Source organism: Rutidosis leptorrhynchoides, chromosome 1, assembly GCF_046630445.1.
Source record: "Rutidosis leptorrhynchoides isolate AG116_Rl617_1_P2 chromosome 1, CSIRO_AGI_Rlap_v1, whole genome shotgun sequence".
Taxonomy (NCBI): Eukaryota; Viridiplantae; Streptophyta; class Magnoliopsida; order Asterales; family Asteraceae; genus Rutidosis; species Rutidosis leptorrhynchoides.
The window spans coordinates 24,314,412-24,386,500 of NC_092333.1; positions in this window are offsets into that span (position 1 = coordinate 24,314,412).

The following is a 72,089-nucleotide window of genomic DNA, read 5'->3' on the forward strand; positions in this document are numbered from 1 at the left end:
GTGTATTATTAAGATGATTATACAAAGGGTACAAATTATATATACGTTAAGTTTAGTTACCAGGGTGCTCAATTTCGTAGAATATTTTGATAAACGTTTCAGATGAAACAACTGAAATCTTGTGATCCACCTTTATGTACAGATTATGCAAAACATTAAAACTATGAACTCACCAACCTTTGTGTTGACACTTATTAGCATGTTTATTCTCAGGTTCCCTAGAAGTCTTCCGCTATTTGCTTATATGTTAGACAAGCTATGTGCATGGAGTCTTACATTGCATATTTTTTAAGGAAATGTTGCATTCACCAAATCATCACCATGTATCTTATTTTGACTGCATTGTCAACGGAAGTACTATTGTAAACTATTATTTACTGTGATTGTCTATATGTAGAAATCATCAGATATCGAAAACCTTTGATTTAAATATTCATTTATGGTGAGCCTTTTCAAAAGAATGCAATGTTTACAAAACGTATCATATAGAGGTCAAATACCTCGCTATGAAATCGATGAATGATGTGTTCGTCCATATGAATTTGGAGCGATCGTCACAGTTGGTATCAGAGCATTGGTCCTAGCGAACCAGGTCTTGCATGAGTGTGTCTAACTGATAGTTGTTAGGATGCATCAGTAAGTCTGGACTTCGACCATGTCTGGATGTTAAAAGCTTTGCTTATCATTTCTTGTCGAAAATTACATGCTTATCATTCTTAAGTCTAGACACGTTTTCCTGTATTTATTGCATAAATAGTGTTTAGACAAAAATTCATATCTTAGCGTATCTGTTACTATAAACTTTTCCTGACATCTTTCTAAAAATTTTCCGTAATTTATGGAATTTGGTATTATATATACATATGTAAATTATGTATTGAAGAATACCAAACTAAATTCTATAATCTAATTCATATCAAAAATCATCTCCCTAATTATACAAGATGGATCCCGTATCTAGTTCAAATTCCTTAAACTCTGACAGCTATTCCGATATGGATATTCACCTGAATTCCGAAGACAGTGTAACCAGAATGAATCAACCAATTAGCCATCAACTATTCTGGAAGAATTGGGGATGGGTTCGTAGCCTACTTAATTATTGGAGACAAGAAGAAGGTGATCCCTTCCATCCACCACATTGCCCTCTTGGCGAAGAACCTGAAGCACTTACCGGCGAACCTGTTCGAGACACCATTTTCTCTCTCATTTCCAGAGTATCTCGTCACGATAATATACTATCTCAAATTCTGGATCTTATTCATCCGCTCGTCCCAACCGCCAATCATCCCGGTGTAGTAGAAGAAGTCAACGAGCTTTGCGCTCGGGTAGTGGCTTTGGAGAATATGGTGCAAAGGTTACAAGCACCAGCAGAATCATCGGCATCAACAGTACCACCAACAACAACACCAACAGTACCATTACTACCACCAACAACATCCGCATCGCAAACCTCAACTTCACAATCTGTTCCACGAGCATCAACGTCATACGCACCATAGTTACCAAGAAATACCAGCAACAATAACCGATGAAGTATTAACTCCTTTCCTCTGAAGAAATTTTATGTATATTTAATATATATGAATTTTGAAATCAAAATAAATCTTTTCGTACTAAGCTATTACATGTGAATCTTAACTGGTAGGTACTACTCGGTTAGTTCATATTACTAATATGCAATGATGTACATCCTTCTTTAACAACTTAATCATTGTTAACTACAATCTCTGTTTCAATCCAATGAATTCCATTTCATAATAAACCAAGTGTATTAATCAATTACATAATTGATTTTACATTTTCAATTTCGATATGCTCGAAACTTTTCAGAAAACATCATCTGTGTCTTGTAAGGTTCACAAAAATTCCATGTGCACCAACATCCTTCACCGAGGAATATCAATAAGAATAAATAATAAAGTGTTGATTTCATTAGTGAAAAACTCCGCAAAGATTATGTAATCTTTAATGTTTTAGAGATTAATCATTTCTAAGTCAAGCCGAAAATCAAATGAGCTTAATATGATATTAACTCATTAAATCCGTATTACATCTGAAGAAATATACATACATATATTTTCATAAAGACTGTAATGAAAATTCTTTTGTACAAAATATTACTTGTGAAATCTTTAATGGGTAGGTAATTCCCAGGAAATATATAAGTTCACAATTAATATGTTAGACTGTACATTCTTCAACTTTGAAAAAAAAAATTATTAACTATGCTCACAGCGATATACAATCGTTTTCATACAAATTCAATTACATATTCTGATATTGACGGATCAGAATCCAAGTCAAGATTTAACAGATAACATCATTCTTAGATTCCTACATCTTTCGAAGCTATACTTTGACTTCAAAACTGTGCTAGAACATCATAGAACCCAGAAAAGTATTTGTATCATTCAAATTTCTAGAACATCGTATGAATATTAACGATTACAATCTATGTTCAAATCCCTCAAAATTCCTAAAGACACTTCAAATAATGAATCATCGAGATGATGATCCAACCACATATTACCGCAGTCTTGTACCTGAAAAACTCTCAAAATCAAAGTCATAGTTTAACACGTATCCGTGTCAGACCCTTTAGCATTTATTAGCTAAAATAACTTTTCAATCCCTTTTCAAAATAGACAGTTTTGTCACCACTCCAGCAAAATCACCTTCAATTGTTCATTCGAATAAGTCTTATTATAACGATTAACCCTTCATCATTGTTACCGGGGAACCTTTCATATTCCACCACATTAGCAGTAAACTTATCAACAACTTCATTGATCATTAAGCCTCTCCGAAAAATCACGATAATTATTCATTGAAACTCTATCAAGTACCCATATACAACTTGTAACAACAATTATCATACCAACTACTGGAAATTAGCAAATCAGTATTTCGAATTTCACAGCAATTCTACGCCAACAGTTATATATAAACATATAATTTCTATCTCCTAGACTTATTTACTCCGAATGTGAAGTTTATGAAAAACATCCCAAACTATGAACTAGTTCTCTGAAATTGGAACAATGCTGATGAAGCAGCAAAAACTGTAAACGACCTTAACAGTCAAAAGTTTAATGATAAAGAATAGTATGGTGGTAAAGCTGAGAAAAAGAGAAGGTTTGAAACTGGAAAATGGATTGAGAAAACCATGAATGAGGTTGTGGATAAATCACAAGGACGAAATCTACCTTCAAAGGATCCAAATGAATCAGTGTCTTCCAAAGTCGTTAGCAAACACCTTACTCCTCATTCTAAACCTTCACAGACAGATTTTCCGCATCATCCTCTGATATTAGAAATTCTAAGATATCATCGTATCTTTCATTATAAATATCCTCGATATTTCTGGAGATATTTTTATAACTATTCTTATCTGAAATCATTCATCTCTTCGCGCTATCTGTATTACATCATAAAAGAAACTATTTTAGTTTCTAAATTCTGAAACCTTCAAGTTTAAAATATGAATGTTTTGAAGTAGTGTTGGGAACTGAAGCATGAATTAGTATAATATAATGACACTTGATCAACGTGATTATATTACAGTAAGTCATGCTGAGTTTCTAATGGAACGTGATAAAGGTTCACAGATCCCACCCTCATTATGAACCATGTTACATAACTCTTTTATTCTATATAATCTCTAAATATATCAAGAAAATATATTTCTTGATGATTCGGTCTTTTTCGGATATTCTAGTAATTTGACAAATCAAGATCGTGCCATTACAATTCCCTTCTTAGAACATTAACTATGTTCATTTCAAAATCCATACCTACGAATTCTGGACCATTATTCGCTTGACTTGAAGGCGAGAAGAGAGAACGAAAGCATGAAGCTTCGAAATATAACGGAGAATATAAAGCCCGATAAAAACACATAAATTACAAACCATGAATATCAATAAGTATTGCAACGTAAAGACACGGGAGAACTAAAAACACTATAAAGCCAAGAGTATAGTAAAAGTGAATAGATTCCTCCAGCGGCAGATGAAAAAGAAGAATGATAGATATGAAAGTTAGGAGTATATCTAGAATCAGAACTGGATGAAGCATTTACACAATCTATTAAGAAGTATTAAATAAGTAAGAAGATTATAGGAGTAGTGAAAATGAATGAAACGGAAGAGGTCAATCTATAGTGAAATATCATACATAGCAATCAAGGCAGATTACGCATTTAAAGAAAAATCTTAATTTTCGCAAATTCCAAAGAATCAAATCTTATTTAGATTATGAAGATTTTCTATTCTTTAAATTCCGGAAATCAATCGTTACTACGTCAAGAGATAAGACGCATCTCTATTCTTCATTTCACTCGTTTACGATAACTTCCCCTCATACGCTTCGAGTAATTGGATTGTTTTATCCATATTATTCAATGGTGATAGAAATTCTATTTATCAACTCATATTCGTCATAAAAATATTTTTATTGTTAACCATGACGACCTCACTCAAATTTCGGGACGAAATTTCTTTAACGGGGAGGTACTGTGATGACCCGGAAAATTTCGACTTATTTAAACCAATTCTCTATATGATTTAATATTTTCGACATGATAAGCAATGAATTTTAACAAGTTTTTAAACTTTTGAAAATGATTTTTTATATAACGGTTGACCACCCTGTTTGTCCAACGATTCACGAACGTCATAACATGTATTATATACATATTTTAATAAATATAAGAGTTTTCGATATATACGGAATCATGCGAATAATATTTATATACGAAATGATTAAAAATTTACTATTAAACGATGCTATTTCAAATTAAAAATTTTACGTATTAAGTCATTTTATTTTTATGATATAATTTTTGTATTTTTTTTAAGAAACGAAGTTAAATTAATAATGTACAATTTGTAAAGCACAACGTACAACGTGTAGCTTAAATAGTTGAATTTAAATTAATTCATTTACTATTCACATGAAAGCGACATGATAGAAATTATTAATTATAAGTTACATAGAATACCCCTGAAGTATTTAATAAATACGACTTTTTAAAATTTTAAATTCGATTTACGTATTATATTATTATGTCGACAAGCGTAGGACAAAAAATATGTGAGCTGTAAAATGAAGCCATGCGATCGCATGGCCTACACACTAAAACCTCATGCGATCGCATGGGGACTGATTCCACAAAACATCTATAAAGTCGATCAGTTTTGGCTTCGAGACACATACACAAATACATCTATCTCTCTCTATAAACACACACATATATATATATATATATATATATATATATATATATATATATATATATATATATATATATATATATTATATTATTATTATTATTATTATTATTATTATTATTATTATTATTATTATTTATATTATTATTAAGATTAATATTATTATTAATCTTATCATTATTAGTAGTATTAGTATTATTATTATTTATACATAAAATACTACGATGAGGTTATGAGCGTGTCACTTTCAAAATGGGTTTTCAAACGGGATAGAGCTAAGGAAATTATGGGTTATAACTATGGAAGTTATGGGTAATATTCATGGGTATTGTTTGCAAATCAAACCTAGTGTTTATCATCTCTGTTGCGTCTACGTACTTTCCTGCAATATTGATTCACAATATTGATACGTAAGCACTCATATTTTATCTTTTATATATTAATTGTGTATCCATGTCTAGTGCTCGAGTATATATATTTATGCATGCTCGTATGCTAAATTTCGTCGTTAAACAGTTTATGATGAATCACGAATTAAATACATATATTACTGATAAAAGGTATATGATATGCATGTTTTTGGAAAGCTGGTGAAAAATCAATAACTTTTCATTTAGAAATCGCGTAATTTCGATGAACGAATCAAAAGATATGGTCAACTGAATTATGATTGACGTTAATCAGAATTGCTTTTGAATCTGCAATTAATATTTAAACAACTTGTTTGTAAGATTGATAAATTGGATTTTTGAATATTACCAACCGAGTAAATGAATCCTTATATAAAGTACGTCTCGTTTTGTTAAACAACTGTCAAAATTGACTTTTTGAAACGACTTTGGATAACTTTTGTATGTCGATATCGAGCATTAGGATTGTGATACACTATGATCAGACCTAGCTGGATAAGACATTTATTGACCAACATATGTTCTCTAGGTTGAGATCTACGGTTAATTGGTATTCCAAGTTTCGGTCACGTTTCGGTGAACGACTTTATGTGCTCCTAAGGTGAGTTTCATTGCTCCCTTTTTAATTGCTTTTGCAATCTATATTTTTGGGCTGAGAATACATGCACTTTATTTTAAACAATGGACACAAGTACATACTAAATTCTATACTGAGTTTGAACCGAAAATCCCTTAGCTTTGGTAACTAGTAACTGCCGGTTATAAGAACTGGTGGGCGCGAGTAGTAGTATATGGATCCATAGGGCTTGATATCCCCGTCCGAGCTAGAGCACTAGCCTTTTAACGGACGTATGCTATTTGAGAAGCGTACACGTTGGTTTGCGTGTATTATTAAGATGATTATACAAAGGGTACAAATTATATATACGTTAAGTTTAGTTACCAGGGTGCTCAATTTTGTAGAATATTTTGATAAACGTTTCAGATGAAACAACTGAAATCTTGTGATCCACCTTTATGTACAGATTATGCAAAACATTAAAACTATGAACTCGCCAACCTTTGTGTTGACACTTATTAGCATGTTTATTCTCAGGTTCCCTAGAAGTCTTTCGCTATTTGCTTATATGTTAGACAAGCTATGTGCATGGAGTCTTACATGGCATATTTTTCAAGGAAACGTTGCATTCACAAATCATCACCATGTATCTTATTTTGACTGCATTGTCAACGGAAGTACTATTGTAAACTATTATTTACGGTGATTGTCTATATGTAGAAATCATCAGATATCGAAAACCTTTGATTTAAATATTCATTTATGGTGAGCCTTTTCAAAAGAATGCAATGTTTACAAAACGTATCATATAGAGGTCAAATACCTCGCTATGAAATCGATGAATGACGTGATCGTCCATATGAATTTGGAGCGATCGTCACAAATTAAATGTAAAATAAAGGAAATTAAATATGAAATAAAAGAATTATGCTTATTTAAACTTCCGTAACCATGATGTTTGACGTGTTGATTTCAGTTTTATGCCCATGGGTTGATTGTCCTTTGTCCTGGATTATTTAATATGTCCATCTGGTTTTTGTCCATAACAGTCCATCAGTCATAAATATAAAGTGCGAGTGTCCTCATCAAATTATCCTTATTCCCGAAGTCAAATATTCCAACTAATTGGGGACTTAAACTGTAACAAGATTTTAATACTTTGTTTAATAATTACACTAGGATGTCGACTGAGTATATCCCAAGGTTTTAATATTTTGTTATCAATTATACCAAGTGTCCTTGTACATAATTTCACTCCCGTTTTAATTATTCTAGTGGCTATTAATCCATTCCCATGTCCGGTTAAATGAACGATTATTCGTACATATAAATACCCCACCCATCGTGTCCGATCGAGTGTATATGGTAATTTATAGGGACGCCCAATTGTAAATCTTTATATTAACATTAACAAACTATCATTTAGTTAAACAAATATAAAGCCCATTAATAGCCCATAGTCTAATTTCCACAAGTGTCGTTCTTTTGTCCAAACCCCAATTATGGTACAAAGCCCAATTACCCAATTTTAGTAATTAGCCCAACATCATGATTACTTCGGATTAAATAAGCATAATAATAACTTAGCTACGAGACATTAAATTAAAAAGGTTGAACATAACTTACAATGATTAAAAATAGCGTAGCGTTACACGGACAGAATTTCGACTTACACCCTTACAACATTCGCTAACATACCCTTATTATTAGGATTTAAAATTAAAATTAAAATTAAAATATAAATATAAATATAAATATTTACGTATAGATATAGAGAGGATGGATATATGATATTGAAAATGATCAGAATTCGGTTGGCTTTATAGGGAATTGAGTTCAGGGGTACTCCGCGACTCGCGGCAACTTTTGCCTTCAAACTCCGCGAGTCGCGGAGTTTGAAAATACAGCTCACCCTCCTTTGGCTTCTTTCTTACCGACGATTTATAAATATATTATAATATATATATTAATTTTAAGAATTAATTATATATTATATTATATTTATGTGCATAGTTGACTCGTAATTTTTAGTCCATTGCGTCGAGCGTTGAGAGTTGCCTCATGTCCCGGTTTCGGATTTTCGAACGTCCTTGCGTACAATTTAATATCTTGTACTTTGCGTTTTGAATCTTGTACTCTTGTAATTTCGAGACGTTTCTTATCAATAATTGGAACCTCTTTGATTGTATTTTGTACTTTTGAGCTTTTTGGTCGTTTGCGTCTTCAATTCGTCGAATCTGTCTTTTGTCTTCACCTTTTATTATTTAAACGAATATCACTTTTAAATAGAACAATTGCAACTAAAAGCTTGTCTTTCTTGAGAAATAATGCTATGAAATATATGTTCGTTTTTAGCATTATCAAATATTCCCACACTTGAGCGTTGCTTGTCCTCAAGCAATATCGTCTTGAAATACTAGAATCACTTCTTTATTCTTCACACTTTGTACATCAGTGATTTCTATACGGCGGTATAAACAATGGTAGTAACGATATGGTTTACAGTCCCACATGACTATAAAAATTTAGATCCATTAAGGAAATTGGATCTTTATGAAAACATTTGATCTTTTGAAAATTAAATCTAGCTTTTACCCTAGATAAGTTTTCCGGAATAACCCTTCACCGGTGTTTGCAAAATATTTTTGTGGGTTTGGTGGGTTTCAGATTTGAAAATTTTAGCTCAAAACTTTTGGTTTTGTGTCACCCACTCGCTAACCTTGTACTTGGAAAGCAACATGTCCAGTTTACTTGTCCCGTATATTACCTTTCGGTAAACTACCGTCCGGTTGTAAAGGAAAGCGTTGAACAAGCAACTGTTAAGGCAATGTCCCCTGACATGCTTTTAATTATGGTCTATAACGTGTCAGACGCAATTACTATCCTTGGTAGGAGCAATAGTAAAGCTCACCCTTATAATTTGTAGGTTTGGCACAAGGTTCTGTCTTTGACCACTATGCAACCACCGTTCTTACGGTTGACACCCGATTTAGTTCAGATGACCTAATGAATTCCAGGTGAATTCCTAGGATTTTACGTTCAATGGTAATGAACGCATTGAAAATGGGTTTTCAGAAAATAAATCGGTTTATAATTTGATCAAAATATTTTCTCCTTCAAGCTCGAGTTTAGATATCATTGAATTCCATGAGTTTGAATTCTCAATCTTTAAGGTCAATCTCTAGGATTGAGTAATATCGGGCTTAAAAGCTGATTTTTGATCTTTTAAGGAGATTATCCTTTCTGGGGATCTGATTCATTAGTCTTATCCAGCTAATTTGCATGGTGCCCCCCATTTTACGAGATAAATCCTTCTCATGGTTAGGATAAATCTGACCACTTGGCGACCCTGTTTAATGCCGAGGTCCGTGGATTTCCTGCTGATTTTAGTGATGACTTTTCTAGGTTTTTCGTCAACCTACAGCTGGTCTGGACGACAACTTCATGACCTAAATCAAGAAGTGCGTTTCTTTTTCGGAAGACTTTACTTCCTTTTAATGATGGAATTGATTCATCGTGTAGATCCATCTTTCTTACAGTAAATCAGGTAAAAATTTTTAGTTTAGTCCAAAGCAAAAGTATTTTCAGTTATTTGTACAAAAATATGTGACATATGTTTTGAATAACTTGGAGAATTTTCCCACACTTGGCTTTTATTTTCCTTTTTATTGTCCTCTATTCCAGTTTAAATGAATTTTAACATTTTGGTTTGTTTCTCAATTTATGTCCTTTCCGAGGTAACAATAATTTCGGTGTTAAAACCTAGTTTTATCGTTCATAAATATGTATAAACATGATTTTGAGTTCATTTAGTTGAAAATTTTGAAAATTTTTACTAGAATTGGGTAGTCAGTATATAAGACTAGGGCTGTTCTTTATTATCAGAGAGCACTAGATTCTAATACAACTACTACGTTACTAGTATTTTTAATGGTAACCAAGTGTTGAAGATAAAAATTTTAAAATCAGAAAGAATTTAACCCCTTCCCACACTTAAGATCTTGCAATGCCCTCATTTGCAAGAAATCAGTAACAATTTAAATTATTGAGGGTGATTTGTGTGAAAATGATTAAATTTTACCAAAGTTTCCAAACATATTTGTGTTTGCTTGCTGAATGATAAATGGTGCATATCATTTGTTCATTCCGTCTTGTTGTTATTTCACATATATTTTGCATCTTGTCGTCAAAATTAGTTGATTTTACAGAACTTAATGCCAGTCTTTGAAAATGCGTTGTTTTACCCTGTTGTGTACATAAGATAAACTGCAAACATATATACATATTTTTGAAGTTTGGTATATTACCCCACATTCAAAAATTATTAAAATCTAAGAATAAAAGTTAGAAAATTATAAAAACTATTACAATATTAAATAAGTATTAAACGTATCAACATTACAAATTACAAAATAAATAAAACTAAGTAGACTAGGGATGATACTGATACTAATAGGGGTTCCATGCATAACTATAGGTGCTATAAAATGCTTCGGCTGGGTTATACGTAGGATACGGTGGTTGAATCTCTATAGACCAGGGAGGGAATATGGGTTTTGGAGTAGGAATATAGTTTCTACCTATATGTTGGCAATAAGCTATGATTTGGTTTTGATGAACTTGCCAATCTTCAAATGCTCTCTGTCTAGCATTTTCGTACTCCTGTGAAGCTATAAACCTTTGCATTTCTTGCATTTCATTTCCCCCTCCTACATTACCTTGCTGTTGGTTTCTCTCAACTTGTGGATGTCTACCATGGTATTGTACTGCGGCGTTATTTCGCATCTTCAAAACTTTCGCACCATGGTATACATTTAAACCTATTGTATCGCGGGGTTCTGGTTCTTCGACTAATAATCCCCCCGACTTATATCCACACCGAGACATTCAGCAATCAAAGTAATAAATATACCACCTCCTATTATGCTATGCGGTCTCATCCCCCTAACCATAGCTGATAAATAATAACCCACACAATAAGGTATACTTACAGTGCTTTGTGGGTCTCGAATACACATATGGTAAAACAAATCCTGTTCATTTACCTTTTCCTTGTTCTTACCTCTTTGTGTAATCGAATTAGCTAAAAACCTATGAATTACTCTTAATTCAGCTCTATCTATATCCAAATAAGAGTATTTTCCCCCTTTGAATCGGTGATGGCTTGTCATTTGACTCCATACACCATGTGTATCAAAATTTTCATCTATCTTTCTACCATTTAGTATCAACCCTCTACAATCGGCAGATGCTAACTCCTCAGGCGTATATATACGTAAAGCCTGAGCCATGTCTAGTAAAGACATGTGGCGCATCGAACCTCCTAACAAAAATCTAATAAAAGATCGATCGGTTAAACTAGCTACCCGATCATTTAATTCTATACTACACAACAATTCTTCACACCATACTTTATATACAGGTCTACGCATGGTGAATAAACGTACCCAGTCGTTAAAAGTAGAATTACCATACCTCTGTGCAAGTAATTCCCTAATTGGCCCGGCCAATTCTACAGCTTCTAATGGTCCCCATTCTATGACCCTAGGTACCTCAACAACTTTAGAATGAAGAGTATGCAAACCCCTTTGGTATTTTGGATAATCTATCCAAAGTCTGTCAAATCTCAGGTTCGGGTGCAAATCTTCCAAGTGCATATCAGAAAATGTCATGACTGGATGAGGTATATCTTGTTTGTAGTAGTTATCCACCTCCTGTTGTTCCACATTCTCAGCAAGAGCATTGCGAGCTTGGGATGAAGATTCACCCCTTTCAGTCTGCAAAACACATCAAACACAATTTTTGTGCATCCAAATATGCATTAGTGTCAGCAAAATCATCAATCAAAATAATTACAATGACATGATCAATTTATATCAAACATAAGTTCATTTTCACATTTTTATCAAATCTACACTTTTTCAAATAAGCATATACGAAAATGTTCACCAAGTTCATAAGCATTTAACTCAAATAACTTGTCAAAATAATCATTACTAGCAATTAAACAAGTTTCAAATGGCATTATCTTTCAAAAATCAAGTTCATGAATTTTAGACTTGAAAAAGTCCACTTTAATTCTCAAAATCATGTTTAGGCTCAAAGTTTGGATCATTTAACTACCTAAACATGTTACACTACTTAATTTAGCAACAATTCATGGCAAAAATCGGCCATAACCTGTTTATATCAAAAAGCCCCAAATTGCTCAAGAACACAAACCCTAGATTACTCAAAATTTGAAGTTTAAGGCTTCTAATCATGTTAAATAGCATCAATATAGGTTATACAAGCATAATACATAAACAATTTAAGCATAATTACACTAAAAAGCATCAAAATAAAATTGGGGAAAAAATTGCTCAAGAACACTAATTTTCGGATTAAATGGTGTTTAGGTGTAGAAATTTACCGTTTTTTTGAGTAATTCCTTGATAGCATCCTTCTCAACATGATTTTAGTAAAAGATTTGATGATTAACGGTTAAAAATTGTGATTTTGGGGGTGTTTTTTCGGGTATTTTGCGGTTTGTTTTCGCAGTATTTTCTGTGTTGTGGGTTGGGGACTGATCAGTTCTGCGTTTTTATTTTTTTCTGATTTTTGGTCCCTCCGCGAATCGCGGTGTTTGGGCCTTCAAACTCCGCGAGTCGCGGAGTTTGTTATTTATTTATTTTTTTTATTTTTTATTTTTTTTATTTTTATTTTTTTTACAATCTTTAACTTATAAAAATTAAGTAATTAATTTTTAAAATTTTGTTTCCCTTGTTATTTAGGACGAGGTCGTTTCGGATTGATGTCCTAGTCCGTCCTTCGACAAAATTTTAAAATTTGTCAAATCAAAGCGCGGTTTTTAAAAGTAAAGATTTTTGGGTTTTTTAATGATTTTGGCTTACTTTAATTCAATAAGATTAAAAATAATGATAATAAAAGTTCTCGTCCCTCCCTCGGGTAAAGCAATTTCGGTTCAAAGACCTAGTCTTCAACTCACGACGAATTTTTAAAAATCATATTTTTAACTTAATGAGATAAAGTAAATTTTTGTTTTTAAATTCACACCAAACTTAAAATAAAAATACATAAAATTCAAAATTAATATTAAAAATTCACACCAAACTTAATTTAAAAATTCATATTATAAAATCACACCAAACTTATATTATATTTTTCAAATATTTACATTTTTAAATATATTGTTTTTACAAAGTTTACAATATTAATTTAAGATTTATATATTAATTTTAAAAACATGGTAAAAATAAAATTAAAAATCTTTTTGGCTTTTTATCCCACTTTAATCAATCAAATATTATCAAAAATATACGCCCCTCTTTTCGGTAAAGTAATTTCGGTTCCATGACCTAATTTAACTCATGACGAATTTTTGAAATATTTTGGGTTGATTGATTAAAGATATTTATACCTTAAGAATAAATGTTAAAATCCAAATCACTAGAGGATTCTGATTTAATGGTTCGTTCCTCAACAATCTCTGTTTGAATGATTGGTGGTTCCGGATGAAAATTTAGTGGTTCAGGATCTATGAATCGTTCCTGAATATTCTCCGGATTCTCAATTGTGAGGTCGGGTTCAAAAAATGGATTATCAGAAATTTGAACTGGAGTACTTGGTATACTGGATGACGATTCTAAAGAAAAATCAACGGCAGTAATATTTGCTAAATGTCTTGATCTAGTTACAGGTGGTGAACGTACAAAAGGTGGTGAACGTCTTGCTCGGTGCATTCACTGAATATCCTATTAGTTTTTAAAAGGAAAGAAAAATTATAATAAGTTATTCAATTAATAGACTTTTCTGATTTTGCCCACGTTTCGAATAGCCAAAAGATGCAGCAGAGGGGCAGGATTCGTTTGGTCTCAATATAATTGAGGACTGTTTGGCTCTAATAACCCGGTCCACATACAAATCCAACTATTACTACGAACCAGAAAATTTTGATGTCTATCAATTTAACCACTTAAAATAAATTTTCGTAATTTTAAGAAATTTAGATAAGAAGTAGAAAAAAAATTCTAAGTCCTAAAAACTAGAATGATGAGAAATAAGAAAGAAAAAGAGAGCGTCGAAAAAGAAAAATGGTTGAAAAATAAAAGGTGACGGAAAAATAAAAGAAACTTATAAAACTTAAAAACACTTGACTAACCTAACCTTATTACTACAACTAACTTAAAATTATAATCGCAAATTGAGATTACTAATTGGAATGATAATTGATACATAGGTAAAAGTCGTCTAAAAATATTAAAGCTTACAGGAAAAACTATATCCCAAATGGAAATAACTTAAAAAGAAACTAAAACTTAAAAAGGCGTCGCAAAATTCTAAAGTACTTAAATCTTAGTCTAAAGAAAAAGCACTTAAAGAATTCTACGGCAAAGCCTAAAAATCTAGAAGTAAAAATAACTATGGCAAAAACTAAGTTTAAAACTAAATATGAGCTAAAAATACAAATATTACGCTAAAACGATTAAAAAGGGATAAAATATAAAAATAAACTAAAAGTTGTAAAAAGTACAATTTTTATAAAAATATTATTTTTATATTAATTATTTATTAAAACTATTAATTTTATATTTTATTTAAACTAATTTAACTAAATATATAAATTAAATAAAAAGAAACTTAAAATAAAACTAATTATAATAATAATAAGTAATTAGGGTTAATAATAATAATAATTAATAATTACTCCGTAATTAATGCTGATTAGGGTTCCTGTGTGGCGTGTGAGATTGTCTCCGCGAGTTGCGGTATTAGAAGCTGTAAACTCCGCGAGTCGCAGGGTTCCAGAATTTAACTCAGGTACAGTTTTTAATTAAACGTTTTTTTTTATAAAAACAAAATACTTAAATAAAACTTATATAAAAATAAAGAAACTTTATAAAACTTAAATATTTAACAAAATCTTAAAAATACTTATATTTTTGTTTTTCTTTTTATATTTTCGAATATTTAAAACGTATTTTTATAAAAACGAATTTTAATAAAAGTAAACTAAAACTCTTTTTTTTTATATTAGCGTTGCGCTTCCGGCTTTTAAGCGGTTCCCCGGCAGCGGCGCCAAAAATACTTGATGTTAAAGCTAAGGGGTATAAAATACTATTAAATTTTAGTAGGAAATACTATTAAATACGATACAATTTTACACAAGATATTTATTTATTTAGAAAATGGATATACTTAAACCTTGCTACAACACTTATAGGCAGTGTACCTAATCGTACAGTAGTGTAGTTTTTAGTAAGTCCGGTTCGTTCCACAGGGAAAATCTTTAAACAAAGCTTAACGCTATATTAGTTTACTTTTATAAAAATACAAATATATATATATAAGTAATATTATTATTATAAAGGGGGGTTTTTACCGTTTAATGACCGGTTTGTCGATTTTAAAACTTTAGTCGCAGTTAAAACCAAATGTAAAATAATAAATAAATACAAGACTTAATTTTCAGCGTAAAGTAAATAACGATAATGAAATTGCGAATAATAAAAGTGCGATAAAATAAACTTGCGATAATTAAAAAGTACGATAATTAAAAGTGCAATTAAATATAATAACAATAAAAATGCGATAATTAGAAGTGCAATTAAATATAAAATAAAGGAAATTAAATATGAAATAAAAGAATTATGCTTATTTAAACTTCCGTAACCATGATGTTTGACGTGTTGATTTCAGTTTTATGCCCATGGGTTGATTGTCCTTTGTCCTGGATTATTTAATATGTCCGTCTGGTTTTTGTCCATAACAGTCCATCAGTCATAAATATAAAGTGCGAGTGTCCTCGTCAAATTATCCTTATTCCCGAAGTCAAAATATTCCAACTAATTGGGGACTTAAACTGTAACAAGATTTTAATACTTTGTTTAATAATTACACCAGGATGTCGACTGAGTGTATCCCAAGGTTTTAATATTTTGTTATCAATTATACCAAGTGTCCTTGTACATAATTTCACTCCTGTTTTAATTATTCTAGTGGCTATTAATCCATTCCCGTGTCCGGTTAAATGAACGATTATTCGTACATATAAATACCCCGCCCATCGTGTCCGATCGAGTGTATATGGTAATTTATAGGGACGCCCAATTGTAAATCTTTATATTAACATTAACAAACTATCATTTATTTAAACAAATATAAAGCCCATTAATAGCCCATAGTCTAATTTCCACAAGTGTCGTTCTTTTGTCCAAACCCCAATTATGGTACAAAGCCCAATTACCCAATTTTAGTAATTAGCCCAACATCATGATTACTTCGGATTAAAAAAGCATAATAATAACTTAGCTACGAGACATTAAATTAAAAAGGTTGAACATAACTTACAATGATTAAAAATAGCGTAGCGTTACACAGACAGAATTTTGACTTACACCCTTACAACATTCGCTAACATACCCTTATTATTAGGATTTAAAATTAAAATTAAAATTAAAATATAAATATAAATATTTACGTATAGATATAGAGAGGATGGATATATGATATTGAAAATGATCAGAATTCGGTTGGCTTTTGTAGTGACCCGAACTTTTCCATGTTTATATATATTAATTGAGATTGATATTTACATGATTAAATGTTTCCAACATGTTAAGCAATCAAACTTGTTAAGACTTGATTAATTGAAATATGTTTCATATAGACAATTGACCACCCAAGTTGACCGGCGATTCACGAACGTTAAAACTTTTAAAAACGACATGACGATATATATATGGATATACATATGGTTAACATGAGATTATGATAAGTAAGTATCTCCATAAGTATATTAACAATGAGTTATATACATATAAACAAGACTACTAACTTAAGGATTTCGAAACGAGACATATATGTAACGATTATCGTTGTAACGACATTTAAATGTATATATATATCATATTAAGATATATTAATATATCATAATATCATGATAATATAATAATTTAATATCTCATTAGATATAATAAACAATGGGTTAACAACATTAATTGAGATCGTTAACTTAAAGATTTCAAAACAACACTTACATGTAACGACTAACGATGACTTAACGACTCAGTTAAAATGTATATACATGTAGTGTATTTAGATGTATTAAAATACTTTTGGAAGACTTCAAGACATATATCAAAACACTCATACTTAACGAAAATGGTTACAGTTACTTTCCCATTCTTTTCTTTCATCAAGAATTCTAGTCGTATTTTTACCCGTATTATACACAGCTTCAAAACGTACTTACTATGGGTATATACCAATAGGAACTAGAATGGGATTTCACTCTTGATTATGTTATGTATGACTAATCAATTTTAACTTCTACCATGAGCTAGTCAACTAACTAGAACTCCTTTTAACCCCACTCACCACTCACCAATTACCACTCATCATTCACTCCATTTCACTTCCAATTCTCTTTCTAATTCTCTCTCAACACACACACACTACTATGAACGTATTTTTCCAGTATTTAATCATCATCTTCATCAAAAATCACTTCAAGAATCAAGCTATAATCATCATAGGAAGAACACTTCAAGAACACTTCAAAAATCCCTTCAAGTTTACTAATTTACTTCCAAGCTTTCTAATCCATTCCAAGTAATCATCTAAGATCAAGAAACCTTTGTTATATACAGTAGGTTATCTTTCTTATTCAAGGTAATATTCATATTCAAACTTTGATTCAATTTCTATAACTATAAACTATCTTAATTCGAGTAAAAATCTTACTTGAACTTGTTTTTGTGTCATGATCCTACTTCAAGAACTTTCAAGCCATCCAAGATCCTTTGAAGATAGATCATTTCTTGTCAATTCCAGTAGGTTTACCTACTAAACTTGAGGTAGTAATGATGTTCATAACATCATTCGATTCATATATATAAAACTATCTTATTCGAAGGTTTAAACTCGTAATCACTAGAACATAGTTTAGTTAATTCTAAACTTGTTCGCAAATAAAAGTTAATCCTTCTAACTTGACTTTTAAAATTAACTAAACACATGTTCTATATCTATATGATATGCTAACTTAATGATTTAAAACCTGGAAACACGAAAAACACCGTAAAACCGGATTTACGCCGTCGTAGTAACACCGCGGGCTGTTTTAGGTTAGTTAATTAAAAACTATGATAAACTTTGATTTAAAAGTTGTTATTCTGAGAAAATGATTTTTATTATTAACATGAAACTATATCCAAAAATTATGGTTAAACTCAAGGTGGAAGTATGTTTTCTAAAATGGTCATCTAGACGTCGTTCTTTCGACTGAAATGACTACCTTTACAAAAACGACTTGTAACTTATTCTTCTGACTATAAACCTATACTTTTTCTGTTTAGATTCATAAAATAGAGTTCAATATGAAACCATAGCAATTTGATTCACTCAAAACGGATTTAAAATGAAGAAGTTATGGGTAAAACAAGATTGGATAATTTTTCTCATTTTAGCTATGTGAAAATTGGTAACAAATCTATTCCAACCATAACTTAATCAACTTGTATTGTATATTATGTAGATACCATAGACACGTATACAATGTTTCGACCTATCATGTCGACACATCTATATATATTTCGGAACAACCATAGACACTCTATATGTGAATGTTGGAGTTAGCTATACAGGGTTGAGGTTGATTCCAAAATATATATAGTTTGAGTTGTGATCAATACTGAGATACGTATACACTGGGTCGTGGATTGATTCAAGATAATATTTATCGATTTATTTCTGTACATCTAACTGTGGACAACTAGTTGTAGGTTACTAACGAGGACAGCTGACTTAATAAACTTAAAACATCAAAATATATTAAAAGTGTTGTAAATATATTTTGAACATACTTTGATATATATGTATATATTGTTATAGGTTCGTGAATCAACCAGTGGCCAAGTCTTACTTCCCGACGAAGTAAAAATCTGTGAAAGTGAGTTATAGTCCCACTTTTAAAATCTAATATTTTTGGGATGAGAATACATGCAGGTTTTATAAATGATTTACAAAATAGACACAAGTACGTGAAACTACATTCTATGGTTGAATTATCGAAATCGAATATGCCCCTTTTTATTAAGTCTGGTAATCTAAGAATTAGGGAACAGACACCCTAATTGACGCGAATCCTAAAGATAGATCTATTGGGCCTAACAAACCCCATCCAAAGTACCGGATGCTTTAGTACTTCAAAATTTATATCATATCCGAAGGGTGTCCCTGAATGATGGGGATATTCTTATATATGCATCTTGTTAATGTCGGTTACCAGGTGTTCACCATATGAATGATTTTTATCTCTATGTATGGGATGTGTATTGAAATATGAAATCTTGTGGTCTATTGTTACGATTTGATATATAGAGGTTAAACCTATAACTCACCAACATTTTTGATGACGTTTAAAGCATGTTTATTCTCAGGTGAATATTAAGAGCTTCCGCTGTTGCATACTAAAATAAGGACAAGATTTGGAGTCCATGTTTGTATGATATTGTGTAAAAACTGCATTAAAAAAAACTGATTTCGATGTAACATATTTGTATTGTAAACCATTATGTAATGGTCGTGTGTAAACAGGATATTTTAGATTATCATTATTAGATAATCTACGTAAAACTTTTTAAACCTTTATTTATGAAATAAAGGTTATGGTTTGTTTTAAAAATGAATGCAGTCTTTGAAAAACGTCTCATATAGAGGTCAAAACCTCGCAACGAAATCAATTAATATGGAACGTTTTTAATCAATAAGAACGGGACATTTCAGTTGGTATCAGAGCGTTGGTCTTAGAGAACCAGAATTTTGCATTAGTGTGTCTTATCTAGTTTGTTCGGATGCATTAGTGAGTCTGGACTTCGACCGTGTTTACTTGAAAAATGATTGCTTAACAAATTTTGTTGGAAACTATATATTTTTAACATGTGAATATTATGTGATATATTAATCTCTTAACGCGTTTGATATTATGTGATAGATGTCTACCTCTAGAACAAGTCCCATTGACTCACCTAATAATAATGAAGAGTCAAATGTAAATTAGAATGATTCGTGGACTGATTCACAAGTTCCCGAAGAGGAACCGGAAGAAGAGTCGGAACCGGAAGAAGAATCGGAACCGGAAGAAGAATCGGAACCGGATGAAGAAATAGAACCGGTGGGGGAAATAATAAAACGGTTAAGTAAAAAAAAAATCCTCAACCAACCGACCAAGGTTAATTATGGTCAATAGTGTTTTCGCCAAGGAAGCAAAATATTAGGAGGATTACCAATTCTCCGATGAATCGGATTCCGACGAGAATTCCGATGATGTTATAGAAATTACCCCAACTGAATTTAAAAAGGCAAAAGAAAATAATAAGGGAAAGGGCATAAAAATAGAGAAATCTAATTCCAACCCCGATGAACTTTATATGTATCGTCAACCCCCGAAGTCCTTAAGTTGTAACAATGACCCGGGAACCTCTAAACCACCAGGTTTTTCTAAACCAATGTGGAAAATTACGGCTCGTATTAGGGGAACATCATATATCCCTAGAAACTTGGCAAAACGAACCAAAACCGAAGAAGAAGAAACAAGCGAGTCGGAATAAGATAGTTGTATTCGTGTGGCGTAATATATGTAATATAGTGTGCTTATGCTTTATGATATATGTAAAAATTGCTTGTATTAATAAGTATTTTTTTTATGAATCTAACTCTTGTCTATTTTACAGTATAAAAACACAAAATGGATAGACAACCCAATATTTTAAGAGACCTACCCGGAGACATGATTGATGAAATCTTGTCTAGAGTCGGTCAGAATTCTTCGGCACAACTATTTAAGGCGAGATCAGTTTGTAAGACATTCGAAGAACGTTCCAAGAATGCCTTGGTTTATAAAAGGCTTTCGTTCGAAAGATGGGGGATATCACATTGGGAAATCCATAAGTTACGATGTGTTTACTTTGACTCATATATTGCGGGGAACCCAAATGCTATTTTACGCAATGGGTTAAGAAATTATTTTAACTCAATATATCCGAATATTGGACTTCATGATTTAGAAAAAGCGGCTAACATGCAACATAAAGAAGCATGTTATTCTTACGGATTAGTAATGTTCGCTTCTCACCAAAGTGAGAACAAGAACATCGGCCTACAACTATTAAACAAAACGTTCCCACAAGTGACGGAGTCGGTAATTGGGGTAAGAAATGAGGTTTTTAGATTGTTACGGGACTGTTGTACATTACGTAACCCTCGTCCCTTTGACGACGTTACAACACGCTGTCTTATCAACGGCCATAACGGTTATGTTCCACAAGACCAAGGATGGGAAGCAGTCCTAGTAAAACCAGAATGCATGACTTGTTTCTGGACGTATGAATTACGTGTCTTTATTGCCTTTGCTGAACGACTTGTGTACTAGCTAGAATTATCTTCACAACTATCTTGTATCAAAGTTATTGTGTGCTATATTTCATGCTTTATGTAAAATAAGCGGTATTGTAAGTTTGTAAAATATTGTATAAAAGTTTGAACGCGAAATATTATTATAATCAGTTTTTCATATAGAATTGTAGTAGTTGAATTGTATATTAGCTACTAAGTATGAACTTAACGGGTAGGTACTACCCGAATTTAAACTTATAAAACGCTAATATGAAGAAAAAGCTTTTATAAATGAGTTCATATTATGCTACGAAATAGTATTAACTACTCTTAATATTCTGTATGATTAACTTGTTCCATTTGACTATTTTGAAGGAAATGGCACCGACTACTCGACACACCGTGAATATGAATGAAGAGGAATTCCGTACTTTTCTAGCTTTAAACATAGCCGCAGTACAGGCTGCGCTACATACCAACAATAACCTTGGATCTAGCAGTACAGGAAATCGTGTAGGATGCACCTACAAAGAATTCACTGCCTGCAAACCTTTGGAATTTGATGGAACCGAAGGACCGATCGGATTGAAACGGTGGACCGAGAAGGTCGAATCGGTGTTTGCCATAAGTAAGTGTACTGAAGAGGACAAAGTGAAGTACGCTACGCATACCTTCACAGGTTCTGCGTTAACATGGTGGAATACCTATCTAGAGCAAGTGGGACAAGACGATGCGTACGCACTACCATGGTCAGCATTCAAGCACTTGATGAACGAGAAGTACCGTCCCAGAACCGAGGTCAATAAGCTCAAGACAGAACTTAGAGGGTTACGAACCCAAGGATTTGATATTACCACGTGAAATGTCCCGTTCTTATTGATTAAAAACGTTCCATATTAATTGATTTCGTTGCGAGGTTTTGACCTCTATATGAGACGTTTTTCAAAGACTGCATTCATTTTAAAACAAACCATAACCTTTATTTCATCAATAAAGGTTTAAAAAGCTTTACGTAGATTATCAAATAATGATAATCTAAAATATCCTGTTTACACACGACCATTACATAATGGTTTACAATACAAATATGTTACAACAAAATAAGTTTCTTGAATGCAGTTTTTACACAATATCATACAAGCATGGACTCCAAATCTCGTCCTTATTTAAGTATGCGACAGCGGAAGCTCTTAATAATCACCTGAGAATAAACATGCTTAAAACGTCAACAAAAATGTTGGTGAGTTATAGGTTTAACCTATATATATATATATATATATCAAATCATAATAATAGACCACAAGATTTCATATTTCAATACACATCCCATACATAGAGATAAAAATCATTCATATGGTGAACACCTGGTAACCGACATTAACAAGATGCATATATAAGAATATCCCCATCATTCCGGGACACCCTTCGGATATGATATAAATTTCGAAGTACTAAAGCATCCGATACTTTGGATGGGGTTTGTTAAGCCCAATAGATCTATCTTTAGGATTCGCGTCAATTAGGGTGTCTGTTCCCTAATTCTTAGATTACCAGACTTAATAAAAAGGGGCATATTCGATTTCGATTATTCAACCACAGAATGTAGTTTCACTTACTTGTGTCTATTTTGTAAATCATTTATAAAACCTGCATGTATTCTCATCCCAAAAATATTAGATTTTAAAAGTGGGACTATAACTCACTTTCACAGATTTTTACTTCGTCGGGAAGTAAGACTTGGCCACTGGTTGATTCACGAACCTATAACAATATATACATATATATCAAAGTATGTTCAAAATATATTTACAACACTTTTAATATATTTTGATGTTTTAAGTTTATTAAGTCAGCTGTCCTCGTTAGTAACCTACAACTAGTTGTCCACAGTTAGATGTACAGAAATAAATCGATAAATATTATCTTGAATCAATCCACGACCCAGTGTATACGTATCTCAGTATTGATCACAACTCAAACTATATATATTTTGGAATCAACCTCAACCCTGTATAGCTAACTCCAACATTCACATATAGAGTGTCTATGGTTGTTCCGAAATATATATAGATGTGTCGACATGATAGGTCGAAACATTGTATACGTGTCTATGGTATCTCAAGATTACATAATATACAATACAAGTTGATTAAGTTATGGTTGGAATAGATTTGTTACCAATTTTCACGTAGCTAAAATGAGAAAAATTATCCAATCTTGTTTTACCCATAACTTTTTCATTTTAAATCCGTTTTGAGTGAATCAAATTGCTATAGTTTCATATTGAACTCTATTTTATGAATCTAAACAGAAAAAGTATAGGTTTATAGTCGGAAAAATAAGTTACAAGTCGTTTTTGTAAAGGTAGTCATTTCAGTCGAAAGAACGACGTCTAGATGACCATTTTAGAAAACATACTTCCACTTTGAGTTTAACCATAATTTTTGGATATAGTTTCATGTTCATAATAAAAATCATTTTCTCAGAATAACAACTTTTAAATCAAAGTTTATCATAGTTTTTAATTATCTAACCCAAAACAGCCCGCGGTGTTACTACGACGGCGTAAATCCGGTTTTACGGTGTTTTTCGTGTTTCCAGGTTTTAAATCATTAAGTTAGCATATAATATAGATATAGAACATGTGTTTAGTTGATTTTAAAAGTCAAGTTAGAAGGATTAACTTTTATTTGCGAACAAGTTTAGAATTAACTAAACTATGTTCTAGTGATTACAAGTTTAAACCTTCGAATAAGATAGCTTTATATGTATGAATCGAATGATGTTATGAACATCATTACTACCTTAAGTTCCTTGGATAAACCTACTGGAAAAGAGAAAAATGGATCTAGCTTCAACGGATCCTTAGATGGCTCGAAGTTCTTGAAGCAGAATCATGACACGAAAACAAGTTCAAGTAAGATCATCACTTGAAATAAGATTGTTATAGTTATAGAAATTGAACCAAAGTTTGAATATGATTATTACCTTGTATTAGAATGATAACCTACTGTAAGAAACAAAGATTTCTTGAGGTTGGATGATCACCTTACAAGATTGGAAGTGAGCTAGCAAACTTGAAAGTATTCTTGATTTTATGAAACTAGAACTTTTGGAATTTATGAAGAACACTTAGAACTTGAAGATAGAACTTGAGAGAGATCAATTAGATGAAGAAAATTGAAGAATGAAAGTGTTTGTAGGTGTTTTTGGTCGTTGGTGTATGGATTAGATATAAAGGATATGTTATTTTGTTTTCATGTAAATAAGTCATGAATGATTACTCATATTTTTGTAATTTTATGAGATATTTCATGCTAGTTGCCAAATGATGGTTCCCACATGTGTTAGGTGACTCACATGGGCTGCTAAGAGCTGATCATTGGAGTGTATATACCAATAGTACATACATTTAAAAGCTGTGTATTGTACGAGTACGAATACGGGTGCATACGAGTAGAATTGTTGATGAAACTGAACGAGGATGTAATTGTAAGCATTTTTGTTAAGTAGAAGTATTTTGATAAGTGTATTGAAGTCTTTCAAAAGTGTATAAATACATATTAAAACACTACATGTATATATATTTTAACTGAGTCGTTAACTCATCGTTAGTCGTTACATGTAAATGTTGTTTTGAAACCTTTAGGTTAACGATCTTGTTGAATGTTGTTAACCCATTGTTTATTATAACAAATGAGATGTTAAATTGTTATATTATCATGATATTATGATATACAATATATCTTAGTATGATGTATATACTGTTAAATGTCGTTACAACGATAATCGTTACATATATGTCTCGTTTCGAAATCATTAAGTTAGTAGTCTTATTTTTACATATGTAATTCATTGTTAATACACTTAATAATATATTTACTTATCATTTAACATAATTAACCAAGTGTATCAATATCTTAATATGATTCATATGTACCTAGTAAGACGTTGTTATAACGATAATCGTTATATATATCGTTTTCGAGTTTCTTAAATTAATAGTCTCATTTTTATGTATATAACTCATTGTTAAAATACCTAATGAGATACATACTTATAATAAAATCATGTTAACTATATATATAACCATATATATGTCATCGTATATTTTTTTACATGTTTTAACGTTCGTGAATCACCGGTCAACTTGGGTGGTCAATTGTCTATATGAAACATATTTCAATTAATCAAGTCTTAACAAGTTTAATTGCTTAACATGTTGGAAACATTTAATCATGTAAATATCAATCTCAATTAATATATATAAACATGGAAAAGTTCGGGTCACTACAGTACCTACCCGTTAAATAAATTTCGTCCCGAAATTTTAAGCTGTTGAAGGTGTTGACGGATCTTCTGGAAATAGATGCGGGTATTTCTTCTTCATCTGATCTTCACGCTCCCAGGTGAACTCGGGTCCTCTACGAGCATTCCATCGAACCTTAACAATTGGTATCTTGTTTTGCTTAAGTCTTTTAACCTCACGATCCATTATTTCGACGGGTTCTTCGATGAATTGAAGTTTTTCGTTGATTTGGATTTCATCTAACGGAATAGTGAGATCTTCTTTAGCAAAACATTTCTTCAAATTCGAGACGTGGAAAGTGTTATGTACAGCCGCGAGTTGTTGAGGTAACTCTAGTCGGTAAGCTACTGGTCTGACACGATCAATAATCTTGAATGGTCCAATATACCTTGGATTTAATTTCCCTCGTTTACCAAATCGAACAACGCCTTTCCAAGGTGCAACTTTAAGCATGACCATCTCTCCAATTTCAAATTCTATATCTTTTCTTTTAATGTCAGCGTAGCTCTTTTGTCGACTTTGGGCTGTTTTCAACCGTTGTTGAATTTGGATGATCTTCTCGGTAGTTTCTTGTATAATCTCCGGACCCGTAATCTGTCTATCCCCCACTTCACTCCAACAAATCGGAGACCTGCACTTTCTACCATAAAGTGCTTCAAACGGCGCCATCTCAATGCTTGAATGGTAGCTGTTGTTGTAGGAAAATTCTGCTAACGGTAGATGTCGATCCCAACTGTTTCTGAAATCAATAACACATGCTCGTAGCATGTCTTCAAGTATTTGTATCGTCCTTTCACTCTACCCATCAGTTTGTGGATGATAGGCAGTACTCATGTCTAGACGAGTTCCTAATGCTTGCTGTAATGTCTGCCAGAATCTTGAAATAAATCTGCCATCCCTATCAGAGATAATAGAGATTGGTATTCCATGTCTGGAGACGACTTCCTTCAAATACAGTCGTGCTAACTTCTCCATCTTGTCATCTTCTCTTATTGGCAGGAAGTGTGCTGATTTGGTGAGACGATCAACTATTACCCAAATAGTATCAAAACCACTTGCAGTCCTTGGCAATTTAGTGATGAAATCCATGGTAATGTTTTCCCATTTCCATTCTGGGATTTCGGGTTGTTGAAGTAGACCTGATGGTTTCTGATGCTCAGCTTTGACCTTAGAACATGTCAAACATTCTCCTACGTATTTAGCAACATCGGCTTTCATACCCGGCCACCAAAAATGTTTCTTGAGATCCTTGTACATCTTTCTCGTTCCAGGATGTATTGAGTATCTGGTTTTATGAGCTTCTCTAAGTACCATTTCTCTCATATTTCCAAATTTTGGTACCCAAATCCTTTCAGCCCTATACCGGGTTCCGTCTTCCCGAATATTAAGATGCTTCTCCGATCCTTTGGGTATTTCATCCTTTAAATTTCCCTCTTTTAAAACTCCTTGTTGCGCCTCCTTTATTTGAGTAGTAAGGTTATTATGAATCATTATATTCATAGATTTTACTCGAATGGGTTCTCTGTCCTTCCTGCTCAAGGCATCGGCTACCACATTTGCCTTCCCCGGGTGGTAATGAATCTCAAAGTCGTAATCATTCAACAATTCAATCCACCTACGCTGCCTCATATTCAGTTGTTTCTGATTAAATATGTGTTGAAGACTTTTGTGGTCGGTATATATAATACTTTTGACCCCATATAAGTAGTGCCTCCAAGTCTTTAATGCAAAAACAACCGCGCCTAATTCCAAATCATGCGTCGTATAATTTTGCTCGTGAATCTTCAATTGTCTAGACGCATAAGCAATCACCTTCGTTCGTTGCATTAATACACAACCGAGACCTTGCTTTGATGCGTCACAATAAATCACAAAATCATCATTCCCTTCAGGCAATGACAATATAGGTGCCGTAGTTAGCTTTTTCTTCAATAACTGAAACGCTTTCTCTTGTTCATCCTTCCATTCAAATTTCTTCCCTTTATGCGTTAATGCAGTCAAGGGTTTTGCTATTCTGGAAAAGTCTTGGATGAACCTTCTGTAGTAACCAGCTAGTCCTAAAAACTGGCGTATGTGTTTCGGAGTTTTCGGGGTTTCCCACTTTTCAACAGTTTCTATCTTTGCCGGATTCACCTTAATACCTTCTTTGTTCACTATGTGACCGAGGAATTGAACTTCTTCCAACCAAAATGCACACTTTGAAAACTTAGCGTACAATTCTTCCTTCCTCAATACTTCTAACACCTTTCTCAAATGTTCACCGTGTTCTTGGTCTTTCTTTGAGTAAATAAGTATGTCATCAATGAAAACAATGACAAACTTGTCAAGGTATGGTCCACACACTCGGTTCATAAGGTCCATGAACACAGCTGGTGCATTAGTTAAACCAAATGGCATGACCATAAACTCGTAATGACCGTAACGTGTTCTGAAAGCAGTCTTTGGAATATCATCTTCTTTCACCCGCATTTGATGATACCCGGAACGTAAGTCAATCTTTGAATAAACAGACGAGCCTTGTAGTTGATCAAATAAGTCATCGATTCTCGGTAGTGGGTAGCGGTTCTTGATGGTAAGTTTGTTCAACTCTCGGTAGTCGATACACAACCTGAATGTACCATCTTTCTTCTTGACAAACAAAATAGGAGCTCCCCACGGTGATGTGCTTGGTCGAATGAAACCACGCTCTAAAAGTTCTTGTAATTGGCTTTGCAGTTCTTTCATCTCGCTGGGTGCGAGTCTGTAAGGAGCACGAGCTATTGGTGCAGCTCCTGGTACAAGATCTATTTGAAATTCAACGGATCGATGTGGGGGTAATCCCGGTAATTCTTTCGGAAATACATCGGGAAATTCTTTTGCGACGGGAACATCATTGATGCTCTTTTCTTCAGTTTGTACTTTCTCGACGTGTGCTATAACAGCATAGCAACCTTTTCTTATTAGTTTTTGTGCCTTCAAATTACTAATAAGATGTAGCTTCGTGTTGCCCTTTTCTCCGTACACCATTAAGGGTTTTCCTTTTTCTCGTATAATGCCAATTGCATTTTTGTAACAAACGATCTCTGCTTTCACTTCTTTCAACCAGTCCATACCGATTATCACATCAAAACTCCCTAACTCTACTGGTATCAAATCAATCTTAAATGTTTCGCTAACCAGTTTAATTTCTCGATTCCGACATATATTATCTGCTGAAATTAATTTACCATTTGCTAATTCGAGTAAAAATTTACTATCCAAAGGCGTCAATGGACAACTTAATTTAGCACAAAAATCTCTACTCATATAGCTTCTATCCGCACCCGAATCAAATAAAACGTAAGCAGATTTATTGTCAATAAGAAACGTACCCGTAACAAGCTCCGGGTCTTCTTGTGCCTCTGCCGCATTAATATTGAAAACTCTTCCGCGGCCTTGTCCATTCGTGTTCTCCTGGTTCGGGCAATTTCTAATAATGTGGCCCGGTTTTCCACATTTATAACAAACTACATTGGCATAACTTGCTCCGACACTACTTGCTCCGCCATTACTCGTTCCGACACCATTTGTTCCTTTCGTTCTATTAACCCCTGGTCCGTAGACCTCACACTTCGCCGCGCTATGACCATTTCTTTTACACTTGTTGCAAAATTTGGTGCAGAACCCCGAGTGATACTTTTCACACCTTTGGCATAGCTGCTTCTGATTATTGTTGTTGTTGCGGTTATTATTGTTGTTTGGATGATTGTTGTAGTTGCTATTGTTGTTGTTGTTGTTGTTGTTGTTGGGCCGTTTGTTGTAGTTGCGATTGATGTTGCGATTGTTGGGATAATTGTTGCGATTATTGTTGTAATTGCTGTTGTTGTTGTATTGGTGATTCTTATCACCGTTTTCCTCCCACTTTCTTTTGACTTGCTTCACATTGGCCTCTTCAGCAGTCTGTTCTTTAATTCTTTCTTCAATCTGGTTCACTAGTTTGTGAGCCATTCTACATGCCTGTTGTATGGAGGCGGGCTCGTGTGAACTTATATCTTCTTGGATTCTTTCCGGTAATCCTTTCACAAACGCGTCGATCTTTTCTTCCTCATCTTCGAATGCTCCCGGACACAATAGGCACAATTCTGTGAATCGTCTTTCGTACGTGGTAATATCAAATCCTTGGGTTCGTAACCCTCTAAGTTCTGTCTTGAGCTTATTGACCTCGGTTCTAGGACGGTACTTCTCGTTCATCAAGTGCTTGAATGCTGACCACGGTAGTGCGTACACATCATCTTGTCCCACTTGCTCTAGATAGGTATTCCACCATGTTAATGCAGAACCTGTGAAGGTATGCGTAGCGTACTTCACTTTGTCCTCTTCAGTATACTTACTTATGGCAAACACCGATTCGACCTTCTCGGTCCACCGTTTCAATCCGATCGGTCCTTCGGTTCCATCAAATTCCAAAGGTTTGCAGGCAGTGAATTCTTTGTAGGTGCATCCTACACGATTTCCTGTACTGCTAGATCCAATGTTATTGTTGGTATGTAGCGCAGCCTGTACTGCGGCTATGTTTGAAGCTAGAAAAGTACGGAATTCCTCTTCATTCATATTCACGGTGTGTCGAGTAGTCGGTGCCATTTCCTTCAAAATAGTCAAATGGAACAAGTTAATCATACAGAATATTAAGAGTAGTTAATAGTATTTCGTAGCATAATATGAACTCATTTATAAAAGCTTTTTCTTCATATTAGCATTTTATAAGTTTAAATTCGGGTAGTACCTACCCGTTAAGTTCATACTTAGTAGCTAATATACAATTCAACTACTACAATTCTATATGAAAAACTGATTATAATAATATTTCGCGTTCAAACTTTTATACAATATTTTACAAACTTACAATACCGCTTATTTTACATAAAGCATGAAATATAGCACACAATAACTTTGATACAAGATAGTTGTGAAGATAATTCTAGCTAGTACACAAGTCGTTCAGCAAAGGTAATAAAGACACGTAATTCATACGTCCAGAAACAAGTCATGCATTCTGGTTTTACTAGGACTACTTCCCATCCTTGGTCTTGTGGAACATAACCGTTATGGCCGTTGATAAGACAGCGTGTTGTAACGTCGTTAAAGGGACGAGGGTTACGTAATGTCCAACAGTCCCGTAACAATCTAAAAACCTCATTTCTTACCCCAATTACCGACTCCGTCACTTGTGGGAACGTTTTGCTTAATAGTTGTAGGCCGATGTTCTTGTTCTCACTTTGGTGAGAAGCGAACATTACTAATCCGTAAGCATAACATGCTTCTTTATGTTGCATGTTAGCCGCTTTTTCTAAATCACGAAGTCCAATATTCGGATATATTGAGTCAAAATAATTTCTTAACCCATTGCGTAAAATAGCATTTGGGTTCCCCGCAATATATGCGTCAAAGTAAACACATCGTAACTTATGGATTTCCCAATGTGATATCCCCCATCTTTCGAACGAAAGCCTTTTATAAACCAAGGCATTCTTGGAACGTTCTTCGAATGTCTTACAAACTGATCTCGCCTTAAATAGTTGTGCCGAAGAATTCTGACCGACTCTAGACAAGATTTCATCAATCATGTCTCCGGGTAGGTCTCTTAAAATATTGGGTTGTCTATCCATTTTGTGTTTTTATACTGTAAAATAGACAAGAGTTAGATTCATAAAAAAAATACTTATTAATACAAGCAATTTTTACATATATCATAAAGCATAAGCACACTATATTACATATATTACACCACACGAATACAACTATCTTATTCCGACTCGCTTGTTTCTTCTTCTTCGGTTTTGGTTCGTTTTGCCAAGTTTCTAGGGATATATGATGTTCCCCTAATACGAGCCGTCGTGATCCACATTGGTTTAGAAAAACCTGGTGGTTTAGAGGTTCCCGGGTCATTGTTACAACTTAAGGACTTCGGGGGTTGACGATACATATAAAGTTCATCGGGGTTGGAATTATATTTCTCTATTTTTATGCCCTTTCCCTTATTATTTTCTTTTGCCTTTTTAAATTCAGTTGGAGTAATTTCTATAACATCATCGGAATTCTCGTCGGAATCCGATTCATCGGAGAATTGGTAATCCTCCCAATATTTTGCTTCCATGGCGGAAACACCATTGACCATAATTAACCTTGGTCGGTTGGTTGAGGATTTTCTTTTACTTAACCGTTTTATTATTTCCCCCACCGGTTCTATTTCTTCATCCGGTTCCGATTCTTCTTCCGGTTCCGATTCTTCTTCCGGTTCCGACTCTTCTTCCGGTTCCTCTTCGGGAACTTGTGAATCAGTCCACGAATCATTCCAATTTACATTTGACTCTTCATTATTATTAGGTGAGTCAATGGGACTTGTTCTAGAGGTAGACATCTATCACATAATATCAAACGCGTTAAGATATTAATATATCACATAATATTCACATGTTAAAAATATATAGTTTCCAACAAAATTTGTTAAGCAATCATTTTTCAAGTAAACACGGTCGAAGTCCAGACTCACTAATGCATCCTAACAAACTCGATAAGACACACTAATGCAAAATTCTGGTTCTCTAAGACCAACGCTCGGATACCAACTGAAATGTCCCGTTCTTATTGATTAAAAACGTTCCATATTAATTGATTTCGTTGCGAGGTTTTGACCTCTATATGAGACGTTTTTCAAAGACTGCATTCATTTTAAAACAAACCATAACCTTTATTTCATCAATAAAGGTTTAAAAAGCTTTACGTAGATTATCAAATAATGATAATCTAAAATATGCTGTTTACACACGACCATTACATAATGGTTTACAATACAAATATGTTACAACAAAATAAGTTTCTTGAATGCAGTTTTTACACAATATCATACAAGCATGGACTCCAAATCTCGTCCTTATTTAAGTATGCGACAGCGGAAGCTCTTAATAATCACCTGAGAATAAACATGCTTAAAACGTCAACAAAAATGTTGGTGAGTTATAGGTTTAACCTATATATATATATCAAATCATAATAATAGACCACAAGATTTCATATTTCAATACACATCCCATACATAGAGATAAAAATCATTCATATAGTGAACACCTGGTAACCGACATTAACAAGATGCATATATAAGAATATCCCCATCATTCCGGGACACCCTTCGGATATGATATAAATTTCGAAGTACTAAAGCATCCGGTACTTTGGATGGGGTTTGTTAAGCCCAATAGATCTATCTTTAGGATTCGCGTCAATTAGGGTGTCTATTCCCTAATTCTTAGATTACCAGACTTAATAAAAAGGGGCATATTCGATTTCGATAATTCAACCATAGAATGTAGTTTCACTTACTTGTGTCTATTTTGTAAATCATTTATAAAACCTGCATGTATTCTCATCCCAAAAATATTAGATTTTAAAAGTGGGACTATAACTCACTTTCACAGATTTTTACTTCGCCGGGAAGTAAGACTTGGCCACTGGTTGATTCACGAACCTATAACAATATATACATATATATCAAAGTATGTTCAAAATATATTTACAACACTTTTAATATATTTTGATGTTTCAAGTTTATTAAGTCAGCTGTCCTCGTTAGTAACCTACAACTAGTTGTCCACAGTTAGATGTACAGAAATAAATCGATAAATATTATCTTGAATCAATCCACGACCCAGTGTATACGTATCTCAGTATTGATCACAACTCAAACTATATATATTTTGGAATCAACCTCAACCCTGTATAGCTAACTCCAACATTCACATATAGAGTGTCTATGGTGGTTCCGAAATATATATAGATGTGTCGACATGATAGGTCGAAACATTGTATACGTGTCTATGGTATCTCAAGATTACATAATATACAATACAAGTTGATTAAGTTATGGTTGGAATAGATTTGTTACCAATTTTCACGTAGCTAAAATGAGAAAAATTATCCAATCTTGTTTTACCCATAACTTCTTCATTTTAAATCCGTTTTGAGTGAATCAAATTGCTATGGTTTCATATTGAACTCTATTTTATGAATCTAAACAGAAAAAGTATAGGTTTATAGTCGAAAAAATAAGTTACAAGTCGTTTTTGTAAAGGTAGTCATTTCAGTCGAAAGAACGACGTCTAGATGACCATTTTAGAAAACATACTTCCACTTTAAGTTTAACCATAATTTTTGGATATAGTTTCATGTTCATAATAAAAATCATTTTCTCAGAATAACAACTTTTAAATCAAAGTTTATCATAGTTTTTAATTAACTAACCCAAAACAGCCCGCGGTGTTACTACGACGGCGTAAATCCGGTTTTACGGTGTTTTTCGTGTTTCCAGGTTTTAAATCATTAAGTTAGCATATCATATAGATATAGAACATGTGTTTAGTTGATTTTAAAAGTCAAGTTAGAAGGATTAACTTTTATTTGCGAACAAGTTTAGAATTAACTAAACTATGTTCTAGTGATTACAAGTTTAAACCTTCGAATAAGATAGCTTTATATGTATGAATCGAATGATGTTATGAACATCATTACTACCTTAAGTTCCTTGGATAAACCTACTGGAAAAGAGAAAAATGGATCTAGCTTCAACGGATCCTTAGATGGCTCGAAGTTCTTGAAGCAGAATCATGACACGAAAACAAGTTCAAGTAAGATCATCACTTGAAATAAGATTGTTATAGTTATAGAAATTGAACCAAAGTTTGAATATGATTATTACCTTGTATTAGAATGATAATCTACTGTAAGAAACAAAGATTTCTTGAGGTTGGATGATCACCTTACAAGATTGGAAGTGAGCTAGCAAACTTGAAAGTATTCTTGATTTTATGAAACTAGAACTTTTGGAATTTATGAAGAACACTTAGAACATGAAGATAGAACTTGAGAGAGATCAATTAGATGAAGAAAATTGAAGAATGAAAGTGTTTGTAGGTGTTTTTGGTCGTTGGTGTATGGATTAGATATAAAGGATATGTTATTTTGTTTTCATGTAAATAAGTCATGAATGATTACTCATATTTTTGTAATTTTATGAGATATTTCATGCTAGTTGCCAAATGATGGTTCCCACATGTGTTAGGTGACTCACATGGGCTGCTAAGAGCTGATCATTGGAGTGTATATACCAATAGTACATACATTTAAAAGCTGTGTATTGTACGAGTACGAATACGGGTGCATACGAGTAGAATTGTTGATGAAACTGAACGAGGATGTAATTGTAAGCATTTTTGTTAAGTAGAAGTATTTTGATAAGTGTATTGAAGTCTTTAAAAAGTGTATAAATACATATTAAAACACTACATGTATATATATTTTAACTGAGTCGTTAACTCATCGTTAGTCGTTACATGTAAATGTTGTTTTGAAACCTTTAGGTTAACGATCTTGTTGAATGTTGTTAACCCATTGTTTATTATAACAAATGAGATGTTAAATTGTTATATTATCATGATATTATGATATACAATATATCTTAGTATGATGTATATACTGTTAAATGTCGTTACAACGATAATCGTTACATATATGTCTCGTTTCGAAATCATTAAGTTAGTAGTCTTATTTTTACATATGTAATTCATTGTTAATACAGTTAATAATATATTTACTTATCATTTAACATAATTAACCAAGTGTATCAATATCTTAATATGATTCATATGTACCTAGTAAGACGTTGTTATAACGATAATCGTTATATATATCGTTTTCGAGTTTCTTAAATTAATAGTCTCATTTTTATGTATATAACTCATTGTTAAAATACCTAATGAGATACATACTTATAATAAAATCATGTTAACTATATATATAACCATATATATGTCATCGTATATTTTTTACATGTTTTAACGTTCGTGAATCACCGGTCAACTTGGGTGGTCAATTGTCTATATGAAACATATTTCAATTAATCAAGTCTTAACAAGTTTAATTGCTTAACATGTTGGAAACATTTAATCATGTAAATATCAATCTCAATTAATATATATAAACATGGAAAAGTTCGGGTCACTACACCACGTACGAAAGACGATTCACAGAATTGTGCCTATTGTGTCCGGGAGCATTCGAAGATGAGGAAGAGAAGATCGACGCGTTTGTGAAAGGATTACCGGAAAGAATCCAAGAAGATATAAGTTCACACAAGCCCGCCTCCATACAACAGGCATGTAGAATGGCTCACAAACTAGTGAACCAGATTGAAGAAAGAATTAAAGAACAGACTGCTGAAGAGGCCAATGTGAAGCAAGTCAAAAGAAAATGGGAGGAAAACGGTGATAAGAATCACCAATACAACAACAACAGCAATTACAACAATAATCGCAACAATTATCCCAACAATCGCAACATCAATCGCAACTACAACAAACGGCCCAACAACAACAACAACAACAACAACAACAACAACAACAACAACAACAACAACAACAACAACAACAGCAACTACAACAATCATCCCAACAACAATAATAACCGCAACAACAACAACAATCAGAAGCAGCTATGCCAAAGGTGTGAAAAGTATCACTCGGGGTTCTGCACCAAATTTTGCAACAAGTGTAAAAGAAATGGTCATAGCGCGGCGAAGTGTGATGTCTACGGACCAGGGGTTAATAGAACGAAAGGAACAAATGGTGTCGGAACGAGTAATGGCGGAGCAAGTAGTGTCGGAGCAAGTTATGCCAATGTAGTTTGTTATAAATGTGGAAAACCGGGCCACATTATTAGAAATTGCTCGAACCAGGAGAACACGAATGGACAAGGCCGCGGAAGAGTTTTCAATATTAATGCGGCAGAGGCACAGGAAGACCCGGAGCTTGTTACGGGTACGTTTCTTATTGACAATAAATCTGCTTACGTTTTATTTGATTCGGGTGCGGATAGAAGCTATATGATTAGAGATTTTTGTGCTAAATTAAGTTGTCCATTGACGCCTTTGGATAGTAAATTTTTACTCGAATTAGCAAATGGTAAATTAATTTCAGCAGATAATATATGTCGGAATCGAGAAATTAAACTGGTTAGCGAAACATTTAAGATTGACTTGATACCAGTAGAGTTAGGGAGTTTTGATGTGATAATCGGTATGGACTGGTTGAAAGAAGTGAAAGCAGAGATCGTTTGTTACAAAAATGCAATTCACATTATACGAGAAAAAGGAAAACCCTTAATGGTGTACGGAGAAAAGGGCAACACGAAGCTACATCTTATTAGTAATTTGAAGGCACAAAAACTAATAAGAAAAGGTTGCTATGCTGTTCTAGCACACGTCGAGAAAGTACAAACTGAAGAAAAGAGCATCAATGATGTTCCCGTCGCAAAAGAATTTCCCGATGTATTTCCGAAAGAATTACCGGGATTACCCCCACATCGATCCGTTGAATTTCAAATAGATCTTGTACCAGGAGCTGAACCAATAGCTCGTGCTCCTTACAGAATCGCACCCAGCGAGATGAAAGAACTGCAAAGCCAATTACAAGAACTTTTAGAGCATGGTTTCATTCGACCAAGCACATCACCGTGGGGAGCTCCTATTTTGTTTGTCAAGAAGAAAGATGGTACATTCAGGTAGTGTATCGACTACCGAGAGTTGAACAAACTTACCATCAAGAACCGCTACCCACTATCGAGAATCGATGACTTATTTGATCAACTACAAGGCTCGTCTGTTTATTCAAAGATTGACTTACGTTCCGGGTATCATCAAATGCGGGTGAAAGAAGATGATATTCCAAAGACTGCTTTCAGAACACATTATGGTCATTACGAGTTTATGGTCATGCCATTTGGTTTAACTAATGCACCAGCTGTGTTCATGGACCTTATGAACCGAGTGTGTGGACCATACCTTGACAAGTTTGTCATTGTTTTCATTGATGACATACTTATTTACTCAAAGAATGACCAAGAACACGGTGAACATTTGAGAAAGGTGTTAGAAGTATTGAGGAAGGAAGAATTGTAGGCTAAGTTTTCAAAGTGTGCATTTTGGTTGGAAGAAGTTCAATTCCTCGGTCACATAGTGAACAAAGAAGGTATTAAGGTGGATCCGGCAAAGATAGAAACTGTTGAAAAGTGGGAAACCCCGAAAACTCCGAAACACATACGTCAGTTTTTAGGACTAGCTGGTTACTACAGAAGGTTCATCCAAGACTTTTCCAGAATAGCAAAACCCTTGACTGCATTAACGCATAAAGGGAAGAAATTTTAATGGAATGATGAACAAGAGAAAGCGTTTCAGTTATTGAAGAAAAAGCTAACTACGGCACCTATATTGTCATTGCCTGAAGGGAACGATGATTTTGTGATTTATTGTGACGCATCAAAGCAAGGTCTCGGTTGTGTATTAATGCAACGAACGAAGGTGATTGCTTATACGTCTAGACAATTGAAGATTCACGAACAAAATTATACGGCGCATGATTTAGAATTAGGCGCGGTTGTTTTTGCATTAAAGACTTGGAGGCACTACTTATATGGGGTCAAAAGTATTATATATACCGGCCACAAAAGTCTTCAACACATATTTAATCAGAAACAACTGAATATGAGGCAGCGTAGGTGGATTGAATTATTGAATGATTACGACTTTGAGATTCGTTACCACCCGGGGAAGGCAAATGTGGTAGCCGATGCCTTGAGCAGGAAGGACAGAGAACTCATTCGAGTAAAATCTATGAATATAATGATTCATAATAACCTTACTAATCAAATAAAGGAGGCGCAACAAGGAGTTTTAAAAGAGAGAAATTTAAAGGATGAAATACCCAAAGGATCAGAGAAGCATCTTAATATTCGGGAAGACGAAACCCGGTATAGGGATGAAAGGATTTGGGTACCAAAATTTGGAGATATGAGAGAAATGGTACTTAGAGAAGCTCATAAAACCAGATACTCAATACATCCTTGAACGGGGAAGATGTACAAGGATCTCAAGAAACATTTTTGGTGGCCGGGTATGAAAGCCGATGTTGCTAAATACGTAGGAGAATGTTTGACGTGTTCTAAGGTCAAAGCTGAGCATCAGAAACCATCAGGTCTACTTCAACAACTCGAAATCCCGGAATGGAAATGGAAAAACATTACCATGGATTTCATCACTAAATTGCCAAGGACTGCAAGTGGTTTTGATACTATTTGGGTAATAGTTGATCGTCTCACCAAATCAGCACACTTCCTACCAATAAGAGAAGATGACAAGATGGAGAAGTTAGCACGACTGTATTTGAAGGAAGTCATCTCCAGACATGGAATACCAATCTCTATTATCTCTGATAGGGATGGCAGATTTATTTCAAGATTCTGGCAGACATTACAGCAAGCATTAGGAACTCGTCTAGACATGAGTACTGCCTATCATCCACAAACTGATGGGTAGAGCGAAAGGACGATACAAACGCTTGAAGACATGCTACGAGCATGTGTTATTGATTTCAGAAACAGTTGGGATCGACATCTACCGTTAGCAGAATTTTCCTACAACAACAGCTACCATTCAAGCATTGAGATGGCGCCGTTTGAAGCACTTTATGGTAGAAAGTGCAGGTCTCCGATTTGTTGGAGTGAAGTGGGGGATAGACAGATTACGGGTCCGGAGATTATACAAGAAACTACCGAGAAGATCATCCAAATTCAACAACGGTTGAAAACCGCCCAAAGTCGACAAAAGAGCTACGCTGACATTAAAAGAAAAGATATAGAATTTGAAATTGGAGAGATGGTCATGCTTAAAGTTGCACCTTGGAAAGGCGTTGTTCGATTTGGTAAACGAGGGAAATTAAATCCAAGGTATATTGGACCATTCAAGATTATTGATCGTGTCGGACCAGTAGCTTACCGACTTGAGTTACCTCAACAACTCGCGGCTGTACATAACACTTTCCACGTCTCGAATTTGAAGAAATGTTTTGCTAAAGAAGATCTCACTATTCCATTAGATGAAATCCAAATCAACGAAAAACTCCAATTCATCGAAGAACCTATCGAAATAATGGATCGTGAGGTTAAAAGACTTAAGCAAAACAAGATACCAATTGTTAAGGTTCGATGGAATGCTCGTAGAGGACCCGAGTTCACCTGGGAGCGTGAAGATCAGATGAAGAAGAAATACCCGCATCTATTTCCAGAAGATTCGTCAACACCTTCAACAGCTTAAAATTTCGGGACGAAATTTATTTAACGGGTAGGTACTGTAGTGACCCGAACTTTTCCATGTTTATATATATTAATTGAGATTGATATTTACATGATTAAATGTTTCCAACATGTTAAGCAATCAAACTTATTAAGACTTGATTAATTGAAATATGTTTCATATAGACAATTGACCACCCAAGTTGACCGGCGATTCACGAACGTTAAAACTTGTAAAAACGACATGACAATATATATATGGATATACATATGGTTAACATGAGATTATGATAAGTAAGTATCTCCATAAGTATATTAACAATGAGTTATATACATATAAACAAGACTACTAACTTAATGATTTTGAAACGAGACATATATGTAACGATTATCGTTGTAACGACATTTAAATGTATATATATCATATTAAGATATATTAATATATCATAATATCATGATAATATAATAATTTAACATATCATTAGATATAATAAACAATGGGTTAACAACATTAATTGAGATCGTTAACTTAAAGGTTTCAAAACAACACTTACATGTAACGACTAACGATGACTTAACGACTCAGTTAAAATGTATATACATGTAGTGTATTTAGATGTATTAAAATACTTTTGGAAGACTTCAAGACATATATCAAAACACTCATACTTAATGAAAATGGTTACAGTTACTTTCCCATTCTTTTCTTTCATCAAGAATTCTAGTCGTATTTTTACCCGTATTATACACAGCTTCAAAACGTACTTACCATGGGTATATACCAATAGGAACTAGCATGGGATTCCACTCTTGATTATGTCATGTATTACTAATCAATTTTAACTTCTACCATGAGCTAGTCAACTAACTACAACTCCTTTTAACCCCACTCACCACTCACCAATTACCACTCATCATTCACTCCATTTCACTTCCAATTCTCTTTCTAATTCTCTCTCAACACACACACACTATTATGAACGTATTTTTCCAGTAGTTAATCATCATCTTCATCAAAGATCACTTCAAGAATCAAGCTATAATCATCATAGGAAGAACATTCAATAACACTTCAAAAATCCCTTCAAGTTTACTAATTTACTTCCAAGCTTTCTAATCCATTCCAAGTAATCATCTAAGATCAAGAAACCTTTGTTATATACAGTAGGTTATCTTTCTTATTCAAGGTAATATTCATATTCAAACTTTGATTCAATTTCTATAACTATAAACTATCTTAATTCGAGTAAAAATCTTACTTGAACTTGTTTTTGTGTCATGATCCTACTTCAAGAACTTTCAAGCCATCCAAGATCCTTTGAAGATAGATCATTTCTTGTCACTTCCAGTAGGTTTACCTACTAAACTTGAGGTAGTAATGATGTTCATAACATCATTCGATTCATATATATAAAACTATCTTATTCGAAGGTTTAAACTCGTAATCACTAGAACATAGTTTAGTTAATTCTAAACTTGTTCGCAAACAAAAGTTAATCCTTCTAACTTGACTTTTAAAATTAACTAAACACATGTTCTATATCTATATGATATGCTAACTTAATGATTTAAAACCTGGAAACACGAAAAACACCGTAAAACCGGATTTACGCCGTCGTAGTAACACCGCGGGCTGTTTTGGGTTAGTTAATTAAAAACTATTATAAACTTTGATTTAAAAGTTGTTATTCTGAGAAAATGATTTTTATTATGAACATGAAACTATATCCAAAAATTATGGTTAAACTCAAAGTGGAAGTATGTTTTCTAAAATGGTCATCTAGACGTCGTTCTTTCGACTGAAATGACTACCTTTACAAAAATAACTTGTAACTTATTCTTCCGACTATAAACATATACTTTTTCTATTTAGATTCATAAAATAGAGTTCAATATGAAACCATAGCAATTTGATTCACTCAAAACGGATTTAAAATGAAGAAGTTATGGGTAAAACAAGATTGGATAATTTTTCTCATTTTAGCTACGTGAAAATTGGTAACAAATCTATTCCAACCATAACTTAATCAACTTGTATTGTATATTATGTAATCTTGAGATACCATAGACACGTATACAATGTTTCGACCTATCATGTCGACACATCTATATATATTTCGGAACAACCATAGACACTCTATATGTGAATGTTGGAGTTAGCTATACAGGGTTGAGGTTGATTCCAAAATATATATAGTTTGAGTTGTGATCAATACTGAGATACGTATACACTGGGTCGTGGATTGATTCAAGATAATATTTATCGATTTATTTCTGTACATCTAACTGTGAACAACTAGTTGTAGGTTACTAACGAGGACAGCTGACTTAATAAACTTAAAACATCAAAATATATTAAAAGTGTTGTAAATATATTTTAAACATACTTTGATATATATGTATATATTGTTATAGGTTCTTGAATCAACCAGTGGCCAAGTCTTACTTCCCGACGAAGTAAAAATCTGTGAAAGTGAGTTATAGTCCCACTTTTAAAATCAAATATTTTCGGGATGAGAATACATGCAGGTTTTATAAATGATTTACAAAATAGACACAAGTACGTGAAACTACATTCTATGGTTGAATTATCAAAATCGAATATGCCCCTTTTTATTAAGTCTGGTAATCTAAGAATTAGGGAACAGACACCCTAATTGACGCGAATCCTAAAGATAGATCTATTGGGCCTAACAAACCCCATCCAAAGTACCAGATGCTTTAGTACTTCGAAATTTATATCATATCCGAAGGGTGTCCCGGAATGATGGGGATATTCTTATATATGCATCTTGTTAATGTCGGTTACCAGGTGTTCACCATATGAATGATTTTTATCTCTATGTATGGGATGTGTATTGAAATATGAAATCTTGTGGTCTATTATTACGATTTGATATATATAGGTTAAACCTATAACTCACCAACATTTTTGTTGACGTTTAAAGCATGTTTATTCTCAGGTGAATATTAAGAGCTTTCGCTGTTGCATACTAAAATAAGGACAAGATTTGGAGTCCATGTTTGTATGATATTGTGTAAAAACTACATTCAAGAAACTGATTTCGATGTAACATATTTGTATTGTAAACCATTATGTAATGGTCGTGTGTAAACAGGATATTTTAGATTATCATTATTTGATAATCTACGTAAAGCTTTTTAAACCTTTATTTATGAAATAAAGGTTATGGTTTGTTTTAAAAATGAATGCAGTCTTTGAAAAACGTCTCATATAGAGGTCAAAACCTCGCAACGAAATCAATTAATATGGAACGTTTTTAATCAATAAGAACGGGACATTTCATGGATTACACACAGTCGATAACCTGGTATCAGAGCGTTGGTCTTAGAGAACCAGAATTTTGCATTAGTGTGTCTTATCTAGTTTGTTAGGATGCATTAGTGAGTCTGGACTTCGACCGTGTTTACTTGAAAAATGATTGCTTAACAAATTTTGTTGGAAACTATATATTTTTAACATGTGAATATTATGTGATATATTAATCTCTTAACGCGTTTGATATTATGTGATAGATGTCTACCTCTAGAACAAGTCCCATTGACTCACCTAATAATAATGAAGAGTCAAATGTAAATTGGAATGATTCGTGGACTGATTCACAAGTTCCCGAAGAGGAACCGAAAGAAGAGTCGGAACCGGAAGAAGAATCGGAACCGGAAGAAGAATCGGAACCGGATGAAGAAATAGAACCGGTGGGGGAAATAATAAAACGGTTAAGTAAAAGAAAATCCTCAACCAACCGACCAAGGTTAATTATGGTCAATAGTGTTTCCGCCAAGGAAGCAAAATATTGGGAGGATTACCAATTCTCCGATGAATCGGATTCCGATGAGAATTTCGATGATGTTATAGAAATTACCCCAACTGAATTTAAAAAGGCAAAAGAAAATAATAAGGGAAAGGGCATAAAAATAGAGAAATCTAATTCCAACTCCGATGAACTTTATATGTATCGTCAATCCCCGAAGTCCTTAAGTTGTAACAATGACCCGGGAACCTCTAAACCACCAGGTTTTTCTAAACCAATGTGGAAAATTACGGCTCGTATTAGGGGAACATCATATATCCCTAGAAACTTGGCAAAACGAACCAAAACCGAAGAAGAAGAAACAAGCGAGTCAGAATAAGATAGTTGTATTCGTGTGGTGTAATATATGTAATATAGTGTGCTTATGCTTTATGATATATGTAAAAATTGCTTGTATTAATAAGTATTTTTTTTATGAATCTAACTCTTGTCTATTTTACAGTATAAAAACACAAAATGGATAGACAACCCAATATTTTAAGAGACCTACCCGGAGACATGATTGATGAAATCTTGTCTAGAGTCGGTCAGAATTCTTCGGCACAACTATTTAAGGCGAGATCAGTTTGTAAGACATTCGAAGAACGTTCCAAGAATGCCTTGGTTTATAAAAGGCTTTCGTTCGAAAGATGAGGGATATCACATTGGGAAATCCATAAGTTACGATGTGTTTACTTTGACGCATATATTGCGGGGAACCCAAATGCTATTTTACGCAATGGGTTAAGAAATTATTTTGACTCAATATATCCGAATATTGGACTTCGTGATTTAGAAAAAGCGGCTAACATGCAACATAAAGAAGCATGTTATTCTTACGGATTAGTAATGTTCGCTTCTCAACAAAGTGAGAACAAGAACATCGGCCTACAACTATTAAACAAAACGTTCCCACAAGTGACGGAGTCGGTAATTGGGGTAAGAAATGAGGTTTTTAGATTGTTAGGGGACTGTTGGACATTACGTAACCCTCGTCCCTTTGACGACATTACAACACGCTATCTTATCAACGGCCATAACGGTTATGTTCCACAAGACCAAGGATGGGAAGTAGTCCTAGTAAAACCAGAATGCATGACTTGTTTCTGGACGTATGAATTACGTGTCTTTATTGCCTTTGCTGAACGACTTGTGTACTAGCTAGAATTATCTTCACAACTATCTTGTATCAAAGTTATTGTGTGCTATATTTCATGCTTTATGTAAAATAAGCGGTATTGTAAGTTTGTAAAATATTGTATAAAAGTTTGAACGCGAAATATTATTATAATCAGTTTTTCATATAGAATTGTAGTAGTTGAATTGTATATTAGCTACTAAGTATGAACTTAACGGGTAGGTACTACCCGAATTTAAACTTATAAAACGCTAATATGAAGAAAAAGCTTTTATAAATGAGTTCATATTATGCTACGAAATACTATTAACTACTCTTAATATTCTGTATGATTAACTTGTTCCATTTGACTATTTTGAAGGAAATGGCACCGACTACTCGACACACCGTGAATATGAATGAAGAGGAATTCCGTACTTTTCTTGCTTCAAACATAGCCGCAGTACAGGCTGCGCTACATACCAACAATAACCTTGGATCTAGCAGTACAGGAAATCGTGTAGGATGCACCTACAAAGAATTCACTGCCTGCAAACCTTTGGAATTTGATGGAACCGAAGGACCGATCGGATTGAAACGGTGGACCGAGAAGGTCGAATCGGTGTTTGCCATAAGTAAGTGTACTGAAGAGGACAAAGTGAAGTACGCTACGTGTAGTGACCCGAACTTTTCCATGTTTATATATATTAATTGAGATTGATATTTACATGATTAAATGTTTCCAACATGTTAAGCAATCAAAATTGTTAAGACTTGATTAATTGAAATATGTTTCATATAGACAATTGACCACCCAAGTTGACCGGCGATTCACGAACGTTAAAACTTGTAAAAACGACATGACGATATATATATGGATATACATATGGTTAACATGAGATTATAATAAGTAAGTATCTCCATAAATATATTAACAATGAGTTATATACATATAAACAAGACTACTAACTTAAGGATTTCGAAACGAGACATATATGTAACGATTATCGTTGTAACGACATTTAAATGTATATATATCATATTAAGATATATTAATATATCATAATATCATGATAATATAATAATTTAACATCTCATTAGATATAATAAACAATGGGTTAACAACATTAATTGAGATCGTTAACTTAAAGGTTTCAAAACAACACTTACATGTAACGACTAACGATGACTTAACGACTCAGTTAAAATGTATATACATGTAGTGTATTTAGATGTATTAAAATACTTTTGGAAGACTTTAAGACATATATCAAAACACTCATACTTAACAAAAATGGTTACAGTTACTATCTCATTCTTTTCTTTCATCAAGAATTCTAGTCGTATTTTTACCCGTATTATACACAGCTTCAAAACGTACTTACTATGGGTATATACCAATAGGAACTAGCATGGGATTCCACTCTTGATTATGTCATGTATGACTAATCAATTTTAACTTCTACCATGAGCTAGTCAACTAACTAGAACTCCTTTTAACCCCACTCAACACTCACCAATTACCACTCATCATTCACTCCATTTCACTTCCAATTCTCTTTCTAATTCTCTCTCAACACACCCACACTATTATGAACGTATTTTTCCAGTAGTTAATCATCATCTTCATCAAAAATCACTTCAAGAATCAAGCTATAATCATCATAGGAAGAACACTTCAAGAACACTCTAAAAAACCCTTCAAGTTTACTAATTTACTTCCAAGCTTTCTAATCCATTCCAAGTAATCATCTAAGATCAAGAAACCTTTGTTATATACAGTAGGTTATCTTTCTTATTCAAGGTAATATTCATATTCAAACTTTGATTCAATTTCTATAACTATAAACTATCTTAATTCGAGTAAAAATCTTACTTGAACTTGTTTTTGTGTCATGATCCTACTTCAAGAACTTTCAAGCCATCCAAGATCCTTTCAAGCTAGATCATTTCTTGTCACTTCCAGTAGGTTTACCTACTAAACTTGAGGTAGTAATGATGTTCATAACATCATTCGATTCATATATATAAAACTATCTTATTCGAAGGTTTAAACTCGTAATCACTAGAACATAGTTTAGTTAATTCTAAACTTGTTCGCAAACAAAAGTTAATCCTTCTAACTTGACTTTTAAAATTAACTAAACACATGTTCTATATCTATATGATATGCTAACTTAATGATTTAAAACCTGGAAACACGAAAAACACCGTAAAACCGGATTTACGCCGTCATAGTAACACCGCAGGCTGTTTTGGGTTAGTTAATTAAAAACTATGATAAACTTTGATTTAAAAGTTGTTATTCTGAGAAAATGATTTTTATTATGAACATGAAACTATATCCAAAAATTATGGTTAAACTCAAAGTGGAAGTATGTTTTCTAAAATGGTCATCTAGACGTCGTTCTTTCGACTGAAATGACTACCTTTACAAAAAACGACTTGTAACTTATTTTTCCGACTATAAACCTATACTTTTCTGTTTAGATTCATAAAATAGAGTTCAATATGAAACCATAGCAATTTGATTCACTCAAAACGGATTTAAAATGAAGAAGTTATGGGTAAAACAAGATTGGATAATTTTTCTCATTTTAGCTACGTGAAAATTGGTAACAAATCTATTCCAACCATAACTTAATCAACTTGTATTGTATATTATGTAATCTTGAGATACCATAGACACGTATACAATGTTTCGACCTATCATTTCGACACATCTATATATATTTCGGAACAACCATAGACACTCTATATGTGAATGTTGGAGTTAGCTATACAGGGTTGAGGTTGATTCCAAAATATATATAGTTTGAGTTGTGATCAATACTGAGATACGTATACACTGGGTCGTGGATTGATTCAAGATAATATTTATCGATTTATTTCTGTACATCTAACTGTGGACAACTAGTTGTAGGTTACTAACGAGGACAGCTGACTTAATAAACTTAAAACATCAAAATATATTAAAAGTGTTGTAAATATATTTTAAACATACTTTGATATATATGTATATATTGTTATAGGTTCGTGAATCAACCAGTGGCCAAGTCTTACTTCCCGACGTAGTAAAAATCTGTGAAAGTGAGTTATAGTCCCACTTTTAAAATCTAATATTTTCGGGATGAGAATACATGCAGGTTTTATAAATGATTTACAAAATACACACAAGTACGTGAAACTACATTCTATGGTTGAATTATCAAAATCGAATATGCCCCTTTTTATTAAGTCTGGTAATCTAAGAATTAGGGAACAGACACCCTAATTGACGCGAATCCTAAAGATAGATCTATTGGGCCTAACAAACCCCATCCAAAGTACCGGATGCTTTAGTACTTCGAAATTTATATCATATCCGAAGGGTGTCCCGGAATGATGGGGATATTCTTATATATGCATCTTGTTAATGTCGGTTACCAGGTGTTCACCATATGAATGATTTTTATCTCTATGTATGGGATGTGTATTGAAATATGAAATCTTGTGGTCTATTATTACGATTTGATATATATAGGTTAAACCTATAACTCACCAACATTTTTGTTGACGTTTAAAGCATGTTTATTCTCAGGTGAATATTAAGAGCTTCCGCTGTTGCATACTAAAATAAGGACAAGATTTGGAGTCCATGTTTGTATGATATTGTGTAAAAACTGCATTCAAGAAACTGATTTCGATGTAACATATTTGTATTGTAAACCATTATGTAATGGTCGTGTGTAAACAGGATATTTTAGATTATCATTATTTGATAATCTACGTAAAGCTTTTTAAACCTTTATAAAGGTTATGGTGTTTTAAAAATGAATGCAGTCTTTGAAAAACGTCTCATATAGAGGTCAAAACCTCGCAACGAAATCAATTAATATGGAACGTTTTTAATCAATAAGAACGGGACATTTCAGTTGGTATCCGAGCGTTGGTCTTAGAGAACCAGAATTTTGCATTAGTGTGTCTTATCGAGTTTGTTAGGATGCATTAGTGAGTCTGGACTTCGACCGTGTTTACTTGAAAAATGATTGCTTAACAAATTTTGTTGGAAACTATATATTTTTAACATGTGAATATTATGTGATATATTAATCTCTTAACGCGTTTGATATTATGTGATAGATTTCTACCTCTAGAACAAGTCCCATTGACTCACCTAATAATAATGAAGAGTCAAATGTAAATTGGAATGATTCGTGGACTGATTCACAAGTTCCCGAAGAGGAACCGGAAGAAGAGTCGGAACCAGAAGAAGAATCGGAACCGGAAGAAGAATCGGAACCAGATGAAGAAATAGAACCGGTGGGGGAAATAATAAAACGGTTAAGTAAAAAAAAATCCTCAACCAACCGACCAAGGTTAATTATGGTCAATGGTGTTTCCGCTAAGGAAGCAAAATATTGGGAGGATTACCAATTCTCCGATGAATCGGATTCTGACGAGAATTCCGATGATGTTATAGAAATTACCCCAACTGAATTTAAAAAAGCAAAAGAAAATAATAAGGGAAAGGGTATAAAAATAGAGAAATCTAATTCCAACCCCGATGAACTTTATATGTATCGTCAACCCCCGAAGTCCTTAAGTGGTAACAATGACCCGGGAACCTCTAAACCACCAGGTTTTTCTAAACCAATGTGGAAAATTACGGCTCGTATTAGGGGAACATCATATATCCCTAGAAACTTGGCAAAACGAACCAAAACCAAAGAAGAAGAAACAAGCGAGTCGGAATAAGATAGTTGTATTCGTGTGGTGTAATATATGTAATATAGTGTGCTTATGCTTTATGATATATGTAAAAATTGCTTGTATTAATAAATATTTTTTTTATGAATCTAACTCTTGTCTATTTTACAGTATAAAAACAGAAAATGGATAGACAACCCAATATTTTAAGAGACCTACCCGGAGACATGATTGATGAAATCTTGTCTAGAGTCGATCAGAATTCTTCGGCACAACTATTTAAGGCGAGATCAGTTTGTAAGACATTCGAAGAACGTTCCAAGAATGCCTTGGTTTATAAAAGGCTTTCGTTCGAAAGATGGGGGATATCACATTGGGAAATCCATAAGTTACGATGTGTTTACTTTGACGCATATATTGCGGGGAACCCAAATGCTATTTTACGCAATGGGTTAAGAAATTATTTTGACTCAATATATCCGAATATTGGACTTCGTGATTTAGAAAAAGCGGCTAACATGCAACATAAAGAAGCATGTTATGCTTACGGATTAGTAATGTTCGCTTCTCACCAAAGTGAGAACAAGAACATCGGGCTACAACTATTAAACAAAACGTTCCCACAAGTGACGGAGTCGGTAATTGGGGTAAGAAATGAGGTATTTAGATTGTTACGGGACTGTTGGACATTACGTAACCCTCGTCCCTTTGACGACGTTACAACACGCTGTCTTATCAACGGCCATAACGGTTATGTTCCACAAGACCAAGGATGGGAAGTAATCCTAGTAAAACCAGAATGCATGACTTGTTTCTGGACGTATGAATTACGTGTCTTTATTGCCTTTGCTGAACGACTTGTGTACTAGCTAGAATTATCTTCACAACCATCTTGTATCAAATTTATTGTGTGCTATATTTCATGCTATATGTAAAATAAGCGGTATTGTAAGTTTGTAAAATATTGTGTAAAAGTTTGAACGCGAAATATTATTATAATCAGTTTTTCATATAGAATTGTAGTAGTTGAATTGTATATTAGCTACTAAGTATGAACTTAACGGGTAGGTACTACCCGAATTTAAACTTATAAAACGCTAATATGAAGAAAAAGCTTTTATAAATGAGTTCATATTATGCTACAATATACTATTAACTACTCTTAATATTCTGTATGATTAACTTGTTCCATTTGACTATTTTGAAGGAAATGGCACCGACTACTCGACACACCGTGAATATGAATGAAGAGGAATTCCGTACATTTCTAGCTTCAAACATAGCCGCAGTACAGGCTGCGCTACATACCAACAATAACCTTGGATCTAGCAGTACAGGAAATCGTGTAGGATGCACCTACAAAGAATTCACTGCCTGCAAACCTTTGGAATTTGATGGAACCGAAGGACCGATCGGATTGAAACGGTGGACCGAGAAGGTCGAATCGGTGTTTGCCATAAGTAAGTGTACTGAAGAGGACAAAGTGAAGTACGCTACGCATACCTTCACAGGTTCTGCGTTAACATGGTGGAATACCTATCTAGAGCAAGTGGGACAAGACGATGCGTACGCACTACCGTGGTCAGCATTCAAGCACTTGATGAACGAGAAGTACCGTCCCAGAACCGAGGTCAATAAGCTCAAGACAGAACTTAGAGGGTTACGAACCCAAGGATTTGATATTACCACGTACGAAAGACGATTCACAGAATTGTGCCTATTGTGTCCGGGAGCATTCGAAGATGAGGAAGAGAAAATCGACGCGTTTGTGAAAGGATTACCGGAAAGAATCCAAGAAGATATAAGTTCACACGAGCTCGCCTCCATACAACAGACATGTAGAATGGCTCACAAACTAGTGAACCAGATTGAAGAAAGAATTAAAGAACAGACTGCTGAAGAGGCCAATGTGAAGCAAGTCAAAAGAAAGTGGGAGGAAAACGGTGATAAGAATCACCAATACAACAACAACAACAACAACAACAACAATTACAATAATAATCGCAACAATTATCCCAACAATCGCAACATCAACCGCAACTACAACAAACGGCCCAACAACAACAACAACAACAACAACAACAACAACAACAACAACAACAACAACAGCAACTACAACAATCATCCCAACAACAATAATAACCGCAACAACAACAACAACAATCAGAAGCAGCTATGCCAAAGGTGTGAAAAGTATCACTCGGGGTTCTGCACCAAATTTTGCAATAAGTGTAAAACAAATGGTCATAGCGCGGCAAAGTGTGAGGTCTACGGACCAGGGGTTAATAGAACGAAAGGAACAAATGGTGTCGGAACGAGTAATGGCGGAGCAAGTAGTGTCGGAGCAAGTTATGCCAATGTAGTTTGTTATAAATGTGGAAAACCGGGCCACATTATTAGAAATTGCCCGAACCAGGAGAACACGAATGGACAAGGCCGCGGAAGAGTTTTCAATATTAATGCGGCAGAGGCACAAGAAGACCCGGAGCTTGTTACGGGTACGTTTCTTATTGACAATAAATCTGCTTACGTTTTATTTGATTCGGGTGCGGATAGAAGCTATATGAGTAGAGATTTTTGTGCTAAATTAAGTTGTCCATTGACGCCTTTGGATAGTAAATTTTTACTCGAATTAGCAAATGGTAAATTAATTTCAGCAGATAATATATGTCGGAATCGAGAAATTAAACTGGTTAGATAAACATTTAAGATTGATTTGATACTAGTAAAGTTAGGGAGTTTTGATGTGATAATCGGTATGGACTGGTTGAAAGAAGTGAAAGCAGAGATCGTTTGTTACAAAAATGCAATTCGCATTATACGAGAAAAAGGAAAACCCTTAATGGTGTACGGAGAAAAGGGCAACACGAAGCTACATCTTATTAGTAATTTGAAGGCACAAAAACTAATAAGAAAAGGTTGCTATGCTGTTCTAGCACACGTCGAGAAAGTACAAACTGAAGAAAAGAGCATCAATGATGTTCCCGTCGCAAAAGAATTTCCCGATGTATTTCCGAAAGAATTACCGGGATTACCCCCACATCGATCCGTTGAATTTCAAATAGATCTTGTACCAGGAGCTGCACCAATAGCTCGTGCTCCTTACAGACTCGCACCCAGTGAGATGAAAGAACTGCAAAGCCAATTACAAGAACTTTTAGAGCGTGGTTTCATTCGACCAAGCACATCACCGTGGGGAGCTCCTGTTTTGTTTGTCAAGAAGAAAGATGGTACATTCAGGTTGTGTATCGACTACCGAGAGTTGAACAAACTTACCATCAAGAACCGCTACCCACTACCGAGAATCGACGACTTATTTGATCAACTACAAGGCTCGTCTGTTTATTCAAAGATTGACTTACGTTCCGGGTATCATCAAATGCGGGTGAAAGAAGATGATATTCCAAAGACTGCTTTCAGAACACGTTACGGTCATTATGAGTTTATGGTCATGCCATTTGGTTTAACTAATGCACCAGCTGTGTTCATGGACCTTATGAACCGAGTGTGTGGACCATACCTTGACAAATTTGTCATTGTTTTCATTGATGACATACTTATTTACTCAAAGAATGACCAAGAACACTGTGAACATTTGAGAAAGGTGTTAGAAGTATTGAGGAAGGAAGAATTGTACGCTAAGTTTTCAAAGTGTGCATTTTGGTTGGAAGAAGTTCAATTCCTCGGTCACATAGTGAACAAAGAAGGTATTAAGGTGGATCCGGCAAAGATAGAAACTGTTGAAAAGTGGGAAACCCCGAAAACTCCGAAACACATACGCCAGTTTTTAGGACTAGCTGGTTACTACAGAAGGTTCATCCAAGACTTTTCCAGAATAGAAAAACCCTTGACTGCATTAACGCATAAAGGGAAGAAATTTGAATGGAATGATGAACAAGAGAAAGCGTTTCAGTTATTGAAGAAAAAGCTAACTACGGCACCTATATTGTCATTGCCTGAAGGGAATGATGATTTTGTGATTTATTGTGATGCATCAAAGCAAGGTCTCGGTTGTGTATTAATGCAACGAACGAAGGTGATTGCTTATGCTTCTAGACAATTGAAGATTCACGAGCAAAATTATACGACGCATGATTTGGAATTAGGCGCGGTTGTTTTTGCATTAAAGACTTGGAGGCACTACTTATATGGGGTCAAAAGTATTATATATACCGACCACAAAAGTCTTCAACACATATTTAATCAGAAACAACTGAATATGAGGCAGCGTAGGTGGATTGAATTGTTGAAGGATTACGACTTTGAGATTCGTTACCACCCGGGGAAGGCAAATGTGGTAGCCGATGCCTTGAGCAGGAAGGACAGAGAACCCATTCGAGTAAAATCTATGAATATAATGATTCATAATAACCTTACTACTCAAATAAAGGAGGCGCAACAAGGAGTTTTAAAAGAGGGAAATTTAAAGGATGAAATACACAAAGGATCGGAGAAGCATCTTAATATTCGGGAAGACGGAACCCGGTATAGGGCTGAAAGGATTTGGGTACCAAAATTTGGAGATATGAGAGAAATGGTACTTAGAGAAGCTCATAAAACCAGATACTCAATACATCCTGGAACGGGGAAGATGTACAAGGATCTCAAGAAACATTTTTGGTGGCCGGGTATGAAAGCCGATGTTGCTAAATACGTAGGAGAATGTTTGACGTGTTCTAAGGTCAAAGCTGAGCATCAGAAACCATCAGGTCTACTTCAACAACCCGAAATCCCAGAATGGAAATGGGAAAACATTACCATGGATTTCATCACTAAATTGCCAAGGACTGCAAGTGGTTTTGATACTATTTGGGTAATAGTTGATCGTCTCACCAAATCAGCACACTTCCTGCCAATAAGAGAAGATGACAAGATGGAGAAGTTAGCACGACTGTATTTGAAGGAAGTCGTCTCCAGACATGGAATACCAATCTCTATTATCTCTGATAGGGATGGCAGATTTATTTCAAGATTCTGGCAGACATTACAGCAAGCATTAGGAACTCGTCTAGACATGAGTACTGCGTATCATCCACAAACTGATGGGCAGAGCGAAAGGACGATACAAACGCTTGAAGACATGCTACGAGCATGTGTTATTGATTTCAGAAACAGTTGGGATCGACATCTACCGTTAGCAGAATTTTCCTACAACAACAGCTACCATTCAAGCATTGAGATGGCGCCGTTTGAAGCACTTTATGGTAGAAAGTGCAGGTCTCCAATTTGTTGGAGTGAAGTGGGGGATAGACAGATTACGGGTCCAGAGATTATACAAGAAACTACCGAGAAGATCATCCAAATTCAACAACGGTTGAAAACCGCCCAAAGTCGCAAAAGAGCTACGCTGACATTAAAAGAAAAGATATAGAATTTGAAATTGGAGAGATGGTCATGCTTAAAGTTGCACCTTGGAAAGGCGTTGTTCGATTTGGTATCGTGTCGGACCAGTAGCTTACCGACTTGAGTTACCTCAACAACTCGCGGTTGTACATAACACTTTCCACGTCTCGAATTTGAAGAAATGTTTTACTAAAGAAGATCTCACTATTCCGTTAGATGAAATCCAAATCAACGAAAAACTCCAATTCATCGAAGAACCCGTCGAAATAATGGATCGTGAGGTTAAAAGACTTAAGCAAAACAAGATACCAATTGTTAAGGTTCGATGGAATGCTCGTAGAGGACCCGAGTTCACCTGGGAGCGTGAAGATCAGATGAAGAAGAAATACCCGCATCTATTTCCAGAAGATTCGTCAACACCTTCAACAGCTTAAAATTTCAGGACGAAATTTATTTAACGGGTAGGTACTGTAGTGACCCGAACTTTTCCATGTTTATATATATTAATTGAGATTGATATTTACATGATTAAATGTTTCCAACATGTTAAGCAATCAAAATTGTTAAGACTTGATTAATTGAAATATGTTTCATATAGACAATTGACCACCCAAGTTGACCGGCGATTCACGAACGTTAAAACTTGTAAAAATGACATGGCGATATATATATATGGATATACATATGGTTAACATGAGATTATAATAAGTAAGTATCTCCATAAATATATTAACAAGGAGTTATATACATATAAACAAGACTACTAACTTAAGGATTTCGAAACGAGACATATATGTAACGATTATCGTTGTAACGACATTTAAATGTATATATATCATATTAAGATATATTAATATATCATAATATCATGATAATATAATAATTTAACATCTCATTAGATATAATAAACAATGGGTTAACAACATTAATTGAGATCGTTAACTTAAAGGTTTCAAAACAACACTTACATGTAACGACTAACGATGACTTAACGACTCAGTTAAAATGTATATACATGTAGTGTATTTAGATGTATTAAAATACTTTTGGAAGACTTTAAGACATATATCAAAACACTCATACTTAACAAAAATGGTTACAGTTACTTTCCCATTCTTTTCTTTCATCAAGAATTCTAGTCGTATTTTTACCCGTATTATACACAGCTTCAAAACGTACTTACTATGGGTATATACCAATAGGAACTAGCATGGGATTCCACTCTTGATTATGTCATGTATGACTAATCAATTTTAACTTCTACCATGAGCTAGTCAACTAACTAGAACTCCTTTTAACCCCACTCAACACTCACCAATTACCACTCATCATTCACTCCATTTCACTTCCAATTCTCTTTCTAATTCTCTCTCATCACACCCACACTATTATGAACGTATTTTTCCAGTAGTTAATCATCATCTTCATCAAAAATCACTTCAAGAATCAAGCTATAATCATCATAGGAAGAACACTTCAAGAACACTCTAAAAATCCCTTCAAGTTTACTAATTTACTTCCAAGCTTTCTAATCCATTCCAAGTAATCATCTAAGATCAAGAAACCTTTGTTATATACAGTAGGTTATCTTTCTTATTCAAGGTAATATTCATATTCAAACTTTGATTCAATTTCTATAACTATAAACTATCTTAATTCGAGTAAAAATCTTACTTGAACTTGTTTTTGTGTCATGATCCTACTTCAAGAACTTTCAAGCCATCCAAGATCCTTTCAAGCTAGATCATTTCTTGTCACTTCTAGTAGGTTTACCTACTAAACTTGAGGTAGTAATGATGTTCATAACATTATTCGATTCATATATATAAAACTATCTTATTCGAAGGTTTAAACTCGTAATCACTAGAACATAGTTTAGTTAATTCTAAACTTGTTCGCAAACAAAAGTTAATCCTTCTAACTTGACTTTTAAAATTAACTAAACACATGTTCTATATCTATATGATATGCTAACTTAATGATTTAAAACCTGGAAACACGAAAAACACCGTAAAACCGGATTTACGCCGTCATAGTAACACCGCGGGCTGTTTTGGGTTAGTTAATTAAAAACTATGATAAACTTTGATTTAAAAGTTGTTATTATGAGAAAATGATTTTTATTATGAACATGAAACTATATCCAAAAATTATGGTTAAACTCAAAGTGGAAGTATGTTTTCTAAAATGGTCATCTAGACGTCGTTCTTTCGACTGAAATGACTACCTTTACAAAAAACGACTTGTAACTTATTTTTCCGACTATAAACCTATACTTTTCTGTTTAGATTCATAAAATAGAGTTCAATATGAAACCATAGCAATTTGATTCACTCAAAACGGATTTAAAATGAAGAAGTTATGGGTAAAACAAGATTGGATAATTTTTCTCATTTTAGCTACGTGAAAATTGGTAACAAATCTATTCCAACCATAACTTAATCAACTTGTATTGTATATTATGTAATCTTGAGATACCATAGACACGTATACAATGTTTCGACCTATCATTTCGACACATCTATATATATTTTGGAACAACCATAGACACTCTATATGTGAATGTTGGAGTTAGCTATACAGGGTTGAGGTTGATTCCAAAATATATATAGTTTGAGTTGTGATCAATACTGAGATACGTATACACTGGGTCGTGGATTGATTCAAGATAATATTTATCGATTTATTTCTGTACATCTAACTGTGGACAACTAGTTGTAGGTTACTAACGAGGACAGCTGAGTTAATAAACTTAAAACATCAAAATATATTAAAAGTGTTGTAAATATATTTTAAACATACTTTGATATATATGTATATATTGTTATAGGTTCGTGAATCAACCAGTGGCCAAGTCTTACTTCCCGACGAAGTAAAAATCTGTGAAAGTGAGTTATAGTCCCACTTTTAAAATCTAATATTTTCGGGATGAGAATACATGCAGGTTTTATAAATGATTTACAAAATAGACACAAGTACGTGAAACTACATTCTATGGTTGAATTATCAAAATCGAATATGCCCCTTTTTATTAAGTCTGGTAATCTAAGAATTAGGGAACAGACACCCTAATTGACGCGAATCCTAAAGATAGATCTATTGGGCCTAACAAACCCATCCAAAGTACCGGATGCTTTAGTACTTCGAAATTTATATCATATCCGAAGGGTGTCCCGGAATGATGGGGATATTCTTATATATGCATCTTGTTAATGTCGGTTACCAGGTGTTCACCATATGAATGATTTTTATCTCTATGTATGGGATGTGTATTGAAATATGAAATCTTGTGGTCTATTATTACGATTTGATATATATAGGTTAAACCTATAACTCACCAACATTTTTGTTGACGTTTAAAGCATGTTTATTCTCAGGTGAATATTAAGAGCTTCCGCTGTTGTATACTAAAATAAGGACAAGATTTGGAGTCCATGTTTGTATGATATTGTGTAAAAACTGCATTCAAGAAACTGATTTCGATGTAACATATTTGTATTGTAAACCATTATGTAATGGTCGTGTGTAAACATGATATTTTAGATTATCATTATTTGATAATCTACGTAAAGCTTTTTAAACCTTTATAAAGGTTATGGTGTTTTAAAAATGAATGCAGTCTTTGAAAAACGTCTCATATAGAGGTCAAAACCTCGCAACGAAATCAATTAATATGGAACGTTTTTAATCAATAAGAACGGGACATTTCACTACGCATACCTTCACAGGTTCTGCGTTAACATGGTGGAATACCTATCTAGAGCAAGTGGGACAAGACGATGAGTACGCACTACCGTGGTCAGCATTCAAGCACTTGATGAACGAGAAGTACCGTCCCAGAACCGAGGTCAATAAGCTCAAGACAGAACTTAGAGGGTTACGAACCCAAGGATTTGATATTACCACGTACGAAAGACGATTCACAGAATTGTGCCTATTGTGTCCAGGAGCATTCGAAGATGAGGAAGAGAAGATCGACGCGTTTGTGAAAGAATTACCGGAAAGAATCCAAGAAGATATAAGTTCACACGAGCCCGCCTCCATACAACAGGCATGTAGAATGGCTCACAAACTAGTGAACCAGATTGAAGAAAGAATTAAAGAACAGACTGCTGAAGAGGCCAATGTGAAGCAAGTCAAAAGAAAGTAGGAGGAAAACGGTGATAAGAATCACCAATACAACAACAACAGCAATTACAACAATAATCGCAACAATTATCCCAACAATCGCAACATCAATCGCAACTACAACAAACGGCCCAACAACAACAACAACAACAACAACTACAACAATCATCCTAACAACAATAATAACCGCAACAACAACAACAACAATCAGAAGCAGCTATGCCAAAGGTGTGAAAAGTATCACTCGGGGTTCTGCACCAAATTTTGCAACAAGTGTAAAATAAATGGTCATAGCACGGCGAAGTGTGAGGTCTACGGACCAGGGGTTAATAGAACGAAAGGAACAAATGGTGTCGGAACGAGTAATGGCGGAGCAAGTAGTGTCGGAGCAAGTTATGCCAATGTATTTTGTTATAAATGTGGAAAACCGGGCTACATTATTAGAAATTGCCCAAACCAGGAGAACACGAATGGACAAGGCCGCGGAAGAGTTTTCAATATTAATGCGGCAGAGGCACAGGAAGACCCGGAGCTTGTTACGGGTACGTTTCTTATTGACAATAAATCTGCTTACGTTTTATTTGATTCGGGTGCGGATAGAAGCTATATGAGTAGAGATTTTTGTGCTAAATTAAGTTGTCCATTGACGCCTTTGGATAGTAAATTTTTACTCGAATTAGAAATGGGAAATTAATTTCAGCAGATAATATATGTCGGAATCGAGAAATTAAACTGGTTGGCGAAACATTTAAGATTGACTTGATACCAGTAGAGTTAGGGAGTTTTGATGTGATAATCGGTATGGACTGGTTGAAAGAAGTGAAAGCAGAGATTGTTTGTTACAAAAATGCAATTCGCATTATACGAGAAAAAGGAAAACCCTTAATGGTGTACGGAGAAAAGGGCAACACGAAGCTACATCTTATTAGTAATTTGAAGGCACAAAAACTAATAAGAAAAGGTTGCTATGCTATTCTAGCACACGTCGAGAAAGTACAAACTGAAGAAAAGAGCATCAATGATGTTCCCGTCACAAAAGAATTTCCCGATGTATTTTCGAAAGAATTACCGGGATTACCCCCACATCGATCCGTTGAATTTCAAATAGATCTTGTACCAGGAGCCGCACCAATAGCTCGTGCTCCTTACGGACTCGCACCCAGCGAGATGAAAGAACTGCAAAGCCAATTACAAGAACTTTTAGAGCATGGTTTCATTCGACCAAGCACATCACCGTGGGGAGCTCCTGTTTTGTTTGTCAAGAAGAAAGATGGTACATTCAGGTTGTGTATCGACTACCGAGAGTTGAACAAACTTACCATCAAGAACCGCTACCCACTACCGAGAATCGACGACTTATTTGATCAACTACAAGGCTCGTCTGTTTATTCAAAGATTGACTTACGTTCCGGGTATCATCAAATGCGGGTGAAAGAAGATGATATTCCAAAGACTGCTTTCAGAACACGTTATGGTCATTACGAGTTTATGGTCATGCCATTTGGTTTAACTAATGCACCAGCTGTGTTCATGGACCTTATGAACCGAGTGTGTGGACCATACCTTGACAAGTTTGTCATTATTTTCATTGATGACATACTTATTTACTCAAAGAATGACCAAGAACACGGTGAACATTTGAGAAAGGTGTTAAAAGTATTGAGGAAGGAAGAATTGTACGCTAAGTTTTCAAAGTGTGCATTTTTGTTGGAAGAAGTTCAATTCCTCGGTCACATAGTGAACAAAGAAGGTATTAAGGTGGATCCGGCAAATATAGAAACTGTTGAAAAGTGGGAAACCCCGAAAACTCTGAAACATATACGTCAGTTTTTAGGACTAGCTGGTTACTACAGAAGGTTCATCCAAGACTTTTGCAGAATAGAAAAACCCTTGACTGCATTAACGCATAAAGGGAAGAAATTTGAATGGAATGATGAATAAGAGAAAGCGTTTCAGTTATTGAAGAAAAAGCTAACTACAGCACCTATATTGTCATTACCTGAAGGGAATGATGATTTTGTGATTTATTGTGACGCATCAAAGCAAGGTCTCGGTTGTGTATTAATGCAACGAACGAAGGTGATTGCTTATGCGTCTAGACAAATGAAGATTCACGAACAAAATTATACGACGCATGATTTAGAATTAGGCGCGGTTGTTTTTGCATTAAAGACTTGGAGGCACTACTTATATGGGGTCAAAAGTATTATATATACCGACCACAAAAGTCTTCAACACATATTTAATCAGAAACAACTGAATATGAGGCAGCGTAGGTGGATTGAATTATTGAATGATTATGACTTTGAGATTCGTTACCACCCGGGGAAGGCAAATGTGGTAGCCGATGCCTTGAGCAGGAAGGACAAAGAACCCATTCGAGTAAAATCTATGAATATAATGATTCATAATAACCTTACTACTCAAATAAAGGAGGCGCAACAAGGAGTTTTAAAAGAGGGAAATTTAAAGGATGAAATACCCAAAGGATCAGAGAAGCATCTTAATATTCGGGAAGACGGAACCCGGTATAGGGATGAAAGGATTTGGGTACCAAAATTTAGAGATATGAGAGAAATGGTACTTAGAGAAGCTCATAAAACCAGATACTCAATACATCCTGGAACGGGGAAGATGTACAAGGATCTCAAGAAACATTATTGGTGGCCGGGTATGAAAGCCGATGTTGCTAAATATGTAGGAGAATGTTTGACGTGTTCTAAGGTCAAAGCTGAGCATCAGAAACCATCAGATCTACTTCAACAACCCGAAATCCCGGAATGGAAATGGGAAAACATTACCATGGATTTCATCACTAAATTGCCAAGGACTGCAAGTGGTTTTGATACTATTTGGGTAATAGTTGATCGTCTCACCAAATCAGCACACTTCCTACCAATAAGAGAAGATGACAAGATGGAGAAATTAGCTCGACTGTATTTGAAGGAAGTCATCTCCAGACATGGAATACCAATCTCTATTATCTCTGATAGGGATGGCAGATTTATTTCAAGATTCTGGCAGACATTACAGCAAGCATTAGGAACTCGTCTAGACATGAGTACTGCCTATCATCCACAAACTGATGGGCAGAGCGAAAGGATGATACAAACGCTTGAAGACATGCTACGAGCATGTGTTATTGATTTTGGAAACAGTTGGGATCGACATCTACCGTTAGCAGAATTTTCCTACAACAACAGCTACCATTTAAGCATTGAGATGGCGCCGTTTGAAGCACTTTATGGTAGAAAGTGCAGGTCTCCGATTTGTTGGAGTGAAGTGGGGAATAGACAGATTACGGGTCCGGAGATTATACAAGAAACTACCGAGAAGATCATCCAAATTCAACAACGGTTGAAAACCGCCCAAAGTCGACAAAAGAGCTACGCTGACATTAAAAGAAAAGATATAGAATTTGAAATTGGAGAGATGGTCATGCTTAAAGTTGCACCTTGGAAAGGTGTTGTTCGATTTGGTAAACGAGGGAAATTAAATCCAAGGTATATTGGACCATTCAAGATTATTGATCGTGTCGGACCAGTAGCTTACCGACTTGAGTTACCTAAACAACTCGCGGCTGTACATAACACTTTCCACGTCTCGAATTTGAAGAAATGTTTTGCTAAAGAAGATCTCACTATTCCATTAGATGAAATCCAAATCAACGAAAAACTCCAATTCATCGAAGAACCCGTCGAAATAATGGATCGTGAGGTTAAAAGACTTAAGCAAAACAAGATACCAATGGTTAAGGTTCGATGGAATGCTCGTAGAGGACCCGAGTTCACCTGGGAGTGTGAAGATCAGATGAAGAAGAAATACCCGCATCTATTTCCAGAAGATTCGTCAACACCTTCAACAGCTTAAAATTTCGGGACGAAATTTATTTAACGGGTAGGTACTGTAGTAACCCGAACTTTTCCATGTTTATATATATATTAATTGAGATTGATATTTAAATGATTAAATGTTTCCAACATGTTAAGCACTCAAACTTGTTAAGACTTGATTAATTGAAATATGTTTCATATAGACAATTGACCACCCAAGTTGACCGGCGATTCACGAACGTTAAAACTTGTAAAAACGACATGACGATATATATATGGATATACATATGGTTAACATGAGATTATGATAAGACTACTAACTTGTAAAAACTTGTAAAAACTTGTAAAAACGACATGACGATTCACGAACGTTAAAACTTGTAAACAAGACTACTAACTTAAGGATTTCGAAACGAGACATATATGTAACGATTATCGTTGTAACGACATTTAAATGTATATATATCATATTAAGATATATTAATATATCATAATATCATGATAATATAATAATTTAACATCTCATTAGATATAATAAACAATGGGTTAACAACATTAATTGAGATCGTTAACTTAAAGGTTTCAAAACAACACTTACATGTAACGACTAACGATGACTTAACGACTCAGTTAAAATGTATATACATGTAGTGTATTTAGATGTATTAAAATACTTTTGGAAGACTTCAAGACATATATCAAAACACTCATACTTAACGAAAATGGTTACAGTTACTTTCCCATTCTTTTCTTTCATCAAGAATTCTAGTCGTATTTTTACCCGTATTATACACAGCTTCAAAACGTACTTACTATGGGTATATACCAATAGGAACTAGCATGGGATTCCACTCTTGATTATGTCATGTATGACTAATAAATTTTAACTTCTACCATGAGCTAGTCAACTAACCAGAACTCCTTTTAACCCCACTCACCACTCACCAATTACCACTCATCATTCACTCCATTTCACTTCCAATTCTCTTTCTAATTCTCTCTCAACACACACACACTATTATGAACGTATTTTTCCAGTAGTTAATCATCATCTTCATCAAAAATCACTTCAAGAATCAAGCTATAATCATCATAGGAAGAACACTTCAAGAACACTTCAAAAATCCCTTCAAGTTTACTAATTTACTTCCAAGCTTTCTAATCCATTCCAAGTAATCATCTAAGATCAAGAAACCTTTGTTATATACAGTAGGTTATCTTTCTTATTCAAGGTAATATTCATATTCAAACTTTGATTCAATTTCTATAACTATAAACTATCTTAATTCGAGTAAAAATCTTACTTGAACTTGTTTTTGTGTCATGATCCTACTTCAAGAACTTTCAAGCCATCCAAGATCCTTTGAAGATAGATCATTTCTTGTCACTTCCAGTAGGTTTACCTACTAAACTTGAGGTAGTAATGATGTTCATAACATCATTCGATTCATATATATAAACTATCTTATTCGAAGGTTTAAACTCGTAATCACTAGAACATAGTTTAGTTAATTCTAAACTTGTTCGCAAACAAAAGTTAATCCTTCTAACTTGACTTTTAAAATTAACTAAACACATGTTCTATATCTATATGATATGCTAACTTAATGATTTAAAACCTGGAAACACGAAAAACACCGTAAAATCGGATTTACGCCGTCGTAGTAACACCGCGGGCTGTTTTGGGTTAGTTAATTAAAAACTATGATAAACTTTGATTTAAAAGTTGTTATTCTGAGAAAATGATTTTTATTATGAACATGAAACTATATCCAAAAATTATGGTTAAACTCAAAGTGGAAGTATGTTTTCTAAAATGGTCATCTAGACGTCGTTCTTTCGACTGAAATGACTACCTTTACAAAAATGACTTGTAACTTATTCTTCAAACTATAAACCTATACTTTTTCTGTTTAGATTCATAAAATAGAGTTCAATATGAAACCATAGCAATTTGATTCACTCAAAACGGATTTAAAATGAAGAAGTTATGGGTAAAACAAGATTGGATAATTTTTCTCATTTTTGCTACGTGAAAATTGGTAACAAATCTATTCCAACCATAACTTAATCAAATTGTATTGTATATTATGTAATCTTGAGATACCATAGACACGTATACAATGTTTCGACCTATCATGTCGACACATCTATATATATTTCGGAACAACCATAGACACTCTATATGTGAATGTTGGAGTTAGCTATACAGGGTTGAGGTTGATTCCAAAATATATATAGTTTGAGTTGTGATCAATACTGAGATACGTATACACTGGGTCGTGGATTGATCAAGATAATATTTATCGATTTATTTCTGTACATCTAACTGTGGACAACTAGTTGTAGGTTACTAACGAGGACAGCTGACTTAATAAACTTAAAACATCAAAATATATTAAAAGTGTTGTAAATATATTTTGAACATACTTTAATATATATGTATATATTGTTATAGGTTCGTGAATCAACAGTGGCCAAGTCTTACTTCTCGACGAAGTAAAAATATGTGAAAGTGAGTTATAGTCCCACTTTTAAAATCTAATATTTTTGGGATGAGAATACATGCAGGTTTTATAAATGATTTACAAAATAGATACAAGTACGTGAAACTACATTCTATGGTTGAATTATCGAAATCGAATATGCCCCTTTTTATTAAGTCTGGTAATCTAAGAATTAGGGAACAGACACCCTAATTGACGCGAATCCTAAAGATAGATCTATTGGGCCTAACAAACCCCATCCAAAGTACCGGATGCTTTAGTACTTCGAAATTTATATCATATCCGAAGGGTGTCCCGGAATGATGGGGATATTCTTATATATGCATCCTGTTAATGTCGGTTACCAGGTGTTTACCATATGAATGATTTTTATCTCTATGTATGGGATGTGTATTGAAATATGAAATCTTGTGGTCTATTGTTACGATTTAATATATAGAGGTTAAACCTATAACTCACCAACATTTTTGTTGACGTTTAAAGCATGTTTATTCTCAGGTGAATATTAAGAGCTTCCGCTGTTGCATACTAAAATAAGGACAAGATTTGGAGTCCATGTTTGTATGATATTGTGTAAAAACTGCATTCAAAAAAACTGATTTCGATGTAACATATTTGTATTGTAAACCATTATGTAATGGTCGTGTGTAAACAGGATATTTTAGATTATCATTATTAGATAATCTACGTAAAACTTTTTAAACCTTTATTTATGAAATAAAGGTTATGGTTTGTTTTAAAAATGAATGCAGTCTTTGAAAAACGTCTCATATAGAGGTCAAAACCTCGCAACGAAATCAATTAATATGGAACGTTTTTAATCAATAAGAACGGGACATTTCAGTTGGTATCAGAGCGTTGGTCTTAGAGAACCAGAATTTTGCATTAGTGTGTCTTATCTAGTTTGTTAGGATGCATTAGTGAGTCTGGACTTCGACCGTGTTTACTTGAAAAATGATTGCTTAACAAATTTTGTTGGAAACTATATATTTTTAACATGTGAATATTATGTGATATATTAATCTCTTAACGCGTTTGAAATTATGTGATAGATGTCTACCTCTAGAACAAGTCCCATTAACTCACCTAATAATAATGAAGAGTCAAATGTAAATTGGAATGATTCGTGGACTGATTCACAAGTTCCCGAAGAGGAACCGGAAGAAGAGTCGGAACCGGAAGAAGAATCGGAACCGGAAGAAGAATCGGAACCGGATGAAGAAATAGAACCGGTGGGGGAAATAATAAAACGGTTAAGTAACAGAAAATCCTCAACCAACCGACCAAGGTTAATTATGGTCAATAGTGTTTCCGCCAAGGAAGCAAAATATTGGGAGGATTACCAATTCTCCGATGAATCGGATTCCGACGAGAATTTTACTCATTTTTAATGTTCTCTTTGAACTTTTTCAATTTTTATCGTATTATTAGTTTTTTGTACGCATGACTTAGCATGGTATATATAGTTTTAAGGCCTATTATTTCACTCGCAATGTAATTATGTATAACGCATATAATTTTGAATCTAATATAACTTCATTAAACATGCTTTTGAAATCATTAATATGCGCCGCCATATGGAGTAGCATTTGGTGGCGCATAACCTTCGGTTTCATATTGTGCTGAAATTCTCAAGATCACCCTAAAACGGCTGAACGAGCAAGACTCTCTAAACGTGCTTGTCATTCGAGGTCGTATAGATTTCAAAAAAGACATCTTTCCTGCCAAATTTGCACCACGCACCAAACACCACCGACGGTCCGTGGTGCTTGGTGTTTTGTGTCTTTGGCCAAAATGTTAGATCTATCGTATCTTTTGACTCGTAGCTCCGATTTAGTCATCGTTTTTTTTCAAATCGTGTATTTTTTCGAGAAATATCTGTTGGCAAACTGCCGTAGGCAGTTTGTCCCAAATATGTTTTGAAACGAGACCTCTAAAGCCTTAAGTTTTGCATTTTTTGACGCTGTTTTGACCGTTTTCAACTTCTTTCATTTTATTCCTTTTGTGTATGCATGAATTTGCATGGTACATATAGTTTTAAGGTCTATTATTTCACTCACAATGTAATGATGTATAACGCATATAATTTTGAAACTAATGTCACTTCATTAAATACGCTTTTTAAATCACAGAGATGCGCCGCCAAATGGAGTAACATTTGGCGGTGCATCACCTTTGGTTTCAGATTGTGCTGAAATTATCCAGATCACCCTAAAATGACCATAAAATCAAAAAATCTCGGAAAGTGTCTTGCCATTCGAGGTCGTCAGGATGCCGAAAATGACATTTTACTCATTTTTAATGTTCTCTTTGAACGTTTTCAATTTATATCGTATTATTAGTTTTTTGTACGCATGACTTAGCATGGTATATATAGTTTTATGGCCTATTATTTCACTCGCAATGTAATAATGTAAAACGCATATAATTTTGAATCTAATATAACTTCATTAAACATGCTATTTAAATCATTAATATGCGCCGCCAGATGGAGTAGCATTTGGCGGTGCATAATCTTCGGTTTCAGATTATGCTGAAATTCTCAAGATCACCCTAAAACGGCCTAACGAGCAAGACTCTCTGAACGTGCTTGCCATTCGAGGTCGTATAGATTCCAAAGAAACATCTTTCCTGCCAAATTTGAACCACGCACCAAACACCACCGACGGTCCGTGGTGCTTGGTGTTTTGTGTCTTTGGCCAAAATGTTAGATCTATCGTATCTTTTGACTAGTAGCTCCGATTTAGTCACCGTTTTTTTTTCAAATTGTTTATTTGGTCAAGATCTATCCGTTGGCAAACTGCCTTAGGCGGTTTGTCCCAAATATTTTTCGAAACGAGACCTTTAAAGCCTTCAATTTTGCCTTTTTGACGCTGTTTTGACCGTTTTCAATTTCTTTCATATTATTCCTTTTGTGTATTCATTACTTTGCATGGTACAAATAGTTTTAAGGTCTATTATTTCACTCACATTGTAATTATATATAACTCGTGTAATTTTGAATCTAATGTCATTTCATTAAACACGCTCTTTAAATCACAAAGATGTGCCGCCAAATGGAGTAACATTTTTTGGCGCATCACCTTTGGTTTCAGATTGTGCTGAAATTCTCCGGATCACCCTAAAAAGACCCTAAAATCAAGAATCTCGGAAAGTGTCTTTCCATTCGAGGTCGTCAGGATGCCGAAAAAAGACATTTTACTAATTTTTAATGTTCTGTTTGAACGTTTTCAATTTTTATCATATTATTAGTTTTTGTACGCATGACTTAGCATGGTATATATAGTTTTAAGGCCTATTATTTTACTCGCAATGTAATTATTTATAACGCATATAATTTCGAATCTAATATAACTTCATTAAACATTCTTTTGAAATCATTAATATGCGCCGCCATATGGAGTAGCATTTGGCGGCGCATAACTTTCGGTTTCAGATTGTGCTGAAATTCTCAGGATCACCCTAAAACGGCTGAACGAGCAAGACTCTCTAAACGTGCTTGTCATTCGAGGTCGTATAGATTTCAAAAAAGACATCTTTCCTGCCAAATTTGCACCACGCACCAAACACCACCGACGGTCCGTGGTGCTTGGTGTTTTGTGCCTTTGGCCAAAATGTTAGATCTATCGTATCTTTTGACTCGTAGCTCCGATTTAGTCATCATTTTTTTTCAAATCGTGTATTTTTTCGAGAAATATCTGTTGGCAAACTGCCGTAGGCAGTTTGTCCCAAATATGTTTTGAAACGAGACCTCTAAAGCCTTAAGTTTTAGATTTTTTGACGCTGTTTTGACCGTTTTCAACTTCTTTCATTTTATTCCTTTTGTGTATGCATGAATTTGCATGGTACATATAGTTTTAAGGTCTATTATTTCACTCACAATGTAATGATGTATAACGCATATAATTTTGAAACTAATGTCACTTCATTAAATACGCTTTTTAAATCACAAAGATGCGCCGCCAAATGGAGTAACATTTGGCGGCGCATCACCTTTGGTTTCAGATTGTGCTGAAATTATCCAGATCACCCTAAAATGACCATAAAATCAAAAATCTCGGAAAGTGTCTTGCCATTCGAGGTCGTCAGGATGCCGAAAATGACATTTTACTCATTTTTAATGTTCTCTTTGAACGTTTTCAATTTATATCGTATTATTAGTTTTTTGTACGCATTACTTAGCATGGTATATATAGTTTTATGGCCTATTATTTCACTCGCAATGTAATTATGTAAAACGCATATAATTTTGAATCTAATATAACTTCATTAAACATGCTATTTAAATCATTAATATGCGCCGCCAGATGGAGTAGCATTTGGCGGTGCATAATCTTCGGTTTCAGATTATGCTGAAATTCTCAAGATCACCCTAAAACGGCCTAACGAACAAAACTCTCTGAACGTGCTTGCCATTCGAGGTCGTATAGATTCCAAAGAAACATCTTTCCTGCCAAATTTGCACCACGCACCAAACACCACCGACGGTCCGTGGTGCTTGGTGTTTTGTGTCTTTGGCCAAAATGTTAGATCTATCGTATCTTTTGACTAGTAGCTCCGATTTAGTCACCGTTTTTTTTTCAAATTGTTTATTTGGTCAAGATCTATCCGTTGGCAAACTGCCTTAGGCGGTTTGTCCCAAATATTTTTCGAAACGAGACCTTTAAAGCCTTCAATTTTGCCTTTTTGACGCTGTTTTGACCGTTTTCAATTTCTTTCATATTATTCCTTTTGTGTATTCATGACTTTGCATTGTACAAATAGTTTTAAGGTCTATTATTTCACTCACATTGTAATTATGTATAACGCATATAATTTTGAATCTAATGTCATTTCATTAAACACGCTCTTTAAATCTCAAAGATGTGCCGCCAAATGGAGTAACATTTTGCGGCGCATCACCTTTGGTTTCAGATTGTGATGAAATTCTCCAGATCACCCTAAAAAGACCCTAAAATCAAGAATCTCGGAAAGTGTCTTGCCATTCGAGGCCGTCAGCATGCCGAAAAAAGACATTTTACTAATTTTTAATGTTCTGTTTGAACGTTTTCAATTTTTATCGTATTATTAGTTTTTGTACGCATGACTTAGCATGGTATATATAGTTTTAAGGCCTATTATTTCACTCGCAATGTAATTATGTATAACGTATATAATTTTGAATCTAATATAACTTCATTAAACATGCTTTTGAAATCATTAATATGCGCCGCCATATGGAGTAGCATTTGGCGGCGCATAACCTTCGGTTTCAGATTGTGCTGAAATTCTCAAGATCACCCTAAAACGGCTGAACGAGCAAGACTCTCTAAATGTGCTTGTCATTCGAGGTCGTATAGATTTCAAAAAAGACATCTTTCCTGCCAAATTTGCACCACGCACCAAACACCACCGACGGTCCGTGGTGCTTGGTGTTTTGTGTCTTTGGCCAAAATGTTAGATCTATCGTATCTTTTGACTCGTAGCTCCGATTTAGTCATCGTTTTTTTTTTCAAATCGTGTATTTTTTTCGAAAAATATCTGTTGGCAAACTGCCGTAGGCAGTTTGTCCCAAATATGTTTTCAAACGAGACCTCTAAAGCCTTAAGTTTTGCATTTTTGACGCTGTTTTGACCGTTTTCAACTTCTTTCATTTTATTCCTTTTGTGTATGCATGAATTTGCATGGTACATATAGTTTTAAGGTCTATTATTTCACTCACAATGTAATGATGTATAACGCATATAATTTTGAAACTAATGTCACTTCATTAAATACGCTTTTTAAATCACAAAGATGCACCGCCAAATGGAGTAACATTTGGCGGCGCATCACCTTTGGTTTCAGATTGTGCTGAAATTATCCAGATCACCCTAAAATGACCATAAAATCAAAAATCTCGGAAAGTGTCTTGCCATTCGAGGTCGTCAGGATGCCGAAAATGACATTTTACTCATTTTTAATGTTCTCTTTGAACGTTTTCAATTTATATCGTATTATTATTTTTTTGTACGCATTACTTAGCATGGTATATATAGTTTTATGGCCTATTATTTCACTCGCAATGTAATTATGTAAAACGCATATAATTTTGAATCTAATATAACTTCATTAAACATGCTTTTTAAATCATTAATATGCGCCGCCAGATGGAGTTGCAATTGGCGGCGCATAACCTTCGGTTTCACATTGTGCTGAAATTCTCAAGATCACCCTAAAACGGCCTAACGAGCAAGACTCTCTGAACGTGCTTGTCATTCGAGGTCGTATAGATTTCAAAAAAGATATCTTTCCTGCCAAATTTACACCACGCACCAAACACCACCGACGGTCCGTGGTGCTTGGTGTTTTGTGCCTTTGGCCAAAATGTTAGATCTATCATATCTTTTGACTCATAGCTCTGATTTAGTCACCGTTTTTTTTTCAAATCGTATTTTTTTGAGATCTATCCTTTGGCAAACTGCCTTAGGCGGTTTGTCCCAAATATTTTTCGAAACGAGACCTTTAAAGCCTTCAATTTTGCCTTTTTGACGCTGTTTTGACCGTTTTCAATTTCTTTCATATTATTCCTTTTGTGTATTCATGACTTTGCATGGTACAAATAGTTTTAAGGTCTATTATTTCACTCACATTGTAATTATGT